Raw genomic sequence first — 72,089 nt, forward strand, 5'->3', positions numbered from 1 at the left:
ATATATGGAGTGTGCAATAACAAGTGAGTAACAAGATTTTTTATTTTCCCTTTTGCAATAACTCTCTTGGTCTTTTTCTATTGTTAACTCTCTCTCTCTCTCTCTCTCTCTCTCTCTCTCTGTGAGTGTGCAATGGCTGTGGGATGGTCGATCTTAGTTGTTGACTGGCCGATCTTGGTCATTAGGTGACCTATCTTGATCGTCCTATTTGTTTGTGAATAAAATAAAATAAATAAATAGTATTTAAAAAAAAGTAGAAAACAAATAAATAATCTAATGTATGTGGGACTGAAAAATGAATTAGTTAAAAACAAAAAAAAAACTTCTTTAATTAAATTTGACTAAAATTTTTCCTAGTCCACATAACTGATAACAAACTTCTTTAATTAAATCTTTAATAACAAACTTCACAGATTGTTTGACCAAGAGCTTTGCACTTTAACTCACTCACACTTCCTAATGGTTCTAACAAAAATATTTAGAGTTCAATTCTCCTAATTTGTTGGAACAACTTTGAGTTCTCAAAAAAAAAAAAGAAAAAAAAAAAGATAGCCTTGCCTGACTAAGTTGACCAGCTCATCAAGGCATTCACTAACGAATGGTCAACCTTCCATTCGCTAACAAATAGTTATTCTAGTCATCCCATGCGCAAGTCTTTTTGGTTTGTTTGTTTGTTTGGTTGTTTTGTTTTATTTTTGCTTTTGGCTTTAACCTTTGTACTATTTTTGTTGTTTTCCACGAAATTTCTAAGTTTCAAATTCCTCCCTCCAATTATCGAATTATTAAATAAATAAAAAAACAAAATATCTTATCAACTTCCAAAATCTTTAAGTAAATAGAATTTAGGATACAAAAATCTATGTACACAGCACATCATAGACTAGTCTTGTTCTCTTTCAGATTTCTGTGTAGAAGAGAGAGAGAGGGGTGATATGAGTTGCATGGTTGACAAAAATGCAAATAAAATCATGCACAAAGTATGAGAACATGAATAAGGATTTGAGTGCAGGAAATAAGCATCGGGGTTTCAATTATATCTTCACCATCATTGAGAATATGGAGTGGAGGGTATTGCAGAGAACATGGTTTTGTGTCCTCCTTCACAAGGATAAACATATGGTGATTGACTGCAAATCTACCACTGTTAGTTCTTGAGTATTGCTACAAACACATTTCACAGTATTTATCAAGACTTATTAAATCGAAAAATTAGTATTAATTTTGGCGTGCTAGAAACATCACTTTATTATCTATCATTCATAACTTGCCCACCTCAACGATTGTGAAAAATTTGTGAGAAAAATTGTGTCTTTAGACTTATTGTTGTGGATAACAAGAGGTGTAGTACTCATGTAAGGTGTACGATCCTGCTTCACCACCTTTGTGTAGAATAATGACCAGTTCAAGTTTGTTATATTGATCAACATTTGTGCAACTTCAAGTCAATGAGATGGTGATGAACTTTCTTTTTTGGTCTTTCGGTTTAATTAAGTTTAGGCAGTAGAACATGAACTAGCATCTGCACTAGCAGTGGTAAAATTAGAAAACATTTAACAAAAGCAAGAAAATTGAACTAAGCTATCTATGTAGATTCTAATTTCTAATATCAGCAACCAAATAATTAAAGATTTAGTTCTCATCTCTTTCACCCTTAATATGCACTCAGAAGACTGAATTCCTTTCATCTTGACTGTGCAGCAATCTTAGTTGAAGCAATCTGGACCTATAGTTTTCTTGAGAATTGTCAGCATAATAACATGGATGGTCCCAACTATAGGCTGCAGCTTTTGATAAATGCAGACAATGTTGCCAGCATAACCGTAGTACTGGAGTTGTCCAGATCTGACAGCCTGTTTTTGATTGAAGCCCATGTAATAAAGCCACTCTACGTTGGTTGTTTGAATTGATGGTGTTGAACTTTATTTCAGTTACATGTATTTCTCTCTTCATGTTGAAGCAGATGTGGTTGTTTCATTTGACCGCCAGATCTGTCCAGTCTCTTAACTATGCTTCTGTTTTTCATTGTATTCCAGCTACATGGAGTACACAATTTTTCACAATGGCTGAGATGTTTTCTGTGATTGGAGGACTGTCGCTTCCACTTGGGTTTACTACTAACACTACTTTATTATGCACCAATCACAACAAGCTATAATAACTGTCGTGAAAAAATTGTCCCTAGAACATAATTTTCTTTTATTTGCTTTTTCTTTCTAAAGGTAGGAATTTAAGATTGTTAATAAGCGTGTTAAAAATCTTCTTTTAGGGGGGGGGGGGTGGGGGGGGGGGTACTGTATTGGCTTTTAGGAAAAGGAATACCAAGCTTTTCACTCTTCCTCTAATTATTTGATGCACTAAACAAGTAATTGCAGCATGGAGAAATCCTTCTTTCTTGCCTATAAAATTAGGAAGTATTAATTTGATCAGGGCATATACCAACCATGACATTAATGAAGATGCACCTGCCCATGTGTTTGTTCTCTCAACTTTCAACAAAGAATGTCTTCATTCTGCTTACCAAAAAAAAGAAAAAGAAAAAAAAGAAAGTCTTCATTTTTATAGCCAAGTAAATTGAAAGATAATAACAGGACTCAATAAAGCTATTATTCAACTGCTTCCTAGGCAATATGGGACAACTTCCATAGGGCCTTAAGAATTTTTTCCCCTTTTTGTTGAGGAGAGGAATGGATGAGAACATGAGGTCCATTATTAGAAACCTCAAGCGCATTACATAACAAGATAGCTTTAGCGTAAATAGTAGATGCGACGTCGTGTTACAAAGTTGTACTACAAGCCAAGAGTTGAAGAAGGTGTTGAAAATGAAAGGGACTCATTTAATTGGGATTGGTTGAACAATATGGTTGGTTGCAAATATAAAGCAGGAGAGTGGCATTGTGCATAAAAGGGTTAGTGTACAAACATTAGTGGGAGAAGAAGACTAAAAAGAAGTAAATCACTTATTCAAAGTATACTTTTGAGAGAAAGAAAGAAGACAACATGGATGAAGCAAAGGGAGTTGTGAAACACATATTTGTAGCAAAGTTCAAGGATGGAGCTACACCTAACCAAATTGACCATCTCATCAGAGAAATGGCCAATCTTGTCAACCTTATTGAGCCCTTGAAGTCTTTCCATTGGTAACCATTTTTCTTGTCATCATTATTGTTTGTTTCTTTTACAAAATATGCTAAGTTAAGAACAAAATATGTACAAATAGTTTAAAACGTGTTTAAAAAAGGAAGTTATTTATTGACATCTCTCATGCTTTCAAGAACAAAAAAGGCCTGTTAATTTGTGTTATTATGGATCTTTTAAACATCTGTAAGGCTCTGATCTCACTCTTGTTATGCAACTTGAGAATATGTGTAAGAGGTTCAGAGATGCATGCCTTTCTGAATAATAAGATTTTGTGTCAAAGCAGCTGAGGTTGATTTTGGACAAAGAGGGTAGTGAGAATCTGCCACTTGCATGTGATATACTCTCAACTTAATCCACAATTTTTTCACAGATAAAAGATGTACAACTCATACACGTATGGAGCATATTGAAGTTACTCAAAAGAATTACAATCTCAAATCTAGAAGATCTGTAAAAACCAAAGAAAAACAGACTGTAAATTGCCTAAAATTTTCATCCAGTCATACAAATATTTCAAAAAAGAGGACATAATTTCAAGCCAAGGATGCACAACACCATAAAGGGTCCTAGAATTCCTCTTTCCCCAAATTGTCCACATTAAAGCCTAGGGGAACAATGTTTAAATACTTAATCCTCCATTTTATCAATAAAGTTACATGATTTAAATATGCTATAAATCCATAATTAGCTCAGAAGCATTTTTACTAGGGTAGAAAAAAAAATCAGAAGAAAGAGAACAGTTTTAGAGTGAAGCCAAATTTGATATACTACCTTTTCAAATGATCTAGTATACATCTTAAACTACAGATTATTTTTATTTATTTATTTTTTTTAAATCTCTCTCCTTTAACTGTTTATTCAAGTCATTGTCCATCTGTCGCTAAAGGGTCATTTAGGTGAAAGCATTCTTTGCATGTCCTACTTAGTGCTTGGTATTGGTCATTTCTAGGATTGAGAATTTGTTTCCAGTCATTTTGAAAGTCTTTATGCTTTTTAAGCAAGAATCAGATATACAATTCTTTCAAAAAGGAAGGAAAAATACTGTAAGAATGCTACAGCATGAATTATCTCCTGATATAGTTCCAATGACTTCTCATATTGTTGTTGTATACCCCAATTCGAAAACATGAAAGACTGAAGGAAAATTTTGTGCACATCTTTCAAATTCTAAATTGGCTTTTTAGCTTATCACAGGTATAATATGTGTTTGATTATTTGTAGCCCAATGCTGATTCAATCTGTTGGTGAAATGATGCTCTTAGGTCTTCAAAACCAAGAATTTCTTTTAGGGAACTTTGATAACTGAAACACTGGTTTATGACCTTGAACAGACTTCATTTATGTAAATGATTTTTGGTCATGTTATGTGATTAACAGGGGCAAGGATGTAAGTGCTGGGAACAAAAATCAAGGTTTCACTCATGTCTTAGAATCCACTTTTGAGAGTATGGAGGGTGTTGCAGAGTATATTGCTCATCCTGCTCATGTTGAATACGCAAAGGTGCTCCTGCCTCATGTGGAGAAGTACATGGTGATTGACTACAAACCCGCTACTCTTAATTTTGGATTGGAAGGCTGATAGCAGTCATCTGAAATCCTACTTCACAATATCTCAATAAAAATGAAAAACTGATGGTGATGATTTTATTTGAATTTATCTGAGTATCTTTCAATGAATTTTATTTGTATCTATGTGTGTAACTGTTACTCATTTTGAGGTTAATATCTTTGTTTACCATAATATGAAGCTAGTGGGTTGTTTAATAATTAGTATAGTGTAATGTACAATGTAATACCACTGGATGGTCAGGAATCCTTTTCAAATGTGTTTTTACCTATTTTCTTGGCTAGAAATCTGAAGTTGTCAATAAGATGGCATAGCTGCAAATGTTGAACTGGAAGCAACTTACAAAAAAAAAAAAAATGTTTGTGAAGAGGGATGTTGAAGAAATTAAACCTTTTTATAAGCTAAATAGTACTTATCCATCACCTTAGATCTTAAATTTCTAACATCACATTGGTTCTTTAGTGCAAATAATTACTGTTTTTTAAATTAAAAAAAAAAGGCGTAAATGCACTTTTAGTCTCTACATTTTGACCCGATTTCTATTTTGGTCCTTACATTTTATTTTTACCACTTTTAGTACCTAAACCAATTAACGCGTGACATTTAAGTCCTTGCCATCACCCAACTAAGGCTGCGTTTGTTTCGACGGTAAACGCTTTCAGGAAATTGTTTTACGCATTTGCGGGTGTTTGGCAGGTGCTGAAATTTTGGTCAAACGGAAAATTAGCAACAGTTGACTGTAAAATACTGCCTCCCACCCGGAAATGATTTTCCATTTGTATTTTACCTTCAATTGGTTTCAGTCCTCATTTTCCCTCTCGACTTCTCGCATTGTTAGTCACTCCAGTCAAGCTCCACTCCCTGCCTCAAGCCAGTCCGAGCTTCACCCACCGTCCGACGAGCGCTGCCACTCTCCCACGGTGAGTTTCCTCCACCGTTTCTCGCATTCTCCTTCACACACCAAATGACCCACACCTCTGGCCCACTCGACAAAACCTCACCCACACACCTCCGGCCCACTGGACAAACCCACACCCACACACCTCCGACCCACTTTACACAGCCCAGCACCGATTGCGCACCCTAGCACCGATCGCGATAGCGCACTCTAGCATCGCGATCGCGCTGACGCACCCCAGCATCGCGATCGTGCCGACGCACCCCAGCCTTCGCGATCGCGCCGACGCACCCCAGCCTTCGCGATCGCGCCGTCGCACCCCAGCCTTCGCGATCGCGCTGCCTTCGCGATCTTGATCACGCCTCCTCCTTCGCGATCGCGCTGCTTCTCTCTCCGATTTTATGATTTTTTTTTTTTTGGGTTTTGTTTCTTTTGTGATTCTACTGAGAAATGATGTTATATATTTGTTTGGAAGCTGAGAAAATGTGAGTATCAAATAAAAAATGTATTTTCTATAATATTTTCAAGATCACAACCAAACACCTGAAAATATTTTTCAAAGTATTTTTTAAAATGCCACCAAACACCTAAAAATATTTTCCTTTCCGGAAAATATTTTCACTTGAAATTATTTTACACCAGGAAAATATTTTACACCCAACCAAACACAGCCTAACAGAAAATGCTGATGTGGCTGACAGATGAATTAAAATATTATAAAAAATGCCACATCACCCATGCCACGTCAGCATACAAATTTTAAAAAATAATTTATTAATTTTAACTAAATAAAAAATTAAAAACTAAAATTCACATGAATTAAGATCTAAAATTTTATTGAACAAGAACCCCAACCCAGAAATTTAAAAAAAAAAAAAAAAAAACAACAACAACAACTTTTTCCATTAGGAACAAGGTTCTGCTTTGAGATCTTAAATCTCAAAGAAGAACCAAATCAAAAACCTTTCTGATCTGTTCTGAATTTTCATGCACTGAGAGTCAATCTCTCAAAATGGGTATCGTGTTTACGAAAATGTTCTCTACTCTCTTTGAAAACAGAGAAGCTCGGATCCTCGTTCTCGGCCTCGACAATGCCGGAAAGACAACCATCCTCTGTGAGTTTCTCTCATTTCAAGCTTACCCATTTCTTGTTTTTCAATTTTGAGTAATGGGTCTTTGTTCAATTTCAATAATTCGATGGTTTTTGCGTTTGGGTTTTATGCAGATCGGCTTCAGATGGGAGAGGTTGTGTCCACTATTCCAAGTTGGTGTTCTTTCCTATTTCTTAAATTTTGAGTTTAATCATTACAGGTACTGTTTTTAAGTATGCTAGAGTGTTTCCAAACTCAAATCTTCTTGTTGTTTTTTGGGTGCAGCAATTGGATTTAATGTGGAGACGGTCTAGTATAATAACATCAAATTCCAAGTATGGGATCTGGGTATGCCAATCTATTCTCTTTGATCTGCATCTTCAATTTTATATTCATCATATCACATTTGTCTATACTAGGACTGACAAGTGAGGTTTACTAAATTTTGATTGCTTAACATTATAAAAAACAGTATGAGTTTGCCAATTCAAAAAAAAAAAAACAGTATGAGTTTGAAGCAACAGCTCTTTCTTTGACCAACATTGAATATAGATGAGCTTGAAACTTGACTTCTAGCCATATTGATCTCTCTCTCCCCTCTCTCTCTCTCTCTTAAAGGGTCTGTTCTGAATTAAGATCTAAAAGTTTTTTTTTTTTTTTTTTTAAATTTCTAGGTTGGGGTTCTTGTTCAATAAACTTTTAGATCTTAATTCATGTAAATTTTAATTTTTAATTCTGTTTTTAATTTTTTATTTAGTTAAAATTAATAAATTAATTTTTTAAATTTGTATGCTGATGTGACATGAGTGATGTGGCATTTTTTATAATATTTTAATTCCTCTGTTAGCCACGTCAGCATTTTCTGTTAATTGGGTGACGGCAATGACTTAAATGTCACGCGTTAATTGGTTTAGGGACTAAAAGTGGTAAAAATAAAATGTAAGGACCAAAATAGAAATCGGGTCAAAATGTAGGGACTAAAAGTGCATTTACGCCTAAAAAAAATTAAAAAAAGGGAAATGCATCAGACTGCTTTCAAAATCATCAAAGACAACCCATTTCATTGTATGCTTCCTATGTTGGAATTGTTAGAATGCAGCATATCTTTTTTTTCCTTGTCACTTAAATCGCAAATGGTAAACTGGGCTTAGAAAAAAATAAAAGAAACATGGATTCATATTCAATTCTGCAATTAACGCTCTGTTTGTTTCAGCATCAACATTTTCTAGAAAATGGTTCATTTTCCAAAGAGCATTTTCTAGAAAACTATATCATTTTCCAGTATTTAGTAACGACCTTGAAAATGAGCTTGAGAATGTTTTCTGGTGTTTGGTATACAAATTTTTATTTTTATTTTTTATATTTCTTGTGTAATTTAAAACATATTATGTAAACTAACTAATATAATCAATATTAAAAAACAAAAACCAAGGATGAATTTGGTTTTCATACTAAAATTTTGACAATAAATACAATAAAAATTAGTTGTCAAATTTTCATGATCTCTACCACTCATTTTACTTATATATATAGACAGGAACGTCCACAGACACAGACACACACACACACATTTATATATATATATATATATATATATATATATATATATATATATATATTAACCATTTGCCTATATACATAAAATTGACAGGAGAATACATCTTTAATAAGTACAAAATAACAATAACTTTTCATTGTCTACTCTTTTTGTTAGTACACTAATTGTCTACTATGGTCAACCAGAAGTCTTTAATATTACTCAAAATTATGTATTTATATAATGTATCTACATAATATATCATCACTACATAATATCTGCATAATGTATCTATCAACAAAAAATATTATGCTATGTAAAAGTAATTTAGAGCCATATAGTCACTATGTTTAAAATTTTCATCTTTTACTTCATTCATTCATTCTTTCTTCTTTTTTATTTTTTATATTTTTTTTCTTTTAGCACTTTTATGTGCAAAAAAAAAAAAAAAAAAAACTTATACATGGAATCCATCAAACCAAAAGTTTTTTAGAGAAAAAAATAAAATCAAGTTTGAAATTCAAAGTAAAGAATTGAGATTTTGGTAGAGAGGAATGAAATAATTACTGAGCAATGAGGGAAAAAAAATCTATTCAAAGAACTGTGTTATAAAGGGGAAGAGAAATATGGAGAGAAAGTGAGGGAGAGAGATCTATGGAAGAGGAGAGACCAGAGTGAGTGATAGTGAGGGTGTGAGGAAAGAAAAAGAAAAGAGAAAAGAGAAAGAGTGAGAGTGAGAGAGCGTACTGTGAGATAGAGATTGTTTTCCAAAAATTTTTTTTGGAAAACAAGTTATAAAAAACAAGCCTTATTCTTATTATGATTTTCCATTGACTAAAAATAGTTTTCCGTTGACCAGTTTTTTTTTGTGCTACCAAACACTGGAAAATGTGAAAAATTATCTTTACAGAAAGTTTTCTAGCAAAACAAACAGAGCGTTAAGATGAATGAAGTAATGTAATTTGAGAAAATTGTGATAGAAAGGTGTGTTTATTTAAAACTTGGTAAATTATATAAGCTCCACCCCCACAGACCTTTTTTTTTTTTTGTGTGGCAAACTTCTCAGTCCCCTAAGTTACCATTATTATTTTTCCTTATTTTCTTTGTATAATCATGCAAAGAAAAAGCAATATTAAATCATCAAGAATTTACTCAGAGTTTTTGTATTTTATAATTCTTTCTCCAAAAACAAAAGCGGTCACTAGGCTTTTGTGTTTTATAGTCATATTCAAATAACCAAACCAAAAGAGAAAGCATGAAAGTTATAGCCACTAAGTTCAAAAGAAGGAAGCTATATGTTTTATTCCTCCAACTTGCATCAAAAGCATACTAAACACTACGTGAATGTCGGGCCTTAGGCCTCCTTTCTTTTTGAACTGACCCCCCAACTCATGGTCATGGTATTTTCCTGCAAACACTAATTCATTCAGCTTCTCATCCTAATTTCTCTGTGAACAGTGAAACTCAAATAAAAAACTAATGCTAGGATTCACTATGTAATTGGCTCCAGAGGGTACACTATAGGAAACACGAGTTGTAATAAGTGGGATCCTCTAAGATATTACACCGTCATTAACGTTATCTGGACCAAATTTTACAAATTCAAACACTGTAAGATTTTTTTTTTTTTTTAAGAGAGTTTTAACCTATGACATTTGCTCCTGGGGATAGCTCTTTATAATCAGACTAAACCATCAACTAGTTTTAACATTGTAAGATATTTGAAAAAAACGAATCCACTTAATTTGGTTAGTAATGATTGATAGTTGATGATCACAAAAAATAAGATATGGGTGGAGGTAGCTTGTGGCTGTAGTATTTGAGATTCTTTTTTAATAAAAAAGTCTTTAGTAAGATATCCTTATCTATCTCTTGTTACTAGTGTCTACTAATTAAACTATAGTTTTCTTTACATAACTACCAAATTTAGGTTAGGTAAATTCATTAAGTAAAATTATTAAGCATATTAATTAATAATAATTAATCAATAATTTAACTATTAGTAATAATAGTGAATAGACTTGTTTTTAACGCAAAATTATTAATAAAGTGATTAATAATAATTTATTTAATCAAATTTTAGGATTTATTTTAAGTATTTTAAAGGTATTTTAAAGAAAATTGAGGGCTAATTGCACTTACTTTGGATAGTTAGGCTTACACCCATTTACTTTAATTTTATCCAACAAGATATCTATTGGCACCATAAACCATTCTCATCTTAAATATCCTATATCTCTAGTGCATAGATTCCAAAATAAATTTTGAAGTTCCATTCCTGTCTTAGTATCATACTTTATGTTGAGATAGCAGAAGCCTTGATTTATTTTTATTATTATTATTTTTTTGGTTATGAGTGAAGCAAAAAAAAGTGGGTTTGTTTGAAATAAAAGTAGAAATATAGGAGAAACAATCACATAGAGAACACATAGATTTACGTGGTTCAGCTTTAGGCCTACATCCACGGGCAGTGCCGGAGAAAGTTTCACTAAAAAAGTAAGGAGATTACAAAAGTGACACAAAAACACTCTCACAAAACCCAAGCCCCAAGTACACCCAAAGATCGCTCTCTCACCACAACTAACAAACAAGAATTTTCAAATTCTCTAAACCCGATCTGCAAAAGACCAAAGTTGTGCATTTTAAAGAACTAAGCATGACTGGCTATATATACAAGTGCAAAGCTTATTTATTTGTTGCCATTGATATCTTCTCATCCTATTAATAAGCAATCACCAAATTTGGTTTGGTGTTGAACGTGTATAAATGGAACTAATTCAACCCATGTAACACTTTGTCTCTTTGGAAATCCGCATTTCTTGTAAAGCAGGGAGAGTATTGCAAGACCCTGATAACAAATGAAATTCCTCTGGGCTAGTAATAATGAAGTCAGAGCAACTAGTTGCATCATCTGCTCCAACATGTGATGTCTGCATTCTTGGACTGCTGGAAATAAAAGTAGTCATGAGATAGGGTGCATATTATAGCACAACAGTCATCCTAAATGAAACCAAAAGTAGACAGTTATTATAGGAAAAAAAAAGACAGTTATTTAATCAATATTTACCTCTACATTTTAGTGCCACTCTATTGCACAAAAGCACAAGCCCTACTCAAATGGTTGATGCATCAACTTCACATTTTGAAGAGATGATATTGGTTTCATTTTTCCTGTAACCTGTGAAAAGTGAGTCACCTGGCTTAGTTAGGACAAAATTTCACATTATAATCTGTGCTTACAGTTTCTTGATCAATGACAAATGAAATTGTTTGTTTGAATAAATCCGTATTGTATATGTTGCCATCTTGATGTAATAAGTGTATAACTGAAAAAACCTATTCAGTAAGGTCAAGAGATGAAATGAATTATGAAACAAGAAAATGGACTGAAATGTACCATTGGTAAATTTTCTATGTTCCATTAATTATATAATGTATGCAGATTTTAAGGTTTCCTCGTTACATGTGTAAAGACATTTTTGCTATTATGGGATTTAGAATATAATGTTTCAATCACCTAGGAGACATTAAACCAAATGAATTGAAGTTAACATAAACACTTCAAATGATATGTTCTTAACAAAAATTTTGAAAACCATATGAGCAAGAACAACAACAATGAAAAACATTGTACATGACTTACACACAAAGCTTGCATTCCCTAATGTTAGTGAGTGCATGGATTGATTTAACATGTTCTCAATCCTAGAATTTTGAGAGAGCAACCAAAGTAATATTCCACATTATCTACAATGAAGAATTATTGATGCAATAGTTCAGGTAGAAAACTAGGAATTTCATACATTGGAATTGAGAATGGGCCCCACTTCACCTTAAAAGAAAATTTCTGCATCGAAAAGTATTCATGTTAGTTAGTTGTTAAATGGAATAAAACTGCAGGGGATTTGTGTTCACATCCAAAGTCACCAAGAAAACGAGCTCCACTAACAGCAAAAGTTGACATAATCGTAAAATTAATACAAAGATATTGCAGCAGGTCTAATTAGCATTTGGACATTGAAAATAAATTCTCTTTGGGGGACCCAAATTGTTATAAAAGTGGTCATGTTTTCCTCCATTCAATTGCTACTGTTACATTGGACTCAATTTGAAAGATTGTTGACAACTCATGAATTTCTATGCTTGAGAACAGAAGATTCTCAATTCATATGTTATTTTAAATATTTCATGTAGTCAGTTGTCCATCGCTTGATTATAACTTTATAATATGCTAATTAACTCCAAGAATGTTAGGCTACTTCAAATATGAAAGTTCAAATGCATATCTAAGAAAAGAACCTTTATCATGGAACTCTTAGTAGTCCTCTGATATGGAAAGTCACATTTTTTGCCCTGCAGCAACAGCTAGTCAGTCCAATATGAGTCACTAATTATTTTTAGATGAAAAGGTCTAATAAGTATCATGAATTCATTTAATATTTTCTTTGCAGCATAAATAATTTGAAAAAATATCATAATTTTCTCCATTCTATAGTTATTGGTTTTTTAGCATTCAATCCGAAAGTTTTTTAACAACTTGCGAATTTGTATGCTTCATAACAGAAGATGTTAGATTCATATAATATTTTAGAAATTTCATATAATTAAATTGTCCTTGGGTGGAATTATAACTATATGGTATGTTAAGTACTAATCACCCAAAAAAAAAAAGGAAAAAGGAAAAAGAGAAGGAAAAAAAAAAAAAAACTTATATGGTATGCTAAGTTCCCCCAAGAATGTGAGGCTGCTTAAGAGAAAAACGGCATTAAATGCTTACCAAGAAAAACTACTGAAGAAACAAACCATTATCTCTTAGGAAAAACATTCTTTTCTTTCCTGCTCCAACAGCTAAGTCTAATGTAAATCATGAAAATGATAATCACTTAATTTTTTTAGTAAGTTGTACTACTCACTCATATTGTTAGTGCATGAACTGATGGCATTCTCACCAACTTAAGAATATCCATTCCAAGACTTATGAAGAAGAAAAGGCTACAAGCACTGGAACATCCAATCCTGTTGTAATTGACAAATTTTGACCCACTAAAATATTTCCCTTGATAGTTCTTTTGTTATGTAATTTCTAAAGGATGGTTTTTTTCTTTTTGAGTACTGATATGTACAAAATAGTGACAATTTGAAACGCATATAAATATCTTGCGTAAAAATCATAATATTTTTACATGAACAGAAAGCTGATGCTTCACAAGGAGTCATTGAAAAGTCAAACGATCAGTCTTCAGAAATTAAGCAACACTGAAACTAGGCAGCTCTCTAAGTGCTAACACCAAGCTACAATATTCATCCATTCCATCCTATCAAACATAAGTTTGTGAAATAAATTAGAAAAGAAAAGTGAGGAAACACCAAAACAGTAATATTTCAACCAACTGGCAAAAAAATTTTCAAAACACATGAAGTAAGAAGAAATGAGATACGGCTTTTTGCTAGTCTCTAAATATTTTTATTACTAGTGTAGTAAGAAGAAACACACTCTCAAACAAGTCCACCTAGTATTCAATGCTCCTGTGGCTAACTGGCTCCTGCTTCCCAGCATATAGAATCAAATTTCTGATAAAATCATCCTACCTGAAACAAAAGGAAGAACGAATGTGAATGTCTACCAAGGGCTGGAAAACAAAAACATGCCATGATTCAAGAGAAGACCATGTCACAAAGTTGAGAGTAGCTAGTAAAGTATCACAACATTGTTCTTATAAAATTTTTAGTATTCTTTGATGTGGTGGCATATGAATGGAACTGAGGATATTTTTGGATTCACATTATACCAAAACACACACACACACACTAGTTATCAGTTAGGTCAAGCATCCATGGCATATTCAAATGATGATGATAGTAGCTATACTCTTTATAAAGACTATTATCTAACAATTATATATCATTAATTATCAACAATATCTGGAATTCTGGAAGCCACAACAGATGGTCATTGGCAAGGCAAAAGACTGAATTCATTCAAGCAGTGCCCTAAACTGTGCCTTCTTCTGGAAAAAAAAAAGTGTCATAATATGACCAAACTCTAAAGGATGAATAAAATGAAAGTTATTGGGAAATTTTTATATGCTATTTTCATTTCAATAATGCAAAGAAACACAAATTTTGCATTAAAAATAGATATATACCTACTATAAAGACAATGCAAAAATAGTTTGGAGACTTATAATCATACGGAGACATTGGAATGTCAAAGGCAGGTAGGGAATTGGTTCAATAGGTGCAGCTAAATGGTAAAAGGTAAGTAGACAGAACACAGTACCACAAAATAGAAATTTTTTCACATGCAGCCAGGAGAAGTGGCTATGAATTGCATTTAAAAAAAAAACTGCCGAATTCTAATAAGTATATCCAAAAAAAAAATCCCTTGCAATGGAAATTGAATCACAAAAATTGGCATCCATGTATTGAGCTTCCAAATTTTCTTCATCATATTTTTCACTAGTAAGTTACACACCCACCTGATGGGTCTTGAACCCAAGACCCATCCCTCCACCTAGCACTTATAAGGGGAAGAAGTGCCCGTTGAGTTAGAGCTCACTGGCCAAATCTTCTTCATCATTGATTCAAGTACCAAGACATAATCCTAGTGGATCTACCCAAAAATACCAAAAGCAACCTGTGAAATATTCATGATCTAACTTACAGGACCTTGAAACATGGAATTGCAATACTGGAATGCAGTTCAGTTCATCATGAAATGACAAAAATCAACAGTAGAGGATTGCTGTTGGTGACATTCCCAGTCGGAAAAAGATTGCATACATCATTTTGTAATTTGATTTCCCTTTGTTGCTAGTGCATCCAAACCAACTTCAGAGCGGTGTATATTGTGTGTGCATCCCACTTCAACTGAAATTGTGGATTCAAAACACGATTTCACAATTTAAGTGAGAAATTGTGTTTTGAACACATGATTTCCAAAGTGTTGTGTGTATGGAGTGTGCACTCCACGGTGTGCAACAACAATTTCCCTTATGTCAATGCGTTCATCCTAAAAAAAGCCAAAAGTAGACATAATACTTTAATCAATATCTAATCTTACCTTTTTTTCCCACTCTACTACACAAAAACACAAGCCCTGCACTGACTGTTGAGTGTTGATGCAGCAACTTCGTAGCTTTAAGAGAAAATATTGGTGGCTTTTGTCATGTAACCTGTAAAAGTTGAGTTACCTGGTTTAGTTAGGACAAACTCTACATTATAATTGTTACAATAATGGTTAACATAGGAAAAATTTCCTATCAATTTAAGCTTTTGGGACAACTGGTAATTTATCATGGCACCAAAATGTTTTCTTAAGTTTGAATCCTATCTCCACTCTACCTCCCATTTCAAATGGATGCTTTCTGAGTCCTGCTTATGTACATAGGAAAGAGTAAACATTTCCAATATTTTGACATGAACATAACCTAATGCTTCACAAGGAATGAGATATTAAGCTATATCTATAACTATGTAGCAATTGGATTGCTACCACCAAACCATCATCTTCATCCATTCCAGCCTATCAAAATTAAATTCAAATAATAAATTAAAAATTAAAAAAAAAAGGAAAAGAGAGGAAAATAAGTGTTTTTACCGTCTTACAATTAAATTTTCAACAAGTGAACCTTTAAGCCTAATCTATGTGGTAAGATATAATAAAGATGAGAATTGAGATACTTACCAATTTATTTTTTGCTAGTTGCTGCATATTCGTTTTTACCAGTATGGTTGGAAGACATAAACTAATGAAATCTTGTCTGTTTAAGTATTCAAAGCTCTGGCATACAGACTCCTATAACTGAGAAAATCACCATACCTAAAACGAAAATGAGGAATGAAAAGAGAGAGAGTAGTATCTAACAATCATAGGGAACTTAGAAAGGAGATGCATGAATATAAAGAAATAGGGGAGTTAACACCAAGCTGTGGTCTTTTTCCATGCCATACTACGAAACATAAGTTCGAGTACATAAATAAATAACCATATATGAAATTTAAATGATTTACCACTTAATTTTTCAGTTGTGGCTTGATAATTGCAATACCAACTCGCTTTGGATAAACAACCAACTGTTTGCAGTTTTTATATTCCAAGCCTGCCTATATTCTGCACACAGAATCAAATGATCAAAAAAATCACTATGCTCTTAATTGAAGGGGAACAAGAGGATTGAATTTTGACAGAGATATATGGACCTATAGAAACTTTGGAGCAGATCATATCTTTGGGTCTTCTTTTTTTTTTTGCTGATAAGTTTGGGAGCAGATCATATTTCTGAAATGCATTTAATATTAATCCAGTTTTTAGGACTAAGGCTTTGTTGTTGGGTTGGACTAGATCATTCAAATGAATAATGATTATTCACCATAAATCTATTCCAACATCTCCAAGTGCCAAATTTCAATTTGTTTATTTAAAATCAACTCTGCAAACCCAAAAGTGTAGTCTTATCATTTATACCAAGGAACAGATGCTTAGAACAAAGAAACAAGTGAAGGATTTACGCGTCTCCCACCCCCCACCACCCCCCTTTTTTCCCCTTGAGGGAAAAAGGAACACAAAAACAAGATAATTAGCCAAGCTGTTCACTTGCTGCACTTGCCCAAAAGGTTCTCTATAGGCTCAAATATTTATCCCTAGTTTTGTTTCATGCTTTTTTCCATCTAAGATCAAATAAACTGGGAGATCATCAAAAAACACAAAGAGAACAAAGAAGAAGAGTTAAGAACGGAGCATTTGAATCACTACAAAAGATTAGGATTCATAATTAATCTACATTTATCTAGAAACATAGAAGAGGAACCAAGTTCAGGCCCTATCAGCTATAGGACATGAACTTTTTTAGGTGGACCATCCCCTCTTCCCCATTAGTGACTTTGTGATATTTATTAAGCTTTTTTCTTTTATTACGAAGAAAATTGATTAACTCAATATCGCCATAGTGTTAAATGCCAAAAATCAGAGATCCCACTGGAACACTACTCCAAATTACACAATAACCTTTAATTAATGGTGACTTTAACCAAGTACCTGAGCTAAGTCAGTTTCCGAAATCCTCAAAGTCTCCAAGGAATAGATCCTTTGCCATATTTTCCACAAAAATCTTCAAATTCTTTAGATGATCCACACTCACTCGATGATTAATCCCATTAAATCTGTTGATAAACAAAAGGCATATTCATTTTAAGGCCATTCATGTAAATAGATTACAACGGAGCAGGATCATGCAATGACAAAAAGGATAACAATATTTCAATAACAATGAAAAATAAAAAACATTAAATTCTGTTTCAGTGCATCACTATTGGCATCCTAGAAATGCAATGCGAATCTCGTAGAGCTTTAATTTTGAGGCAAAATTTCTTCACAACAAAACAGAGTATCACACTTTAACCTTTCTTAACAAAACTCATAGTATGGCCATTATATAACAATGGAATCCTTGGTTCCTCATTGCATGAATCAATATAACAAATCAGTTTTTGCAAAAGGCTTAAATTAAAACCCAATAAACTAAGAAAGAGAGTTGCATTCCAAAAAAGAAAAATGAAGAAAAAAAGAAGAAGAGAGCGAACAACTGTTAAGAGCAGTTGTTCATGGATGATATTGGGGTTGGCCAAATCTTTCTTGTTGAAAAAATAACCAACAGCAAAACTTTTAAACAATGTCCAACAGTTTGGTTTCTTTCAAATCAATCTTGGACTTTTCATTGTTAGAAAATGTGAAAAACCAAAAAGTTTCACTAAAGTGAACCCAATACAATTATATACCATGGTTGAGTATATTTATTGTTCTAATATTTTGAAAATCCACAAAAAAAAAAAAAATTAAAAATTTCATTATTTTTTGGAAATCAACAAAATATAAAGAATAGAATTCCCAAAAATTTACTATGTTTTCTCAGCAACCATACATAAATTATATAAGATTATTAAGAAATGAAAAAAAAAAAGTAAAAAGTGAAGAGCTACCAAGCTCAGCTATTGCAGAAGACATACCAGAGGTTATGTTGCAAGTGGCATGGTCGAGGCTGAGAGGGCTAGTGTTCTTGAGGTAGCCCAAGAGGAATTGACTCAAAAATGGACTGGTTCACATTTTTTCAGCATATAAAATCACCGATTCCAAATTTTGAAAACAGGGACGTGAGCAATTTTGAACCAATCTTCCCCAATTCCCTTTTCACATCTTTTTGCTAAGTCAGGACATCCTTCAATTGTTAGCTTTTGTAAAGACTTGAGAGAAACCATCTCATCAGGAAGTGATATGAGATTTGGACAATTGGAAATGCGAAGTTCTTCAAGGGACGTGAGATTACTAATTCCACCGGGAATTGATGTTAGGTTGGGGTTGGTTGAAATTCCAAGGTATACAACTGAGGTGAGCTCTGGGAAAATCGTCAAATTGGGACAATTAGAAATCTCAAGCTTTCGCAGCGCAGTAACGTGTTGAAGCCCGGAAGGAATAGACTTCAAATTCGGAACGCTTGAGTAACGCAGAGAACTGAGGCATTTAAGATGCTGCCATTCGGTGCCATCATCACCCATGTCACTAATCGAATCAAACAGCTCACAATCATGAATATTATAGCTCTCGAGTGAGGTGAGATGGGGCACGGCTAGAGATAGAGATTTCAGCTTAGGGCCTCCATTTATGTATAGTTGCTTGAGAGAACTCAGGTTTGACATCCAATCATCTGGAAGAGCCTCTGTATCCTTTATAGAAATTAAAGTCAGAGACTTTAATTTGGAGAAAGGAGAGGACAGGAAAGAGGAGGAAGAAGGAAGCGAAGAAGTCATCGCTATTGTCGGTTGTAAAGCTTTCAAACTGGCTTCATACAAAAATAGACTTTCTTCAAGATACGGAAATGGAGGCAGGGAAGTTAGATTAGGGCAAGACTTAATATTTAAAACAGAAAGATGATGGAATGAAGGCAGTGACTGGTGATGCGGATGTTGTTGGTGATCTGTTGTTGATGTGCTCCTCCACCATCCCTTCAGATTATGGCAGTACTTAATAACAATTGACTTCAGCGATGGGAAGAAGGATGAAGTAGGAACCTCCTCATTTATATCACCATCTGATATGTACTCCAAAACTTCCATGCTATGAAGCGATAGACGTTCCAGAGAGTGGAGTTGAGACAATCGTGGAAGTTGTCGACATCTCTTACAACCATGTATAGATAAATCAACAAGATTTGTGAGCAAAGAAAGCCAACTTGAAAATCTCACTCCCCCATACCCTCTCACAGACAAAAATTTAAGGTTTTGGTGTGGTTGGAGGCCTTCTAATAACTTCTCATCACTATCGTTGTCATCGTCAGAACAAAAATCAAGATCATTTGCATGCCATAATAATGTCAACCGTTCAAGATATTGTTTTGCCCTTAAATTGGCAGCACTGGGTTCTGAATAAACATCTTCCAAACATCTCAAATTTGAGATTTGTAGTTCTCCTCTCAGGGAGTTTAGCGAATTCAATTCGTCTAGCCCACTACTAATGTGCCTAGAGGAAGAAGCTTGGTTGTCTCTCACAACAAATAATGATAACGTTTGAAGGCATGTCATTTGCCCTAATCCATCAGGCATATGACTCAAATGCTCACAATCGCTATTCTCAAGATGCCTGAGGCCAACCAAAAATCTAATGTCCCTAGGTAATTCTTTAAGATTTCCACAACCATTGACTTTTAGTGTCTGCAATTTCCAAAGTCTAGAAATAGCATTAGGGAGAGTTTCAATACCATGATTTTTAGAAAAATCAAGGTAAGTAAGATGTATTAACTTTTCAATAGTATCTGGCACTCTCTCAATATGCACTCCACATAAACCCAATGTACGCAATCTTCTACAACTCAAAATAAGTTTATTCAACATTGATTCGTCTATTTTCCCCGCTTCATAAGGGATACTAGGTTTAAATGTTAGAAGACATGTACGTAACTTCTCTGCCCTGACTAGCAAACTTGAAGGTTCAATAAAAGATGAGTCAATATAAAATGGAAGTGACACATGACGAGTTTTTTCATCAAAATTATTTCCATCCAAAGTAATTATTGTGCACTCTGCCCTTGCAACTAATTGTGCAAGATCATGAATTAAATCATGCATCTTGTATTTTAATTCTTCAAATTCATTCACTTCTTCAAAGAAGGACCTCCAAAGCAAATCCTTGAAGTACTCATCTGCAACATCTTCTAATTCTTGGTTTTTGTTTGATGGTCGAATAAAACCTTGCGCTATCCATAGTTGTATGAGTGTCACCTTATCAATCTCATAATCTTTAGGAAATAAGGAACAAAAGGCAAAATAACTTTTCAAATGTGATGGAAGATAATCATAACTCAACTTTAGAATTGGAAAAATGTCATTTTTTTGTTGAGTTGCACTTTCTAGTATATTATTCTTGACATATGACCATTTATGCTCTGTTTTTTCCAAGCGCAATACATTTCCTATAGACTTTATGGCAAGGGGTACCCCTTGACATTTGCGCACAATTTCCTTTCCAATTTCTTCTAGTCTAGGATTATTGGTCCCTTGCCCTTGCCCTTTTCTAAATGCTATTTGCTTGAATAACAACCAAGACTGTTCTTCATTAAGACCCTTAAGAGTGTATATTGAAGCTGGGCATGTAATCTCTGCTACCAATCTCGCACGCGTAGTTATTACAATCTTACTTCCCTTAGCACCACCCACTAAAAGGTCTTTCAAACTTTCCCATTTGTGAGGATCCTCATTCCACACATCATCCAAGACAAGTAAGTACTTCTTTTGATTAATTATTTTACGAAGCTGATCTTGTAATTTATCCATGCTATGGTCTTCAGGTTTCTTACCTAGAGCCGATATTATTTTTTGAATAATCATTTTCACTTCAAAGACATCAGATATACATAGCCACATTTTTAGCTCAAAATGTTCTTTGATGTTCTTGTAATTGTATACAAATTGAGCAAGCGTGGTTTTTCCTAACCCACCAATCCCCACAATAGGAACAATTGAAACATTCTCTTCATTATTAGGCTCCAATAACAGTTTTATGATGGCCTTTTTATCATCTTCTCTCCCAATAACTTTTTCATCAGGCACAAATGAGTGAGTCTCTTCCCTATCCATACTCACAGGTGGCTCTAGATGGTAGTCTTTCAAGTGAAACATTTTCTTATCTTCCGCTATTGCATTTAGTTTCCGCTTCATCCCAATTATTCTACGACTCATCTCCCAACGTAAAAAAATTGGGTTTGAAGATGAAAAGAAATCGCGTACCTTTTTTGCAATATTCTCATTCATCCTTCCTTGTTGTAAATCTTCAGGCTTGAACTCACCCAACAGGTCATCTACTTCATAAACTGCCTCCTTGAGCTTTTCGTGCCAGTCCTTAACTTGATCGCTATGACTCTGCTGCTTTGCTGCATCCCGAAGTACAGCTTGAATCGTGGAAACAGTGTCCTTGATGTTTTCAAGTTCAGCTTCGACATCCCAAAGCGATGCGATCCCTTGGAAAGCCTGAGAGCCCAAATCTTCAATGATATTTTGTGCAACGGCAAGGAGCATTTCTTCGGCCATTTCTTTGTAGCGTGCAAAAAAAAACTTAAGAGGACCGAGACAAAAGCTAAAGGATGGGCTTGAAGTGCTCCAATGTTGGTGAAGGTAATAGTGCTGTGAAGAAGAATCAAGTTTAAAAGTGGAAGTGTTAACATTATCGATTTTCCCTTATATTTTCTTAGAAGAATCGTTATCATGCATAGGAAAATAACAAGAAGCATCATGGTAGTGATTGGCCCTTGCATTATTGAAGCTAAAGTCTAGGTCGTTGTTACAGTACAGTTGGCCAGCCAATAGACAGAACAAATCACCAATATACAATGAATCCAATGAAAACCGTGTGGTACATGTCAAATTAAAGGTGGGTCCTCCACCAGAGCAAATCTCAGGTTCATCACGTGTGTGATAAAGGAAGAAGATTTGACCGAATCTGGCTAAGATTTTGCTGAATTTGGTCTTAATCTTATTAGATCTGTCAACGTCTTGTTAGATTTAACTCTAGATTCTTGTTTCTCCAGAAAAGAAAAGGAAAAAAAAACCTTTTAACTCTAATTATTATGCAAAGACAATGCTTGATATCTTTCTATACGAAGTCTGTACTTTATATTTTGTTTAAATGAAAATTTTCTGTAATTTAAAATGATGTATAATATATAAATTTATAAATTATATATTGTTAATACAAAATTTAATATACGTATTAAAAAGTGTAAAAAAAATGTAATTTAAAATTTTAAAATATATATTAATATTTATTTTATTAAGTAAAATTGTAGCTTAGATTTCAATTAGTTTTATAATTAAATTTTATTCCTTCAGCAAATGCTTTATTCGTTTTGGGCATAATTTATATTTCTACCTCTTGTATCAGTAGTCTCTCTCTCTCTCTTTTTTTTTTTTTTTTTTTTTTTTTTTTTTTTTTTTTTTTGTGTGTGTGTGTGGGAGAAACCTTGTACCAGTAGTCTAAATTTGAACAACTAATGAAATTGGCCTTAAGTGAGACTAACAACCACGTGTAAAAACAGTGGACTTGCAAGAACATAACATGGATACAAATTTCATTGAGCGACTACAGAACATTCAACTCACGGAGGAAGAAGGCTGGCTAGGAGATTGGTAAAGGACTTAGCTCTCCCTACATGGGTCCAGGTGTGGGGACTGCCCTTTGACTTGATGAACGAAGAGGCTGGCTAGGAGATTGATAAAGGACTGGGGCACGTAGTGGAGGTGGATAAAAAAACTTTCCTATCAGACCAAGCACGGTTCATCAAGATCCGAGTCGAGCTTCCATTGGAGAAATTGATTTGTCGAGGAGGATGGGTTGCGAATCTTGAAGGCAATCAAGTACGTGTTGGTTTTAAGTATGAGCGCTTGGTGGGTTTGTGCTACCAATGTGGGAAATTCGGCCATGAGGTGAAAGAGTGTTCATCTCAAGGGTCCACTCAGTGCCGGCTCAAGGCCTAGGCTACTTAGGCCTAGGCCTAAGACCCCACAACCAAAAAAAATTCCCCACTAAAAAAAGGCCCCATTTCTATTCGTGAGGTCCAAAATTTTATAAAAATATAATATTTTTTAAATAATTTATACTTTTTTTAAGTGATATTAAAGATACCACAAATTTTACTATAGATTTAAATTTAAATTTAACTAACGTGTCACCAATCACATAAAATATTTATTCAAACATAAATAAATTAAGTTGTTGAATTTCATCAATTACAGTCATTATCACATTATATTTATGAACATTTTGCAGTATTTTTAGTATTTTTCTTTTTCATTTCTAACAAGACTTCCAAAATAAAAGACCAATAAAAATTAAAACCAATTGAAATCCTAAAATGTTTCAAAAAAAATGCTACAAATATGATAGATTATCAATGAAGACTAATCTCCTCTAATAGTTTGAGATCTTAATTTTTGTAAACTAATATCCTACAAAGCTACGCACCAAATAATATTTATCTATCTCTTTCTCTTAAAAAGAATATATAAATTAAAATTTAGGTTACAACTGTACTTAACTATGCATAATTATATCTCCAAGTTAAAGTAAGTTTTTAAAAATATTTTTTTTTCTAGTTCTTTTTGTTTAAATTTATGGTTCAACTATGATATTCAATCCTCTGTATGAAATTAATTTTAGTTTAATTATTATTATTCATCAATTTCTGTATTTACATCAAATTAGTCTTAATTTAATTAGTATTATATATATTTATTTAATTAATGTTTATATATAAAAAGGCCTTATATAAAATTTCCGCCTTAGGCCCTAAATTTTGTTGGGCCGGCCCTGGGTCCACACAGCAGACAGAGAGACCGTATGGGGAGTGGTTGAAGGCTGGTGTACGAAGGAAAGAGAGTGCATCAGATCAAGCAATCTACAGCCCACCGATGCAGCAAAAGGTGCTAAAAAATGATGCACAGACAAGGTCCCAAACCACAACCCATGTGGAGATTGCTGACGTTAATGTCATTAAAAGCATTAATGACACATGGTCACTGCAAACAGATCCTCATGAATCCCACGGAGTGGTTTCGCAAACAGCTCAACGACCAATTATTGCGGCTGTAACAACTGAATGTTTTAAATGGAGCGCAAATCTCAGAAACCGACCACATCAATGCAAATAATTATGGGTAACCTGAAATCATGGGAATGGAGATTAATGGTTCAGGAGTTATTGCATCCAATACGTTGGACCCAAGCCTCATCAACGTGCTAGTTAAGCATGATGAACAGAAGGCACGTGACCCACACCCAACTCACTTAAACCAGCCACATGAGAGACTACCAAGCATGGGCAAGAAACACAAGCCACATACCTCAGGAAATAAACTTTCTGGGAATAAAATAATACGCCACACAACAACCCAAACCCACACATACCTAAAGGGAACTACAAGCCGTAATATGAAAAGAGACTAACTCGCGGACCACCTACCTTTGGAAGAAAAACTGAAACAAAATGGGAAGAGAAGTAAAGCCATGGAGTGTAACCCCAAAACTATTACTATCAAAACGGTGGAGGCTACTGGATAGCCCCGCCGAGAACAATGAAAATCATGAGTTGGAATTGCTAGGGACTTGGGAACCAACATGCAATGAATGTGCTCTCTCAACCGTATCGATGCATGTTCGTGGTACCTAGTATTCGTCGAAGTGGAGGGTTGGTGTTTTATGGATGGAGGAAATAGATTTGCATGTCCAAAGCTTTACCTTAAATCATATTAATGCGCTTATTATGGATGACCCAGCAAACCCATGGAGATTAACAGGTTTCTATGGATGGCTTGAGAAGCAACGAAAGCAGGATTCGTGGAAACTCTTAAAACATCTCCACTCTAGACATTTAGCACCTTGGCTTTGCTTTGGGGATTTTAACAAGATCCTGCAATCAGAAGAGAAGCAAGGTCGACTACCAAAGCCACTGGCCTCGATGCAGCACTTTCAAACAGTGCTTCTACATTGCAGTTTGGTGGACCTGGGCTTTCGAGGCAATCTCTTTACTTGGAATAATGGTCGTGAGAAGGATGATTATGTGCAGGAAAGACTGGACAGGCACGTGCCATGACGGAATGGAGAGAGAAGTTCCCTCATATACCAATACTTATCACCACACAATCCCAGAGGCAGACCAAAAAGAAAAAAAAAATCACAACATTATGAAGAGAGATGGCCCACTCACCCTAACTGTGGTAATATCATCCAAATGGCATGGGAGGCTGAGGTGACCCCTGGCAGTCCAATGATGAGGATCTTTGAAAAAATAAAAAAATGCAGGTTTGCTTTAGTTGATTGGGGCCGTGAGGTCTTTGGGTCCTCTAACATGCAATTGCAGGCAAAACAAAAATTACTAGCAACAAAGGTCTCGATCAATTTGGTTACTTGTCGGAGATAAGAACACAAAGTATTTCCATAATTGAGCTAGCCAATGCTAACGCAAACACCATATCCCTGGTGTATTGGATAGTGGGGGGAGGTGGTGCACTACGGAGGATAGTATTGCCAAGGTGGCTGAATCATACTTCAAAGACCTGTTTGCAGCAACCCCAACAGACAATATTGAAGGTGTTTTACAATCAGTTGAAAGACGGGTCACCCCACCAATGAATGATAGGCTCACACAGCGGTACAATCCTGATGAAGTCTAAACTGCCCTTTTTCCAAATGCACCCATCAAAAGCGTCGAGGCCAAATGGTATGTCTCCCTTTTTCTTTTAGAAATACTGGCATATTGTAGGTCATGATGTCATTGAAGCTGTCTTATCAGTTTTGCACTCGGGTCATATGTTGAAGAAAATGAACCATACACACATTGTCCTAATTCCAAAAAAGGACCCCACACACTTAGCGGATTATAGACCCATTAGCTTGGGTAATGTTGTCTCGCGGATAATTTCAAAGGTTATTGCAAATCGATTAAAATATATTTTGCTTAATATTGTTTCTGAATCTCAGAGTGCTTTTGTGCCAAACTGGCTTATTACTGATAACATAATAGTTATATATGAGCTACTACACAGAATGAGAAACAGAAGAAAAGGCAAAGTGGGGCATATGGTGGTAAAGCTTGACATTAGCAAAGCCTATGACCGAGTGGATTGGAATTTTTTGCAGAATATTATGTGCAAATTGGGATTTGACCAAAGATGGGTGCAAGTGGCCATGGAGACAGTCACAACGGCCTTTTATTCCGTCCTAATCAATGGAGAACCAAGAGGCTTCATTACCCAATCTAGGGGAATTAGGCAAGGAGACCCATTATCTCCTTAGCTATTCCTCTTATGTGTTGAAGGCCTCTCAGCATTGTTAAGGAAAGCTGCTGAAACTCGGGTGCTACATGGAATCTTGTCAAGTCAACATGGGGTACGCATATCCCATCTCCTATTTGCCGATGACAGCCTCCTTTTTTGTAAAGCCACAGTGGATGAATGCCAACAGCTATTACATATTTTAGGCCAATATGAAGCGGCCTCGAGTCAAGCCATCAACCGCCAAAAGATGGCCTTGTTTTTTAGTAAGAATACAACGCCGGAAGTTAGAACATTGATCCAGCAGATGTTGGGGGGAAGAATAATGACACAAAGTGAGAAGTACCTTGGCTTGCCTATGGCCAATGGAAAATCAAAAGTAACCACTTTTAAAGACCTACAAAAGAAGGTTACAAAATGGGTCATAGGGTGGAAAGAGAAGTTTATCTCAAAAGCGGGTCGAGAGATTCTAATTAAAACGGTGGCGCAAGCAATTCTCACATATGCCTTGTGCATTTTCAAATTGCCTAAATCCACATGTAACATCAACCCCTTGCTAGCAAAGTATTGGTAAGGACAACAAAAGAAGAAAGGAAGATCTGCTGGATAAATTGGAAGAAACTTTGCACACAAAAAAATGAAGGGGAATGGACTTTCGTGGCCTCCATTCCTTTAACTTGGCAATGCTTTCTAAGCAAGCATGGAGACTAATCCATGACACCAACTCGCTACTTTACAAGGTATGCAAGGCTCGATATTTTCAAAACAGCTCCTTTATGATGGCTGATGTAGGGAGCAATCCTTCTTTTGTTTGGAGAAGCCTTTTGGCAGCAAGGGACATAATCTTTATAGGCTCAAAGTGGCGGGTGGGCAACGGCAGAATAATTGGGGTGTACACTCATATATGGCTCACACACATGCCAATAACATTGACAAAGGCAACATTGGACATGAGAGTTTGCAAATTGATGGACGAAGACACCAGGCAGTGGGACAGGGGGAAACTTGAAGCCTTGTTCAGCAAGAGGACGTGGGAGGAGATCCTAACAATACCACTCAACCAGTTGCAGTCACAAGACACACTAATATAGACTGAAAATGCGGCCAAAAATTCTCGGTAAAAATTGCATACCGAGTCGCTCTTCGCACCAGTACGCAAACTTGGCGGAGCACTCTGCTGCTCGGGGTGATGGGCCAACCTGGAACAAAATCTGGGCTTTGAAAGTGCCGCCAAAGGTCAAGATGTTCCTCTAGAGAGCTTGTTCGAACTGCCTTCCAACTAGGGACTCGCTGCATCAGCGTCGAGTGAGTGTGGTAACACACTGCGACATCTGCCTCCAACAACCTGAGACTGCGCACCATATCCTATGGGAATGCCCATTCGCTCAAAAAGTGTGGGCTCTGTTCAGAGGCCGAACTCAAAAGTGCAGAAACAAGGCCAGCGACTTCTTCCTTTTATTTCGGCAAATGCAGGGAAAGCTCAGTCAACAGGAGTTAGAGAAACGGGCTGTCACAGCATGGGCGATATGGACTGCGAGGAACAAATTTTATTTCCAACACTACCAAACTCACCCAAAAGTGATTGCAGAAATGGCGTGTGGACTACTTGAAGAATACCAACGTCTCATAGACACACGGACAAAACTAGTCTTCTTTGTTGTTCACTATACTATCATATGTAATATCCTATAATATCTTGTAGCCAACCCATATTCAGGCACCTCGCTGAGTCTGTTTTTGTACGTCCTTGATTTCCATATTAATGAATTTTTTATCGTTTTGATCTCCAAAAAAAAAAAAAAAATAGTCTTAATTAAAAAAATAAAATAAAGAGGCCAATTTTGCTTAATATACTCAAGTCTATCCATTGACTTGGTCTAGTATTTCCGGGGATCATTTTCCCCAAACGCCTAAAAACATAGTGTGGCGGAAAGTCTTGTACCTAGACGGAAAGTGAAGTGGACAGAACGTTCCGAATAAAGGAATAGAAAAACAAAACAATAATTCATGCAGGACAGGGTGGCCAACAGTCCTAATTAACAATATAATTTTTAAAATAATATATATTTTTTAGTCTTTCAATATTGCAGCGGAAGAAAGTTTTGCATCTCGAAGAAAAGTGATAATTTCACGATATTTTCATAACAAATCATAACTATAGGTGATAAGTTGTTATTGAGTTTAATTTGAATCCATAATTTAAATTACTTTTTTACTTATCCGTAATAATCAATAACAACTTATCATTCTTAATTTGTTGTAAAAATATCATAAATATAACACTTTTTTAATATAATATTAAAGTGAACCAAATATCCCATGTGTTTACAAGGTATCACCCGTACAATTTGAATGAGAAAGATAAGCTTTATCTACCTTTTTTTTATCTCTCTCAGTCTCCTAGTATAATTTGAATGTTTTTTTGGATTATTAATATTATTATATGGTTTGAATATCACTAATGGTAATAGTAATTGGAAGACTCACATAATCACAGAATGTACAACAAATATTTGTAGAATAATATTACTATATATGTCAGGTCTTGGAACTAAATACAGCGTTTCTAAAATTTGAACCCGATCTAATAGTGTTGTAGAACTTAACAATTAAATAAATAGATAAGTTTGAAATTAGTTTGTATTCATTAAATATATATTGAAAGAATTCGAGATTAAATTGCTAAAATTTAATAGAATTTGGAGGTTTGAAATATATATTTTTTAATAAATAAAATTGTAAACTACAAATGTGCAATGTTTCAAATTCAATAGTGATATTTTTGCATCAAGAAACATGTGTAATGGGATTGCTACAACCATTTCTTTTGTTTCTTGTATAATTTAAAACATGTGTATTATGTAAACCAACTAATGTAATCAATATATGGATAGTAACATGTACACACACTGCCGGCTCTATACTAGAAGCAAATGTTGGGGCTGCCTAGGGCCCCGAGTAGAAAAAGGGCCCCAAAATTTTAATCAATAGTGTTATTTTTTTTTTCATTATAATAGCATTAATTAAGCCAAAATATTAGTCAATAGATAAAATCATATTTTTTACCCAAAAAAAGAAGAAGAGAAATGATACTTCCACAACATTTTTCACAACACTTTCACAGTAAATTTTAAGTAGTAAGTTGCTACATACAGACTATTGTTAATGACAAAAAATTAATTTCAATAATAAATTCAAATTAGAACTAGTAACAACTTAACACCTAAAATTTGTTATGAAAATATTATGAATGTAGCACTTCTCAAATAAGAAAAAGAAACAATACACAAAAAAATTCACAACATTTTTTATAAGTTGAGTTGGCAAACTTTTACTAGTTCTTAGTGGCAAACTTTTATTAGTTCTTATTTAAGTTTATCACTACCATCACTTTTTTCTTACCACTGTCAATCTGCCACATCAACAGGTGTGAAAAAGTTTGTCAAATTTTTTGTATATGAACTTTGTAAAAAAAATCTACATAATTCATGTTAATTAGTAGTAATTTTTGCATTTAAAACAAGATAATAAAATTTAAGTAACATTTAATTTAATTGTTTTAAAAAATCATATTTAAATATATAAAAGACCTTAATTTTAGTTTTCGCCTAAAGCTCTCAAATACATTAAGCCACCCCTACATACATAGCGCATAAAAAGTAATGAGTCTCATCCTTATATGGGTATCTACATAATGTATAATGTATCTACATAATATGTCATCAATGTACAATATCTGCATAATGTATCTACCAACAAATGCAATTCCCCTAAATAATTATCATTCATTATATAACAATATTATTAATTTACCGTAAAGATTGTCCAAAGTAAAAGCAATTTAGAGCAATATAGGCCTGTGTTTAAAATTTTTGTCTTTTACTTCATTTATTCTTTCTACTTCTTTTAATTTTTTAATTTTTTTTTTTTGCATTTTTATGTGTGAAAAGAAGTAACTTCTGTTTGGAATCCATCAAATTGAAATTTTCTTAGAAAAAAACAATCAAGGTTCAAATTCAAACAAAGAATATATGATTGGAGAAAAAGCAAACAAGAGAGGAAAGTAAGAGAGCTTACCGTGAGAGAGAGAAGGCGCCAAAAAATTATGTTTCCCGCAACAGCAGAAGAATATAATATTTATAGGAGATGCAAAGAAGTGCAAGAGAGATTCTTTTCCAAATTTTTTTTTTATTTAAGTTTTTTGTTGACTGGTTTTTTTTGTGTTACCGAATACTATAAAATGTGACAGAAGTTTTTGGGCTAAACAAACAGAGCGTAAGTAAGCAAAATGAAGGGTAAAAGAGCTGGAGGAAATCAAGAGTGGGTTTGAAGAGCTTTAGTGCTTGTGATGGCAATGTTGCTGTAAAGAAAATAAAGACCAGACATTAGACATTATTTATTGAAGCCGCCCTGCACTGTTTGCTTGTCGTTTAGTCCTTGTTTTAGTAAATAATAAAAAAAAATGAAAATTATTGTTCATGCAGATTACAACAAAGAAATATCTTTGTCTGATTCTTAAAAAGAAATATATTTCCTGGTCTTGGTCAAGGGATATAGCGTGATACCCACAAGATGCCATACTAGGTACCCCATTTCATGATAAAAAATTAGGAGATTAGTTGAGACCAGCGCAACTAAAAATAAAAATTCATGAGGGGCCGTAACGTCACTGTCTTTTTTTTTTTTTAATGAATATAACGTCACTAAGTCATTTTTTATGAATATTAAACTGCAACAACTAAGAAAAAATATAAAATTTTGTGTCAATAAGTCATTGGTGAATATAAAGTAAGACCTTGATCACACTGCGATCAAAATAGGCAAAGATGTAGGCTCATTTGGTAGAGGAGTTTGAGTAATGTTGTTTGTAATTTTTTTAAATAAATTTGGGTGAAAAAGTATGTGAAAAAACGTGTAAAGTTATTTAAAAACTGAAAAGGTGTGTTTTAACTACTCTACCAAATAGAGCCGTAACTTCCGATAACAAACTTAATAAAACATTAAAGGTTTTTTTGTCATTTTTTTGAATCGACCTCTAAGGATAAAAAAAAATTAGGAGATTAGTTGCGAGCAGCACAACTAAAAAAAAATAAAAATAAATAAGAGGTGTGGGCCTCTATCTAATTTTTATTTTTCTAGATGACATAATAAAATGTTTCTTTCAACATCTCAATAATGTGAATAGCAATGCTTGCTATACATATTATTCACAACTTGTTAAAATGGTAATTGGCCTTTGCAATGCTTGATTAACAGTTTTCCTCTATATTTTCTTAGAAGAATCGTTATCATGCTTAGGAAAATAACAAGAAGCAACATGTCAGTGATTGGCCATTTGTAAAGAAAAAACCGTGCGGTGCGGAGCAAAGTGTTCCCCTTTTGACGCTAAAGTTTTTTTCACTTTTTTTTTTTTTTTGAATGACGCTAAAGTTAAACCGTTCAAATATTCTGTACCATTTTATATTCCAAGTGATTGCCATCTTTTCATTTTACTTTCTTTAAAGAAAAACTAAAGTTTAAAATAGAAAAAAAATCATAAAGTAAAAAGGTTTGGACCAGGCAATAGCCATAACAAATCACCAATACACCATTATTCCAAATGTAGACCAGGTCAAAAGGTTGGTCTTCCACCGTAAAAAAATTACCAATATACAATGATTCCAACGAAGTCCATGTGAAAAGGTTGGTCCTCCGCCAGAGCAGATAAAAAGTAAAATGACATTGGAGTACCCCTGCAATTTTTTTTTCTAAATAATTCTTTTTAAAAACGGCAATATTTGAAAGTTGTAGGTTGGTCCTCCACTAGGAAAAAATTCACCCTGTTACCGATACTTGTTTCTTCTCCCTCACAAGGGGTAGACACCACAATTAGAACAAATATAAAGGAAAATCACGTGGACCCACCGCAATTTGAAAGTTGTTTTAGAATCTGGCCTTTTTAAAATCTCTTTTTCTCGTAATTAGGGATTTTCACCGGTTGGATTTGTGCCAAACTTAGACTTGACCCAACCACTTTGGGTGGAAAAGAAGGGAACCTACAACCGACTCCCTAGGGACGTCAGATTGGGGCCCATCTTGTGGTGGTCGGGTGTCAGGTGTGTGATTGTAATACCAAAAAAAAAAAAAAAAAACTTTAAAGGTCGGATATTTAAGTAAATTTTTGTGTGGGGTCAAATTTATAATTAATATTATTAAGAGAAATTTTAGAAAATTAGGTTGAAACTAATTAAGCCAACATATAATTATAGATATTTTTGAAAAATGACTTCTTATTGTATAGGAGTAGAAAAAATTGACGGCACACTTAAGTTAAGAGTTTATTTTTCATCAAATCTAAGTTTTATATAAAATTAAAATATTTTTATATGGAAATTTTTGACCAGCAGTATATTCAATTTGAAAAACTTGACGGCACACTTAAGTTAAGAGTTTAATAAATTTTATTCTTCATCAAATCTAAGTTTTATTATATGAGTCTGGTTAATGCGATACAAACACATGATTTTCTAACAGTGAGGGCATCATATTCAATTATAATTTGTGACAGCTGCATCTCCTTAGCAAGAAGAATTCCATTTTCAAGAGCAATGATATCTGTTTCCATGCTAAAGAAAAAGCCTGGGAGGAGCTTGCAAAGTGCTGCAATAGACAATAGTGTCTCCTTTGTTGAGAGCGTTTGGATGCAGCTTATTGTTGCGTCCACGTTTTGCCCCTTTTTTTTTCTTGCTGCTGTGGGGGACAAGTGCGCAGTGCGCGCACTGTGCACGTATTGTACACGCACTGTGCGCGTACTGTGCATGTACTTTTTTAGCAATTTTTTATTAAAAGTGAGTCCCGCAGTACTATTTACACATTTAAAAATTATTTTGTTACAATGTTTTCAGTTTTCAGTTTTCAACAATAAGTTCTATCCAAACGGACCCGTTGTTTCTTATGATTACTCCCACGCTAGACACTCTTCCATCATGCATAGGAAAATAACAAGAATCATCATGTCAGTGATTTGCCCACTGCAAAGAAAAAACCGTGCGGTGTGGAGCAAGGTGTTCCCCTTGCATTATTGAAGCTAAAGTCTAGGTCGTTGTTACGGTACAGTAAGCCAACCAATATTCAATGAATCCAATGAAAACCGTGTGGTCCATGTCAAATTAAAGGTGGGTCCTCCACCAGAGCAAATGTCGGGTTCATCCGGTGTGTGATAAAGGGAGAAGATTTGGCCAAATCTGGCTAAGACTTTGCTGAACTTGGTCGAAATCTGGTTCGATCTGTCAAGATCTTGTTAGATTTAACTCTAAATTCTAATTTCTCTGGAAAAGAAAAGAAAAGAAAATCTTTTAACTCCAATTATTATGCGAAGACAATGCTTGTTATCTTTTTATACGGAGTCTGGACTTTATATTTTGTTTAAATGGTAAATTTTTGTAATTTAAAATTATGTATAATAAATAAATTTATAAATTATATAAAAAATAATATTTAATTAATACAAAATTTAATATTTATATTTATACTACTATTTAAGGGGTTGTGCCTGTTTGGATTCCACATTTTGAATGCCTAAAGTATCCTTATCATATCCATTTATAAGTTTTCAACTAATGATGATAAATATGTAAATTAAAACTCCTACACTTTAAAACCCACAAACTCACGTACGCTTTGCAGTTTCTATCTCTCATTTTTCTTTAGATTGAAGACATTTAGTTTAGCTCTACATCCCCCTTTCTTTTTCTTCAGATTAAAGACATTTATTGTCAAAAGCTCCAACAAATTTACAGGTTTTATCTTTTGCAAGTTCTCTTTGTTTCTTTTCTTTGATTTATGATTAACTTCCTCACTTCTTCTTTTTTCCTTCTACGTTTTTTTTCCTTTTTAAGATTTTTTTTTTTTACAAAAAAAGAAGTGAATTTGTGATATGTATTAGTGTATTAGTGCTTTAGCTACACGAGATGTTGATGCGGCGTTGTAATTTTTGTTGTTGTTTCCTTTCAGTGTGATCAAGATTGTGCTCCCATTGTGCAAAGAGAATTCTTTGCACCTGCTGATATTAATAGTGGCAGGTGGGACGCCATACTGCCTCAATTGTCTCAGTTCAAGCTTCCTAGAAATAAATTGGAGGATTTGTATGAGCAGGTAAATAACGTCACTCACTGATGAGATCTTTATTGTTTCGTTATTATTTGATGATGTGATGATTAAATTTTAAAGAGTCCATGATAGAGTTAAATTGTAAAAAATCTTTATCTTCTATTTCCTCATTTTTTTTCCTTCTACGTATTTTTTTTTCTTTTTAAGCAATTTTTTTTTACCATCATTGTATATGTTTTGGCGTTAAATTTTATTTTTTTTATTTAGTTATTTATTTAAATAATTGATGATCTGGTGATTAGATTTTAAAGAGTCCATGATAGAGTTAAATTCTAACTTTGGTTTGTTGATTAATTTTTTTTTTTTTTAAATACTTGGTTTAACCCTAATTCTTTTATCTCTCTCAGGTTCACGTACGCACAAATTTTTTGGATTGCATTGAGGAGTCATTAGAATGGAATATTAGATAAGTTCGGGTGAGAGACTTTGCAAGAATTATTATATGTATTAAACCTCACATAAAGTGGTTGTTATCTAAGAAATTGTTGTAAAAAAATTTCTTTTGTAATAGAAACTATATTTATCATTTGTATAATTCTTCATTTGTATAATTCTATGTCAATATAAGTATTGATAATCATAGTTTGTCAATTTCAAATTCATTGGATACTCAGCTATTGTAAAAATTAGTAGAACAAAAGAAAACGAGGAGATAAAAGTTTGAATTTGACTGAAGAAATTAATCCTGACCTCTAGGAAGTAGGAACTGTGAAGAATTTTTGAAAAAAACTTCAACTGTTTAAGTAGAAACTTCTTAAGCAACATTAAAGACCTAAAATAAAGGAACCACATCTCCTAAACTTATGCCCACAGTAGGAAATCACTAACACTAAAAATAGTATAATACAGTTCAAATACAACTCAAACATTAAAACTATCTACTCCCACTAATCCATATCTAAGAAATTGTTGTAAAAAAATTTCTTTTGTAATAGAAACTATATTTATCATTTGTATAATTCTATGTCAAATTCAATTTAAATTTTTTTTACATAAGTATTAATTTACTACTTCATAAAAAAATGTTACGTACCTTTTTCTCAGTTTTAAAGGTTGTTGATGTTGTTGATATATTTGCAATTTAAACTATTTTTAACTTTTGTTAGGGATGTGTAGTAAGTGGCTAACTTTTAGGACTAAAAAACTAAATTTTTGGATTAAACAAAAATTGATAAATGTTATTAATTTTTTTAAAAAAGAACAACAACACCAAAAGAAACGTGTATCTCCTGCCATAAAATTTGAAATTTAAACTTTTATTTACTTATGTTATGGATGTTTAGTAAATGGTTAAATTTTAGGATTAAAAAACTAATTTTAGTAATAGGCTAATAGCAATCATGAAGACTATTAGACTTACTAACAATACAAAGGAAATAACAATAATACTATAAAGTACTATAGACTTACTTCATGATTGTTTGTTGAGAAGGAAAAAAAAAAAAAAATACTATAAAGAACAACTAAAGTAATAACTAGCCTCTGAGCACGCGCTCACGCGCATGTTCAGGGGCTCTTCTATTTTTTGGGTAAGGGTTAATTTAGAGCATTTATTATAACTTGAGATTACTACATTTTTCAATCACAAAAAAAAAACCTAGGGGTGTGATGAGTATTATGTGCGGTGAAATAATTTTTCATCACACCCCTAGGTTTTTTTTTTGTGATTGAAAAATATAGTAATCCTAAATTATAATAAATGCTCTAAATTAACTCTTACCTAAAAAATAGAAGAGCCTCTGAGCACGCACGTGAGTGCGTGCTCAGAGGCTAGTATGTATTAAAAGTGTAAAGAAAATGCAATTTAAAATTTTAAAATATTATTAATGTTTATTTCATTGAATAAGATTGTGACCTTAAATTCCAATCAATTTTATAGCTAAACTTTATCCTTTAAAGAAATGCTTTATTCTTTTCCCGCATAATTTTTATTTCTGCATCTTGTATCAGTAGTCTCTCTCTCTCCTTTTCCTTTTTTTTTTTTTTTTTTTTTTTTTTTTTTGGAGAAACCTTGTACCAGTAGTCTAAATTTGAACAGCTAATGAAGATTGGCCTTAAGTGAGAATAACAACCACGTGTTCAGTATCCAGTTAATTGTAAATTCAGTTTCCAATTTTTGCAAGAAATTTTAACACATCAGCCATTGCATTTAAAATAAATAAAAAAACACAAATTTGGTACTTAATAAAAAACAGAAGATTTGGCCGAATTGATTTTGCTGAATTTGGTCGAAATCTGGTTGGATTTGTCAAGATCTTGTTAGATTTAACTCTAGATATTCGTATCTCTAGAAAAGAAAAGAAAACTTTTAACTCCAATTATTATGCGAAGACAATGCTTGGTATCTTTCCTGGACTTTATATTTTATTTAAATCATAAGTTTTTGCAATTTAAAATTATGCTTAATAAATAAGTTTATAAATTATACAGTAAATAATATCTAATTGACGTAAAATTTGACACATGTATTAAGAACGTAAAAAAATATAATTTAAAATTTTAAAATATATATTAATGTTTATTTTTTTAAGTAAGGTTGTAGCCTTAGATTCTAATAATTTTTGTAGCTAGACTTTATCTTTAAAAAAATGCTTTATTCTTTTTCGGCATAATTTTTATTTCTGCATCTTGTATCGGTAGTCTCTCTCTCTTTTCCCTTCTTCTTTTTTTTTTTTTTTTTGGAGAAACCTTGTACCAGTAATCTAACTTTGAACAGCTACTGAATATTGGCCTTAAGTGAGGATAACAACCACGTGTTCAGCATCCAGTTAATTTTAAATTCAGTTTCCAAATTTTGCAAGAAATTTTAACACATCACCCATTGCATTTAAAATTTAAAAAAAAAAAAAATTGTCTAACTTGATTTCACGATGAAGTAAATCAATTAATCTTTTTATCTTCCTTTGTCTTAACAGACCAATAATAAAAGACGTTTTTCATAGGTTGGATTGTTAAAAATAAATAAATAAATAAAACTTAGATGCAATACTCAATAAATATCTAATTCCCATTTTTTAAAACCAAAAAAACAAAAAAATCATTGTACTGGTTACATAAAAAATCTACAGCTTAATTTTTGTCGGCCACTCAATTGCACCAAATATGAGCCCTCCTTCCCCTCAAAAAAAAAAAAAAAAAATAAATAAATAAAGAGCCCTCCTTGACATTGAGCCAACCAGTCATAAAAAATATTGCAAAATCATTGGCATATAATGTAAATTCTTAATAGTTCTTTCCATAGATCGTAACGTCGTGGATGCTAAGAGCAACAATGACGTACAAAATAAAACGAATTAAACTTTGTAAATTTAATTTAATTATTTTGGTTATAAATGTAAATCTAATAACACTGGTTTGTATATTCTAAAAGTCTAAACGACCTCCAAAGATAAATGGAATTTATAATTGTATTAAGATCCCTCATGATTTTTAGAGCAATCTAACCATGACCATTCATTTTCAAATGAGTGGGATATATTTTACCACTTTTTCAACATTTTAAAAGACATCAACTATCACAATTTTAGTATTGATTTAAATTATTGATATTATGGAAAAACTCAATTTACTCATTTCAAAATAGATAGATAAAATTTCAAGAATTTTATTATGAAGTTAACTCAAGAAGTCATCCTAATCCATCTTTAAGCTATTACAGAGATATTAATTGTATTTAATATTTATTGGAGAGTTATTGTAAAAGTCACCTTTAGACAATTTCTCTTACTCTTCCTTGAAAGTTCCACTTTATGTCCTAACAATTGCAGCCACACGTCTTTGTTTGATTTTTTTTTTTTTTTTTTTAAGTATCCAAAGTGAAAGCTCAATAGTGTAAAACACTATAACTTGTTTATACCCCAAATTTTAAACTAACAGCTAAATTGCTTTTACCCTACTTAACTAAGTGCAGAATAAGAGTAAGAGTAACACAATAAACCCGGATCTACGCTCCAGTGCATATGCATAAACAAAAAACAATAAATGTAAAACGCAAGAATAAGGAAAGAGAGATGAAAACAATGAGATAATACTGAAACATGCTTTTTTTGGCCTACTAAGCTAAAATGATCCATTAGTAAATAAAGTTGAAGTACAAAGATATAAAAAAAAAAACTCTCCAAGCCTAATTTGCCCAATATACTTGAACCTTCCAAGTTCTAACTCCCAACGGACTTCACCAAGTCATTTCTTCACTAGTTATCTAGATCCCACAATTAGCTCCAAATTGCATCTGCCAATCGATGACTTCTTCTAAGGCTTCCTGCATGCACCAAAACTACTCTCAACACTCATATTTGGCGAGGTAAGTGTTTGGGTTAAGAACCTCTCAAGGATTTGTAATTGGAGAGGTAGAAGTAGAGGAGAGGAAAACGAAGAGAAATTGTGTAGATGATTGTGGGTTTACAATCTTTAACTCTCAAGTGTATTTTTAGGGTTTTCTCTCTGAGATTCTCCTTACAATTTCATGGGTAATGTAGGCTTATATAGTGTAGGTAAAGAAATTTAGAAGGCACACTAAAATAGGCTGGCAGTGCATCTCGCTGGTCATCTCGCAAGTTGGTCCAGTTACAAGATGAGTTGCGAGATGCTTTTTGGCACTTGACTCTTCAACTTCTAGTATGTGCTTATCACATGGCCTTTCGCGGGTTATCCAATCGCGAGCTAGTCGTGAACAAGTCACGAAGTTCACTATTCTTCACAATTCTTCACCAAACTCTCACACTCAACCCTTACATTAAATCCCACGAACATATAGGAAAATGATTGACTAAATACAATCAAATTTGACATGAAATTAAAGCCAACAAAACATAATTGAAAATTAAAACTTTACACAAAGTTTAGAAAAGAAAACAATCAAACATTATAAGATTAAGAGTGTAGCCGAGAGAGAGAGAGAGAGAGAGAGAGAGAGAGAGAGAGAGAGAGAGAGAGAGAGAGAGAGAGAATTCAAGCTATAACTAAAGCTAGCTAGAGAAAATAAAATTGGATTTTAAATTGGATTTTAATTGGAGTCCAATTTTGCATCATATGTCCCATTTAATTTTTAATTTTGTGGCAAGTGAATTATTGTGTACAAAAATCAAAGAGTCCAAATTCAACTAAATTTTAAGTTGGATTTCAATTAAAATTTAATTTTGTGTCATGTGTCTTATCTAATTTTTTAATTTTAATTTTTAATTATACTCGTACATATGCACAGAATTATTCACCAGTTACTTTAAGTAATTGGTTTGCCATTGCGTTAATATTTAGAGATCGAAGAGCAGACTTGTTATACGCCTTTTTACAGCAAGAGTGGACAACTCCCCTATCCAAGCTTAGGCTCAGGCCTTGAGATGGGTAGTTGATTTAGTGCAAAAACATAATTTGGACAATATATGTCTATATCGAAGTAGACTATATGCACATGATACAACGTAACTTAGTGTTCAGAGTTTTGTATCTTCTTGTGTGGTTGTTGAATAAAAGTTTTCTTCCCAAAAAAAAAAAAAAAAACAAACAAACAAACGTGGCCAAGGCCTTTCATTGACATAGTTAGAGCACTCACAGCAGTAGTGCTATATTGGTATATTGGTATATTTTAGCTTCTCAACCACCAAAAAGTATGCTTCAGCAGTGGAGCTAAAGCAAAAAAAAATTTGCTTCCAGCTACAGTACACATCTAAAGATAGATGTACATTATAGCTCAAAGGTAAAAAAATATATATATTATTTTATTAAATTTCTCTCTGCTCTATCATTTAAAAAATATTTTCTCTTCCTTTCTTTTTCGCTCTCTCCGGCTTCTCTTCTTTCTTCGTTTTTCCTTCTCATTTTTTTTTCCCTCATCTACTCTCTGCTTCGCCGCCGATTTGTTCTGGATCGTTGATCTTCATCGTCGATCTGTTCTGGATCGTTGATCTTCATCGCCGACTTGTTCTGGATCGTCGATCTTCATCGCCGACTTGTTCTAGATCGTCGATCTTCATCGCTGACCCATCTCGCCCAGTCCTCCATTTCACCGCCGATCCTCATCTTCATTGCCCACGTCACCATCCCATGCTGCCGACCCATCTCGCCCAGTCCTCCATCTCACCGCCGATCCAAGCTCCATTGCTGATCCAAGCTCCACCGACACTGCCTTCATCAAACTCAAGAGCGCCGCGGATTTCGTGGCGTGGCTGTGGTTGGATTTCATGGGTTTCTCTGTGGCTGTGTTGGTGTGGTGGTTTGTAGTGGTTTTTCTCTGTGATTTGAGTGGGTTTGTTGGCGTGGGTTTCTCTGTGATTTGTGTGGTGGTTTTTGGCTAATTTGGATTTTTGGCAGTGGTTGTGGGTGGTTGTTGGCTTGCTAGTTGTTGTTGGATGGTTGTGGGCGGTTGATCTTGGTTGGTTGGCAGTGGTGGTGGATCGGTTTGTGGTTTTTTTTTTTTTTTTTTTGTGGGATTTATTATTTTATTGTAGTAGAAATATTATTTTATTGTGATGTTTATATTATTTTATTGTGTTGAAAGCTAAAATAAATCCACTGTTGTAGCATGTTTTGTAAAGTGAGTAGGTAAAATAGATAAAGTAACTTTTTCTGGAGCTAAATTGCTAAAATTTTAGCTCCACTGCTATGGATGCACTTATCACGTGATACATCAATAGAAATGTACTCGCCAAATGTAAAAGTAGCTTGAGAGTTGGAATCGTAGACAGAATTACCAAACATCAAGAGAAAGCAAGGAAAAGATAACACACTTTTATGTCTTGTTTCTGCCACTTGCATCAACTCATTATCACTCGTAGACCTAAATGACTTTGGTTAATGATTATAAAAAAAAAAAAAAAGGAAAAAGAAAAGAAAAGAAAAGAAAAAGACTTTGGTTAATGATAAGGTTTTTTTTTTTTTTTGGTTTTTGTGAAGATTGTTATAAGAAAGCTAAGAAGAATCAAGTTTTGATGTGGAAGTGTTAACATTAACAGTTTTCCCTTATATTTTCTTAGAAGAATTGTTATCGCTTAGGAAAATAACAAGCAGCAACATGTCATCAGTGATTGGCCCTTTGCAAAGAAAAAACCATGTGGTGTGGAGCAAGGTGTTCCCCTTGCATTATTGAAGCTAAAGTCAAGGTCGATGTTACAAGAATACAAATTTCCTGTACCATATTTTGTGATTTTACTTCATCTTTTACTAATCACAATTTATCATGTGTTTATTTTTTTTTCATTTTAAACTTTGACTATTTTATAAAGAAAGTTAAATAAATACATGACAAGTTGTAATTGATGGAATATAAAGTAGAACACAAAAAAAGTACAAAAAAAAAAAAAAAGTGTTCTTGTTATGAACCTACGGCATAGTAAGCCAATATACAATGAATCCAATGAAGACTGTGTGGTTGATGTCAAATTAAAGGTGGGTCCTCCACCCCACCAAATTACCAATTTTTCTTAGAACAATCGTTATCATGCATTAGAAAAATAACAAGGAAAAAAAAAAAAAAGTTTTGCCTTTCAGTTCGGCAAATTATAATTTTTTTTTTCAACAAATAAGTTAATTTTGGGCTAACTTTATTCTACTCTACTCTTCCATCCTCTTCTTGACCTAAACAGATCATCGGTGTTGAACATTGAATAGGCTGGGCAGGGTCATATTTCTAAGCCAAAGTTGACATGTCATGCCAAAGTTTAGCCCAACCTGATCAACAATCGCATATTTTAAATTTTTTATTAAACTCACACAACAAATCAGAAAGTTTTAACAATATATTTTTTTGTGTGTGTGTGTGTGTAACTGTATATACTACACAAAGTGGACCATAAAGTTGGATTAGTGGAGTGCTTCTATATGTTTTTAGATTATGTTCCTCTACTGTTTGTGTAGCATAAATATATATGGTCATACATAGAAAGTATATTAAATTCAAATTAATTTTTAAAAAATATAATTTCTAGGTTTAGATATATAAATTTGGATGCAAACATAATTGACACACCTTAAGTATAATTAGAAGAACACTTAGCTTGAAATCGTAGTGTATTTACAATATAGAGACATTTGCCATCAAATAATAGGGGATAATTAGAATGACACTTGGCACAATATTTTTTTTTTATAAGCACTTGGCATAAAAACCTATAGCCTAATTTTATCTGCCAATCAATAATATTGCAAAATCATTGGCATATAAAATTCTTACAAGTTTTCTTTTTCTTTTTCTTTTTTTCCATAGACGGTAGTGAGGATGCTAAGAGATACAATGACATATGACTAAGAGGAAATAAATTTTGTAAGCCTTTTTTAATCATTTTGGTTATGGATGTAAATCTAATAACATGAACTGTTTTGGCACAAAAAAGGGGGGGGGGGATTTTATATTTTGAACCAATTTTAAATTAAAACAAAGCAAATTTATAATCAGATTAAGATCCTTTAGGGTTCCTAGGGTAACCGCACCATATCCATTCATTATGAAATATAGAGATGCACCGCATTTAGACAAGCCACTAGACCCTGAGCCTTTCTTTATATAAATTATGTATAGTTAAAATTAAAAGTTTGACTTCCAAATATACATAATTTCATCTCAAGAATTAAGTTAGTGTAAAGAAATCCATAAAAATGACCAACCAACACACACTTATGGTCCCCTTTAAAAAAAAGTTAAGAAATATCTAAACTTAATTGGTAATACTTTTTCTCAAAAAACAAAATGGTAATGCTTATTTAAAGACATCAACCACATCATGATGTGTTTTACTCAACCATGGATTACCAAAACCTCAAGGTTCCCTGTCCATCCACACTCTCTTTGGAATTAATTTTATAAAAAAAATATTTTCATGATCTTATTAATAATTTTGTTTTCTTAAAATACTATATTTACATCTTTGGGTGTTGATATAATTAAAAAGAGAGGAAACAAATTATGCTTTGAAAATCATCTCACTCCCCTCCCCCTCTCCCCTTTTAGTTTTGGTGAATCAAACATAATATTGGCGATTTGGATAAAGTTGAATTAAAAGCTCTATTTTTCATGTTAAATTGTTCTATCTTTATATTTTATCAAAATATAATCATCAATTTTTTTTTTTTTTGGTTTCGTAAGCTGATTTTTTCATTTATAACTTTTCATGTTTGGAATTAGGTGCTAGATAGAATGTGATAACATAATTTTATTTATATAGAAAAATTTATGGTATCCTCAAGCTTTTGAGTCAATGTAAATTGCTGCAAAATTTAATACATAATTGATCAATCAAAAAAGATTTTTAAGATTTAAAAGAATTTTGAGCTACATTATTTTTTTATAACAGTAAATAAATGCAAGTTTACCCCAAATACTCTAGAGAAGTAGAGATACTGTATTTATTGAGAACTATTATAAAAGCTACCTTCAAATAAAGGATGGAAAATATTTACTCTACTCCTTCTTCTTTTTTTGGTTGAGGGAATAACCTACTCCACCCTATACTTTACCAATCACAATTACCTATCATTTTTTAAAGTAACCAAAGTTTAAAAAAAAAAAAAAAAAAAAAAAAAAAAAAAAAAAAAAGAAGAAGAAAGAAGATGCACCAATATTGATGGAGTATATATAAATAATAAGAGTGGCATATAGGATTTTTATTGACATGGCCATCACATGACACATCATTAGAAATGTAGTCATGAAATGTGAAAGAGGCTCGAGCGATGGACATCAAAAAAAATATCAAGAGAAAGAAGGAAATGATTAACACACTTAACGTCTTATTCCTCCCACTTGTATCAACTCAGTGTATCTCATTGAACTAAATGACATGATAAGAAAGCTAAGAGAAAATTCACAAACACAATATTAGACAATAGTCTTGCAGCTCAACTAGAAGCTGTAAGCTTTTCCAAACGGAAACTTTCTTAATTAGTTCAAATTTCCCCTCCCTCAACTATTGAATTAAAAAAAAAAAGCCCACAAAATTAGGTTGGTTGTGATATTGTATAATAGACATTAAATTTTTATTCAGTTTGGTATGAATCTTAAAATATGGAATTAATTCTTGATATATTATATTTGCTCATAAAATAGTTTTATAAAAAAATGATATCATGTGGTTTAAATAAAATGAGTATATATTAAAACTTGGTCAAAATTAAACTGCATTTTTTAAGAAGTTGTTTAGATTTAAATTAAAATAGTTTTACAGTTTGCCAAATACGCAATGTTTTTAGAGGTAATTACAGTAAACCCACCTGTCATTTGGCCTTAAATCACTTTGACTACTTAAGCTTCATTCCGTTAAGACTCTGTACTTCTGTTAAAAATAAAGATAAATATGTATTTTTGCTCACATTTTATGTCTCTCTCCTTTCAAAACATAGAAAAACTAATAAATAAATAATAATAATAAAAAAAGAGAAAAGAAGATTTAAAAGTTAAGTTTTGTAAAATTTAAAAACATGCACCAAAATAATCATCCAGCTAGCCAAAATTAAAAACATTCAATTAACCTTGTTCATTCCATGGACTTTAAACAAACGTTGACAATCTCTAGAGAAAACTAGAAATTAAGGTGACCCTTGTGTCACACATAGATATTCATGGAGTGATGGTTTGACTTGTAGTTCAGATGATACCCCAAGAATCATTTCGCTGTGAGTTTCATCCTAAACATGTTATGTGTACCAGTGATAGTTCAATACTTCAATTATATATATATATACACACACACACTTTGTCAAGAAAATCTTTATCAAATATGGATGCATTATACTGGCCAACAATACAATGCAACACATCCAATAAATTTCACAATTTGCTAAACTGGCATGAAATTTGACCCCAAACTACACGAAACCCAAACCCTCTCAAGTATTGACAATCTTATGTTACAAAAAAAAAAAAAAAAGTATTGACAATCTTAGATCTGCCCTCCTCATGTACAATTACAGGATTTAGAAATTACTAGGTCGAACAACTACGAGAAAGCTGTAAAATTAAAGAAATTGTTGGTGGTGGCCATAGAAGCAATTCACCCAACTGCAAAAAGCCAAGCAAATTTCAGATTCTTAATGGGTTAGAGAGAGAAAAAAAAAAAAAAAAAAACCATCCTCCAGACCATCACCATTTTGCCAACCACAGAACCACTAACATAAAAATAAATAAATAAATAAAAACTCTCAAATCCACCATCATCCAACCCATCAACAAACCTTAGCTACCATAGTAATTTCCTACCATAGAAACTCATCCGCTACAACAACCCCTGTGGAAATGAAAAACTATATAAAAATTTCGTAACCCATCATATCCAAAACCCACATCGCAGCACCCACATCAGGCCAAACTCAGTACCATGACTAGCAAAGCCCAAATGTTCGTGTCTTTGTTGGAGAGAGAGAATGAGATATGAAAATTGAAAAGTAAGAGGAGGAACTGGTGAGTCTGTGTGGGAGAGAGTAAAAATACGAGGGACAACAAGAGTGAGATGTGGTTAATAAGAGCATTCACAGCAGTGGAGCTATAGCAAAATTTTTTTTGCTTCAAGCTACAGTACACATCTAAAGATAGATGTGTACTGTAGCTCAAAGGTAAAAATAAATATATTATTTTATTAAATTTCTCTCTCTTCTATCCTTTAAAAAATATTTTTTCTTCTTTCTTTTTCGTTCTCTGGCTTCTCTTCTTTCATCGTTTTTCCTTCTCTTTTTTTTTTTTTTTTTTCCTCTCCCTCATCTACTCTCTGCTTCGCCGCCGATTCTCTGAATCGTCGAGCTTCGCCGCCGATTCTTGCTGAATCATCGAGCTTCGCCACCGATAAGGTCTAAATCGGCGAGCTTCGCCGCCGATAAAGTCTGGATCGTCGAGCCTCACCGCCGATAAGGTCTGGATCGTCGAGCCTCGCCGCCGATAAGTTCTGGATCGTTGAGCCTCGCCGCCAATAAGTTCTGGATCGTCGACCTTCATCGCCGACCCATCTCGCCCCGTCCTCCATTTCGCCGCCGATCCTCATTCTCATCGCCCACGTCACTGTCCCACGCCACCGACCCATCTCGCCCAGTCCGTCTCACCGCCAACCTGTTCGTGGGTTTCTCTGTGGCTGTGTTGGTGTGGTGGTTTTTCTCTGTGATTTGTGTGGGTTTGTTGGTGTGGATTTCTTTGTAATTTGTGTAGTGATTTTTGGCTAATTTGGATTTTTGGCAGTGGTTGTGGGTGGTTGTTGGCTTGTTAGTTTTTGTTGGACGGTTGTGTGCGGTTGATCTTGGTTGGTTGGCAGTGGTGGTGGATCGGTTGTGGTGTTTTTTTTGTTTGGGGAGATGTATTATTTTATTGTAGTAGAAATATTATTTTATTGTGATGTTTATGTTATTTTATTGTGTGGAAAGCTAAAATAGATCCACTGCTGTAGCATGTTTTGTAAAGTGAATAGGTAAAATAAATAAAGTAACTTTTTGTGGAGCTAAATTGCTAAAATTTTAACTCCACTGCTGTGGATGCTCTAATGAAAGTACTCTGAAACCCAACAACATTACTCGATACTCAAAAAATTTTAATTTATAGAAGAACAATTACATTGAACATACTATGTTTGTTCTTAAATTTTATAAATCCTAATTTTTAGACCTTTTTTTTCTCTTGATTTTTTATTTTTTCTATTTTTTTTTTTTTTTTTTGATAAGTAGTTTTTCTATGTTTTGAGAGATGAGAGAAATAAAAATGAAGCAAAAATACATATTTATACATATTTTTTCAAAAGTGGATTATGGAGTCTTAATGGAATGAATCTCAGTGGGTAAAGTGATATTTTTCAAATCATAAGTAGGTAAGGTGATTTTGGGTCAAACTACACGTAGATTTACTACAATTACCCCATGTTTTTATTTTCTCATCTTGCATTGATAGCATTTTAAACATAGAAAAAAAAAAATGCGTGATCCTCTTTTATTTTTTCTAACATTATTTTGGGAAAAATTTAAAAGTATAATCAATTTAACTATAAAAGGTCATAAATTGATCTATCACTAACTTATATGTTGTTGATGTATCGGCAACATATTAGATAGTTTTTTTTTAAAAAAAATTTGATTATTTTTTGTTTTTGTTAAACGTTAACAAATTAGCTTTGTTTATAATTCTCTTGACTATAACATCACTTATTTTAATTTCCTTATCTTGCATCAAATTAAGGGTGGCAGTATCCAGCATAACCTGCAAACATGACAAGAATATGACCCGATTTTTTGTGGTTTAGTGTTTAGTATAAATGGGTTAGTGTTAAAAATGGGTCGATGTTCTTAATACAATTATTAAATAGGCCAATTTCGTGTTGACCTTCTTAACTCACAATCAACCCAAATTAATTTGATTAATATCAATAAATGTAATTCTTCTCTAAAATTAATTTGAATTATAAATACAACCAATTAAGTAATTAAAAATAAATAAATTATCATGTTAATAAATTCTTCATTGAAACTCTAAAGTTCCTGATCCTTTTATTCAAAAAAAAAAAAGACTTATTTTATTACCCCAAATACTCTAAAGAAGTAGAGATATTGTATTTAATACGAACTATTATAAAAGCTACCTTCAAATAATCAAGACATAAAGGATGGAAAACATTTACCCTATTCTAAGTGTTCCACTTTATACTTTACCAATCACAATCACATGTCATTTTTTTTAAAGTAATCAAAGTTTAAAATGAAAAAATAAAATAAAATGCATCGCATATTGGTGGAGTACAAATATTAAGAGTGGCATATGGGATTTTTATTGACATGGTCATGACATGACACATCAGTAAAAATGTAGCCATGAAATGTGAAAGAAGCTTGAGAGATTGACATCAACTTTATCAAGAGAAAGAAGGAAATTATTAACACACTTAGGGTATATTTGGTAACTATTTTTTTCCCTTATTTTCTGTTTTCAAAAAAAAATTTCTATTTTTGAAACTATAAAACTTGTTTGGCAACCCAAAATAGACAGAAAATAAAAACTATTTTCAAAACTCAATTTGTGAAGGAATCTGCAAACATGCAAAAGACTGTTTTTAGTTTCTAGTTTTCAAAAGTCAATGAAGATACGTATTTAATTTAATAAATCTGTCTCATTTAATGAGTTAGCATTAGAATTCAGATCTTAGTAACAAAATATTTTAGTATTTTTTATTTTTTTCTTCAAAAAACTATTTTTTTAAATTTTAACTAACCAAACATGTTTTTGATTTCAAAAATACAAGAAAATTGTTTTTTCTTTATATTCCCAAAAACAAGTTTTTGAAAATAGAAAACAAAAACTGTTATCAAACATAACCTTAACGTCTTATTCCTCCCACTTGTATCAACTCAAGTACTCAACATATCTCATTGACCTAAATGACTAGTTAATGATAAGAAAGCTAAGAGAAAATTCACAAACACAATATTAGACAAGAGTCTAGCGGCTCTTAGTATTTTCAAACATAAATTTTCATAGTTCAAAACTCCCTTCCTCATTTTCTAAACAAATAAATAAAAATTCTCAACCCTTAACAATTGAATTAAGGAAAGACAAACACACAAAATTAGGTTGGCTGTGTATATTGTATAATAGACATTAAATTTTTATTCAGTTTGGCATGAATCTTAAAATATAGAACTAATTCTTGATATATTATATTAATTTGCTCATAAAACAGTTTTAAAAAAGTGATATCTTGTGGTTTAAACAAGTTGAGTATAAATAAAAACTTAGTAAAAATTAAAATACATTTTTTAAGAATTAGTTTAGATTTAAATTAAAATAGTTATACAGTTTGCCAAATACACAATGTTTAATTCCTATCTTGCATTAATAGCAATTTAAACACGGAAGAAAATTGTGATCCTCTTTTATTCTTTTTAGCATTATTTTGGGGAAAAAAGATAGAAGTATTATCAAATTTTATTATAAAAGATCATATATTGATATACACTATATTGTTGATGTACCTACAACATAAACATAATAAATAATTTTTTTCAAGGGTAAATTTCATTAACATATCTTGATATTTGGGTTAATGCTAACCAAGTCCAAATATTTTTCAAAACTAACTAATTTGGTCCCTAAAACCAACTTAATCCCTAAATATTGTTAAGCCTTTTTTTTTTTTTTTTTCAATAGTGTTTAGGGACTAAGTTGGCTTTAGAAATCAAATTGGCCAATTTTAAAAAGTCTTGGACTTGGTTGACATAGGAAAAATCTCAGAGTATGTATGTTAATGAAATTTATTTTTATTTTTATTTTTAAAAAAGTTGAGAAATTAGTTTTTGTTTGTAATATCCAACGAGATTTGTTAATATAGCATGAACGTGACATGATTTCTTTGCGGGTTAGTGTTTAGTATAAAAAATGGGTCAATGCGTTTAATATGATTATTAAATGGGTTAATTGATTCTATGTTGACCTATTTAATTTGTAACCAACCTAAATTGAACTGACTACTATAAATAAATGTAATTTTTCTCTAAAATTAATTTGAATTCTAAGCACAGTCAAGTAATTCAAAAATTTTTAATATAATAATATTGATAAATTATTTGTTAAACTCTAAAGTTCCTAACCCTTTTACCCAAAACAAAAGAAAAGAAGAGATAGACTATTTTAGATTGTTTCTTGTCAACCTGTTTAATCAATGGGTTGTGTTAGGGTTAAGGGGTTTGATAAAAATTTTAAATAGGTCGAGTTAGTGTTGAGCCATGTCTTCAAATTCCTATATCTTGATCGGACATAAACACAATCAGCAAACACAAATTACCACTCCTACATTAAATGTATTAAAAACTCCAAATAACATGTGTCTCATTAGTCTAGATATATTCTAGAAAAAAAAAAAAAAAAACCACTCATTTTTTCCATCTTTTCAACTGAAAGTGATCTTAACATGTATTTTCCCTATATGCAAGTGCACAAAAATGAACTAAAGTAGACCCAAATGGACTGAATTGGACCAAAATGAACCAAGTAGGACTGAAGTTGACCAAATAAGAACGAATGGGTAGATTAGGACCAAAGTGGATGTAATAGACAGAATAGGAACAAAGAGGACCAAGTAAGACGAAACAGAACGGAATAGGACTAAAGTGGACATAATGGATTGAATAGGACAAATGTGGACCGAATAAGACCATAGTGGACTGAATGGCCTAAATAGGACTAAAGTAAACCAAAGTAGATAGAATTTACCAAATAGAACCAATGTTGACTGAATAGGATTGAAGTGGATAGAATAGGACCAAGTGGACTAACTGGACCGAAAATGACCAAAGTTGACTGAATAGAACCAAAGTGGACCAAATAGCACTTTTGAATATTTATCTTTTTTACTGCATCTTCAGGGCTCATATATCTAATTTCTAATGTCTTTTTTGTATTTTTTAAACTCAAAACTAAAGAGTTTTGCCCAAATATAATAAAATTTCATACTTTTCAACCCAAAAATTAAGGGAAAAAAAAAAGAATTTTTGAGCTAAACTTAAAAGGCAACATACAAAAGAATCAATTTAAGATCTAATTAATGTTTAATTTTTAGGAAGAACAAATTATTTTTCAAAAAAATTTAGAAAACAAATTATATATTATATTATAGTTACAAAATAATTATTTATCCACATGCATTGTGTGGATTTGCAACTAGTATAGGTAAAATTAAACCCTAATTCTAATTGGCGCAAAACACTCTAATTGCCTTACTATAAAATAACTTTAATTCTAAATATTAAAATACTAGTAGCCTAATAAATTATGAAGACCTAAAAAATAAAATACAATTGACACGCAAAGATTAATAAGACTAAATTAAAATAAAAATCCCCGTGTCTCCCGCATCAATTTGCCAAACATTATTAGTCAAGTATTAATTAAGAACTTATATACCATGCTTTTCCTATGACTTTGACTTTGTATCAGATATTTTTTACTTTCCCTATATCTACTTTTAACCATTTGGCCATCTACTCTACATGTGGGATTCACTTCTCCACAATTTTCCTTTTCCTACCTTTTATCTCTTTTATTTTTCATATTAAATATAATATATATAGTGATAACTCAAAATGGCATATTAGAATTGATTGGTATCAAAATATATCATTTTTTTTTCTTAACTAAACTTAAATGACTTTAGTATGTGATGATGCCGAAAAAATCACCAATAAGCTGCAAGCACTCCCAAATCGAAATAACACCTGTAAAAAGAAAAGAGAAGACCTAACAGAGAGCACCGGTGTAGTGCCAGCCAAAAATCCTCCGAAGGTCAAGTTAGAGTCTTTTTACAACCCTAGAGTGCCAGAGTTGAGTTAATTATGCGTACCTTGATTTATGAGGGTTTCGGCATATTTATAGTGGTGTAGGGTTAGCATCCACGCCCTGATCATGAAGTCCTCTCCTTCTAGAATTAGAACTCTTTCCTTTTGGATACCTCCTATCAGGGCTAAACGTGCGATGCAAGAATTCTTCTTATGCATGTTCACGTGGAGACCAAGTAAGGCCACATCAGCCCTAATTATATAGCGTGAATCCTTATTTAAGGTTTCTTGGAAATAATCTTGGAAGGACGATCCATGCATCATACCCGTCCGTCCACTATGGATCTGTCCTCCTTGGCCATGTTAACTACCGTCATCCTTATGTCGTCATATTTACCAGGTAGATCCGTCAAGCTCACTTTTAGTCCCCTTCAATTGCCCCCTCATTCCATGAGACCGTCAACTTTCCTTTGTAGTTTCATGGAATGACGGTTAGCTTTGACACTTGACAGGTGTGTTTTTGACGGACAGGCTGGAATGTTATCATAAATGCACCAGGGACACGTGGGGGTACTTTACTGGTTGTTCGTTGGAATCGATGCGTCCCTTCATTTATCGCGCCGTTCCCTCTATATATACTGTCCATTGTTTTCATTTTTACACTTTAGAAAATTTTCTGCTATCTAGAGCAAAACCATCCACATTGTGTGATCTGTCGCCTCTAGAAGTCGAGATTCAGCGTTCTCTTAGCTCGTCCGTCGCATTTTATTGCCGTCTACCTGTGAGTACCTTCTTTATTTAGTTTATGTTCTTGATTTTGCTTGTTGGTTCGTCGTCGGTACAAATCTAGAGTCTTTGGTTTCTTTTACCCGTCATCTGTAGGTGTCAGATGTCTAGTGAGGCGTCAAGTAGTCAGTCTTATGTCCGCGAGGGAGCGGGCTACAAAGAGGTGTTCCCATCCGGTCAAGCAGACCAAAACACCTCCAGCGAGGAGAAGGAACTGTCAGCCAACTCTCCTTCCCATGTGGAAGATGAAGGGCAGGACGAGGACGGGTCAGAGTATGACTCGAACGACGACCTAGATGGTATCGATCCACCGATCCAATCCGTCATAGGCCCTGATGGATTTAGAGAATTCGTCCTGCTCCCCTTGTGGACAGTGAACGACTTTGTTTCCTCCATCAAACCAGTGCACTTTAACACACTAAGGCAAAAATACCAAATACCCGACACCATACCAATCCGTCTACCCCTTAAATCAGAGAAATGTTATTACGACGGTCTTGAGGACGTCGGAGTTTACGAGCAGATGCTAAAAGCTGGCCTGCGTTTTCCTTTGACTGCCTTACACCGTCAACTTCTTCAGTACCAAGGATTGGCCGTCACCCAGATCTCACCAAATGCTTGGAAGGTTTTCCTGAGTGTTGAAGTTTTGTACGGTGTGATGTTCGATGGGGTGCGACGGTTAACAGTGGAAGAGTTCTTTCACTGTTACCGTCCGTCTGAGATTACCGAATGGAAAGGCATGTATAGCTTTGTGTCGAGGAGTCCGATACTTAGGCTAGTATCCGAGACCCTAGACTCCAATCGCAACTGGAAGGGTCGATACTTCTTCCTTCGAGGAGACAATTGGATGAGTCGTCCAGGTGATGACGACTTCATGCCAGTAGATAAAACTTGGGGAATAATGCCACTGTCTTATTCTTAACCGTCACATCTTCTTTTTATGGATTTATACTTAGCGTTTTTTTTTTAATTTAATTTAATTTTATTATTATTATAGCGAGGGATCGTCCACCCATTACGACAGAGCAATTCAGTTTTTTAGAAAAAATCTTTCAAAAAACTAAGTTGTTAGAGAGGACTTGGTCAAAGCTCGTCACCTTAGACACGCTGCACTGGTATTGTGACGGTCTTGAACCCACAACTACAGCTCGTCGATACGACGCAGGAGTACGCAAACGTGAGTTCTGTAATCCTTCCGTCGTTACTTCACTTATGAAACTTTTTTTAACTGTCTTCTTTTGCAGAAATGGACGATGCAAGGAGAAGGGCTATTATCAAACAGTAGGCAGCCAAGAAGAAGCAAGGAGGTGATGCTCATCCTAGGACGGATCCGTTTCACCCTGCCACAAAGAGACCTTCCACTGAAAAGTGGGACCATCACAGTAAAAAATAGAAGCTGGTGACAGGGTTACCTGCCGATCAGGGGTTCGGCGTGGTAAGGCTGCCTCCCAAGCTAGGAATAGGCAAGGGTAAGGGTCTAATGACTAATCCCGACCCTGTCAAGGAAAAGCCACCCGTCCTGCTTCAGGAAGATCCCCAGTATGCTCTCCGTCGTATCAGGTCTATAATAACGGATGAAGACTATGAAGACCTCGGAAACCATGCTACTGAGGCTATGGGGGAAACATGCTTGTTTAGCTTAACTCAGGTATTTATTCGTCATATATTTACTCCGTCTCGTTCCTTTCTACCTTGATCTAACTTATTGACATTGGTGTAGGGGGTGCTTATGGCCAAAGGTTTGATGGACCGTTGTCTTGCCCACGAAAGAGCTCTTAAGCGAGTTAGGCAAAAGGCAAAGGCGATGGCGAAGGAACTGGACGAATTAAAGCTTTGGAGGGTTCATCATGAGCAAAAATTGAAACTATCCGAGCAGGCCCGTGAGAACTTGGAGAAAGAGGTGGAGTTGCTAAGGGAGACGGTAAAATCTAACAACAACAACATTCGTCAAGCGAAAGTTGAAGCTGTAAGAGAATACCGCGACTCCAACTCCCTTCTGGCTGAGCTTGGCTCCTCCTTCAGTGACGGGTTTGACGACTGTCTCCGTTAGGTGAAGGCCTCATTTCCTCACCTGGACCTAGCTCACTTCAATATTGACACCGAGGCCCAGACCCCTGCTCTCCCAGTCGACTCTGAAGGGACGAAGGAGCTTTTTGGTGAAGGTCTTGGTGATGACAGAGTCGCCAAAGTTGAAAAAGAAACCGCCGAAGCCGATACACGCCAGCCGTTGCCAGAATGTCCTGAGGTTACCGAAGAGATCGTCGTAGTTCAGGACTGATGTAAAATTTGTAGTGAATGAAAACAATTTATTCAGTTTCAACCGTCGTCTTTTGTTAACTTTATTTTGGTTATGTGTATGGCTTTCTTTTTATAATCTAGCTGGTTTTTTATTTTTCATCATGCAATCTGTTCATTTTGTGGATTTTGCTGTTATTTCTTGGATGATCCGTCCACTTTGATATTCAGTCATCATTTTGGATAACCCGTCCACCATGTGGACTTGGCGTATTTTTATCTTTCTTTTGATAACCCGTCCTCTTTGTGGACTTGATAACTCTTCATCCATTTTGGATGATCCGTAAACTATGTGGACTGGATAAATTTACATCCATTTTGGATGAGCCGTCCACTATGTGGACTTGGTAGATTTTCATCCATTTTGGATGATCCGTCCACTATGTGGACTTGGTAGATTTTCTCTATTTTGGATGATCCGTCCACTATGTGGACTTGGTAGATTGTCATCCATTTTGGATGATCCGTCCACTATGTGGATTTTTTCATCCATTTTGGACGATCCGTCCACTATGTGGACTTAGATTTTCATCCATTTTGGACGATCTGTCCACTATGTGGACTTGGTAGATTTTCATCCATTTTAGATGATCCGTCCATTATGTGGACTTAGATTTTCATCCATTTTGGATGATCTGTCCACTATGTGGACTTGATAGATTTTCATCCATTTTGGATGATCTGTCCACTATGTGGACTTAGTAGATTTTCATCCATTTTGGATGATCTGTCCACTATGTGGACTTTTTCATCCATTTTGGATGATTCGTCCACTATGTGGACTTGGTAGATTTTGAGCAAAACACATTTCATACGTTTTAAATAAAACTCCTATTATTATGACAGACTGGTAAACTATATTGTTCATGGAAAATAAAAAACTTTGGCTGTAATAAGTAAAAATTATGACTGTTTAAAAATAAACTGGAAATGAGGAGGTAGATATTGCTGTTGTCTTTGCCCTTTGCCTTACTGGTAGTATTTCTTCAGGTGCTCTGTGTTCCATGGATGGCTTAGCTTTCTTCCGTCTAGTGTCTCTAAGTAGTATGTTCCTTTCCTACGCCGTGAAATGATTCTGTATGGTCCTTCCTAGTTGGGACCCAATTTTCCTTGGGAAGCATCCTTTGTAGCGCCGAGTACTTTTTGTAAGACCAGATCTCCCACCTGGAAATCCCTGTGCCTAACCTTGGAGTTGTAATGCTTTGCCATCATGTCTTGGTATCGCGCTAGTCTCTGTGTAGCTACTGCCCTAACTTCGTCTACAAGGTCGAGTTGTAAACGCAAAGCTTCGTCATTCTTGCTCTCATCATAGCTTTCCACACGATAGCTTGTTAATCTTACCTCTGCCAGTATGAGGGCCTCACTACCATACGCCAATCGAAATGGTGTTTTCCTTGTTGGTGTTCTCGCCGTTGTCCTGTATGCCCATAAAACACTTGGTAATTCGTCCGGCCATATCCCTTTTGCCCCCTTGAGCCGGGTCTTGATAATCTTCAGTAAGGACCGGTTCGTGACTTCAACTTGTCCGTTGGCTTGCGGGTGGGTGGGCGATGAGTAGTGATTTTTTATCCCAAGCTGAGAACAAAAGTCTCTAAGTGTGTCGTTGTCGAATTGTTTCCCGTTGTCTGAAACGAGCACCCTCGGAATTCCATACCTACAAATAATACTCCTTCACACAAAACTACGGATGTTCTTTTCTGTGATAATAGCCAGAGCCTCTGCTTCCACCCATTTGGTGAAGTAGTCAATACCGACCACTAAGAACTTCAGCTGTTTCATCGCTGTTGGGAATGGACCCCTGATGTCTAATCCCCATTGTGCAAACGGCCATGGGGCCATCATAGGGGTAAGTTCTTCCGTTGGTTGCCTTATGAAATTGCCATATCGTTGACACTTGTCTTAAGCTCTAACATATGTGTGGGCATCCTTCTACATTGTTGGCCAGTAGTATCCAGCTTGGAGTAGCTTGTGCACTAGAGCCCTTGATCCAGAATGGTTTCCCTAAATTCCTTCATGGACCTCTCTCATCACGTAGTTCGCTTCCTCACGGTCGAGGCACCTTAGATATGGTCGAGAGAATCCTCTTTTGTATAGGACGTCTTCAATCAAAACGAACCGAGCAGCTTTAACCTTTAACTTCCTTGCGCCTTCTTTGTCATCAGGTAGCTTGCCTTCCTTGAGATATGCCACTATTGGAGCAATCCAACAACTCTCATTGCTTACCTCCTGCATGCTAACGTCGTCTAATAATAATAAGAGCTAGACGAAGGACACTACCTGTTTAAGGATGATCATGGGTTCGGCCGAAGCTGCCCTTGCGAGTCGGTCGGCTTCTTGATTCTCCTCCCTTGGGATTTGAATCACCTTGATTTGGAGGTTATTCGTTCGACCTTTCACTTCCTCAAGATACCTTTTCATCCTTTCATTCTTGCAGTAATAGCTCCCGTTAGCCTGACTGGTCACGATTTGAGAATCGAAGTAGATGACCACATTCTTAGCTCCTGCTGCTATCGCAAGGTCCAGTCCTACTACCAAGGCCTCATATTCTGCCTCGTTGTTGGTAGTAGGGAAGTCCAAACGAATCATGCATTCGATTTTGTCTCCTTCCGGGGTGTGGAGCACAATTCCAACACCTCCAGCATGCTTATTGGAAAATCCGTCTGTATGAACTCTCCATATGGGCGTCTCCTCTGCCCCCTGATCCTTTGTGGCAGTGAATTCAGTGACGAAGTCTGCCAATATTTGTCCTTTCACTGTTGCCCGTGGTTGATATCGGATATCGAACTCACTCAGCTCGATTGCCCATAGCGCCATCTATCCAGTAGCTTCGAGACTACTCATTGCTCTCCGTAAGGGTTTATCTGTTAGTACGTTTATGGTATGCGCTTGAAAGTATGGTTTGAGCTTCCAAGCTGCGGTCACGAGAGCAAACGCGAGTTTTTCCATCTGAGGGTACCACTCTTCTGCTCCTCTCAGTGCCCGGCTTATAAAGTACACGGGCTTTTGTACCTTTCCTTCTTCTCTAATGAGAGCTGCACTGACAGCAGCTGAGGAGACGGCAAGATACAGAAACAATTCTTCCCCCGACATAGATGGGCTAAGCAATGGCGGAGCGGAGAGATACATCTTTAACTCTTTAAATGCCTTTTGGCACTCGTCTGTCCATTTGAATGTTTTCTTCAGTGTGCGAAAGAACAGGAGGCATTTGTCCGTCGCTCTTGATACAAACCTGTTCAAATCTGCTATCTTCCCGGTCAAGCTTTGTACTTCCTTTACCGTCCTTGGAGGAGATAGTTCCATGATCGCCTTTACCTTTTCTAGGTTGACTTCAATGCCCTTTTGTGATACCATAAATCCCAGGAATTTTCCTGCGGTTACTCCGAACGCGCATTTGTTCGGATTTAGCTTCATTTTGTATGATCGAAAAGTATTGAAGGTCTTTTGGAGGTCCCTCAAGTGATCAGAGACCCGCACGCTTTTTACCAACATATTATCTACATAAACTTGCATGTTTCTACCAAGTTGGTGCGCGAACATCTTGTTCATCAGTCTTTGATATGTGGCTCCTGCATTTTTAAGCCCGAAGGGCATTACCTTGTAGCAAAAAAGCCCCTGACTCGTGACGAACGAGATTTTCTCTTGATCAGCCTTATCCAATTTGATTTAGTTGTAGCCGAAGAAGGCATCCATAAAGCTCAAAAGTTCATGCCTTGCGGTGGAGTCCACCAAGGTGTCAATACGCGGGAGTGGGTAACTATCCTTAGGGCAGACCCTATTCAGATCTGTGAAGTCGACACACATTCTTCACTTCCCGGTGGCCTTCTTGACCATTACTACATTTGTCAACCAATCAGGGTAGTATACTTCGCGTATGAAGTTTGCTTCTTGTAGCTTCCATACTTCCTCTGCTATGGCTTGGTCTTGTTCGGGGGCGAACACTCGTTTCTTCTATTGGACAGGAGAGAAAGAGGGTGACACATTCAAACTGTGAACTATGACCGTTGGGTCTATCCCCGGCATATCCTCGTGACTCCATACAAAAACATCTTGGTTTTCTTTGAGGAATAATGCGAGCGCTTGTCGGACTGTGTGGTTCGCCAAGGTGCCGATTCTTATGGTTCGGTCGGGCCTAGAATCATCCAATTGTACTTCTTCTAATTCTTCCACCAATTCTGCCACCGTCCTCTGTTCCTCGATGCTCATTGCTTGCAGGTGGTCATCCATTTCCATCATGGCGATGTAACATTCCCGTGCAGCCACCTAATTTCCACGCAGCTTTCCAATTCCGTGTTTGGTGGGGAATTTGACCATTAGATGGTAGGTAGAGGTAACAGCCTTCCATGCATTGAGAGTTGGCTGTCCTAGGATGGCGTTATATGCAGAATAGTAGTCAACCACAAGAAAAGCTACATCCTTAGTTATTTGCTGTGGGTAATCCCCCACTGTCACAGACAACATGACGACGCCCAAAAGGTAGACCCTTGTCCCTCTAAAGCCAACAAGGGGTGCATTTGCTGGGACCAGTCGTTCTCTATCAATCCCCATTTGCTAGAACATAGGGTAGTAGAGAATATCCGCTGAGCTTCCGTTGTCTACCAAGACTCGATGCATGTTGTAGTCCCCTGCTCGTATGCTAACGACGAGCGAGTCGTCATGTGGGTGGTGAAGGTGTTGCGCATCTTCCTCCGAAAACCCAATGTTGGGGTTATCTCGTTGCGTCACTTTTAGTGAGGAACCTGTTGACTGGACGCTTTAAATCACTTGCAAGTATGTCTTTCTGGCCTTTTTGGATGACCCTGCAGAAGTAGTGCCCCCTACAATCATCCGTATATCCCCTACAGGTGGTCTGGGACGCTCGTTCTCCCGTCAGGGATTCTGTTCCTGGAGTTGATCCGTTCTCTCCTTCTTCACAAACCTCTGCAACCTTCCTTGCCTAATGAGGGCTTCAATTTATTGTTTTAAGTCATAACAGTCCGTTGTATCGTGGCCATGATCGCTATGAAAATGGCAGTATCTGTTTCTTGGCCTCTTGTTCGGATCTCCCTCCAGCTTGCCAGGAAACGTCAGGGTTCCTTCATCTTTGATCTGCATTAACACTTGGTCGATTGGGGCTGTGAAGGGAGTGAAGTTCGTGAATCTTCCCGTAGGTGGTTTGGGTCGTCGATCTTCCCGTTGTTCTCTGGTTCTAGCCATTTTTCGTCCCTTGTCCGGTTGTGTATCTTCATGCCTTTCCCTTTTTCTAGGTTTTTCCTCTCGAGCCAACAAGGCATCCTCCGCATTCATATACTTCATTGCCCTGTAAAACACTTCAGACATGGCCTTTGGGTCATTCTTGTACAGAGAAAATAGGAACTTACCCTTTCGCAGCCCGTTCGTGAACGCTGCTACTAGTATCTTGTCATTTGCCTCGTCTATCGAGAGGGCTTCCTTGTTAAAGCGGGCTATGTATGATCTTAGAGTCTCATCTTCTCGTTGCCTAATATTCATCAGACACGCAGTAGACTTCTTATGCCAGTGACTCCCGATAAAGTGTGATACGAACTGTGCGCCTAATTCCTTAAAAGTGCTGATGGAATTAGGTGTCAGCCTGTTGTACCAGTCCCTTGCTGGCCCTTTCAACGTGGTGGGAAAAGCCCTACACATGATCTCATCCGGTACACCCTGTAGATGCATTAAGGTCTTGAAGGACTCCAAGTGATCCAATGGGTCCTTAGATCCGTCGTAATTCTCCACCTGAGGCATGCGAAACTTTGGAGGAAGGGGGCATGAACTCACAAGCGCTGTGAAAGGCGAGTCTGTTCTATGGACTAGGTCGTCCAGGTCGCTAGAGATTCATCCTCTGAGGGCATTCATCATCACATCCATACGTTCCCTCATCTCCTACATCTCAGCTACTATGTGAGTTGGTAACGTGTCTGATATGGACGGCCAGTTGGTCTCTTGCCGCTCCGGTCTAGTCGGAGCGTTGCTACCTTCAAGCCCTTCCGCGTTCCTCCCCTCCGGACTGGCACCTTCCTGGTCTTCCTCTAGTGCGCTTGGGTGTGCATTCCTTTGCTGCAGTTGCTCTTCCAATCATGATTCTTCTTAGTTAGGCGCTCAACCACCGCTGCGAGTGTTTGGACTTGCCTTTCTAGAGTTGTGGCTTGCGGTTTTTCACCTTGATTGTTGGTTGTTGCCATCGATCGAGTGAGTATCATGCAACTTTTTGTCTCAGGAATAGAGCAAAGGCTAAATAATCTCTTTCCCACAGACGGCGCCAACTGATGATGTCGAAAAAATCACTAGTAAGCTGCAAGCACTCCCAAATCGAAATAACACCAGCAAAAAGAAAAGAGAAGACCTAATAGAGAGCATCGGTGTGGTGCTGGCCAAAAACCCTCCGAAGGTCAAGTTAGAGTCTTTTTACAACCCTAGAGTGTCAGAGTCGAGTTAATTATGCGTACCTTGATTTATGAGGGTTTGGTGTATTTATAGTGGTGTAGGGTTAGCATCCACGCCTTGATCATGAAGTCTTCTCCTTCTAGGATTAGAACTCTTTCCTTTTGGATACCTCCTATCAGGGCTAAACATGCGATGCAAGAATTCTTCTTATGCATGTTCACGTGGAGACCAAGTAAGGCCACATCAGCCCTAATTATATAGCGTGAATCCTTATTTAAGGTTTCTTGGAAATAATCTCGGAAGGACGATCCCTGCATCATACCTGTCCGTCCGCTATGGACTCGTCCTCCTTGGCCATGTTAACTACCGTCATCCTTATGTCGTCATATTTACCAGGTAGATCCGTCAAACTCACTTTTATTCCCCTTCAGTATGAAATGACACTTTTAGTTCGGGCTCTCCTAAGTTCAAATACTGGGTTTGTAGCATTTGTCTATCATTATTATCATTAAAAGTAAAAGTTTCTGTGCATGTACCTGAAATTGGTAATTGGGAAAAGCTCATTTTTCACCAAAAAGATTCTCAAAAAGCTCCATTGGGAAAGGGTTGTCTAATGCTAGAAGTGGTTTGAATCCCTTTTGAAAACCATGATGACACACACACACACATACAGGGGCGGCATTACTCTTTGGTCAGGGGGTTCAAATGAACCCCTGACTTCAAAAAAAGAAAAAGAAAGAATTATATATATTTAATATGTTTTTTGTTAATTTAATACATTAAATATTTCTTAAAAATATTTTGGTACACCCTGACTTAAATTTTATACACTCTTATTACAAGTATTTTTGACTCTTAAGTGTTTGTGAATTGTAAGTGTCATTCTTTATTATAAATTTTTTATTAATTATATGTGTATGAATGTGTCTAATATTGATTGTGTGCGTCTAATATTGATTGTGTGCATTACTTTTTTTTATAATGTCATTTGTGTGAATAATGACATGTACGTGAATGTTTGTGTGTAGAATATAAGTATTGTAAGTGCACAATTGCACCTGGACCCAAGAACAGTTATGGGCTCAGGCCCAATGAGCCTTAAACAATATGAATTTGTAGAGTGTGGGCTTGAAACCCAGGTTAGAAGTGTATAAGGATGAAATGACAAACTAAAGATTACAAGTACTTGAAAGCAAAAAGGAGTAATGTAAATAGGCCTTCTCGGACGTAAGCCGAGAGCTGTTCTTGTATTATATTTATCTCTTTATCTTTTGTCTTTTTAGGTTACAAAAAGTTCCATCCCGTTTCTGTTCTAGGTCCTTCCTTAAATACTCCTCTTTTTAATACTTTATACACGTGTTGCCCCAATTCCTCCCTTAGCCTAGATATTTCTTTTCTTAGTGCCTTTGAACAGTAACTAGAAGTTTCCCTTTCACTGTTCAAGTGTCACCTCCCCATTAATGCGGCCAAGGTGGTAGGTGCAGGGTCTTTAATGTGGAGGTAGCAGCCTTTACTTTTGCCACTTTCCCAACATCGGTGCTTCTAGGACATTCAAGGGTTCATCCCCTTTAACCCTTGGTCTTGACAATGTCATTCCCTAACCTGTACTATGAAGTCCCGGGTTCTCTGGTGTCAGTCCGAGGGGAAAAATATCCTCGGCTGGATCCTCGGATCCTCGGCGTATGGGCCGACCTGAAGTACCAACAAGCCATAAACCCAAGAGCAGGTCGGCCTTCCTTAGCAAGGCCCGACGGCCCATATCCCTATTGAGATCTTTTTACTCCCCACAATAGCCCCTCAAAACTCTAATTTTCGACATCCGAGGAGAAAAATAGGGTTTTGATCTGACGAAGATCCACTCCACACACTTCATAAGTGATGGCACGTGTGGAAACCGTTTTGCGTCTCAGAAGATGACACTTGGCGGTTTTATTTTCAAAAACGCGCGCATTTATTACTGTAACTTACTCTTTGTCTCCCACGTTCAACGGTGAGATGGACATCCAACGGTTCTCATTACTCCACGAAATTTTAGGTGGGACAGACATAATTTCGAGGCCGCCTTTTCGCACATCGTGACGCTTCGGGAACCCGCGCCTTCATTTAAGTCATCAGGGATCAATCCCATCAAAACAACAACAATCATTCTTCACCAGCAGAAAACCGTGGAAACCCGTACCTTCAACTTTGTAAGTTCTTACTCTCTCTATTCTTGACCTTTTCTCCTCGGATACAGTCCTCGGCTGTCTTCGTAAACACCCTCCCCCCTAGAGTTTAACCTTTCGTTCTTTTCTAATGGGTAAGTTTAAGTGTCTAGTTGATACCGCCGCTGGGATGGAAGGCTTTAGAGCTAAATACCATATTCCCAGCGACGTAGGGCTAGAATACTGCCCGGCAACAGCCGTGGCGGGTTCTAGGAAAGAGGAAGAGGTTATCATCCCTATGATAGCCTTCATAGAGGGTGGGATGACCCTTCCAATGAAACCCGTAATGAGGGAGTATCTTCGCAACCACCGGTTGTGCCCCGACCAATGCCTTCCAAACGTTTTTAGAGTTCTAGGTAGTGTAGATGCTCTAAACGAACAGATGGGTTTAAACCTCACATGGCACGATGTCGTGTTCCTATATGAGTCCCACAAACTTTCTAAGGTAGGTTATTATATGAAATATCGGTCCAGCACCGTTAGGTTAATCTCCGTCCGCCCAAATCAAACAAAGGCATGAAGGACGACTACTTGATCGTGTCCGGAACCGGCACGACGGCCTCCATCGCCCGGTTCGGTGGGGGGATCCGGGTGCGACGCCGTAGGATTAATCTCCCCACAACACAACTTCTCCTAACACTCACACGTAAATGCGTATTTGTATTTACTTATATTTGTTAAATATTTGTGTGAATCGACCGAGTTTGTTTGTTTTGACGTCTCTTCGCGGATAAGCAGCACATGCGTCCTCGTCTGAGTCACTGTAACGTTGCCGATCTAAACCGAGTACTTCGCTCCGAGGTGTTCGTTAGCGAAGACTTACAACTCCGGGCGGCTCACCTCATTCTCGGATACATTCCCCTTTCCAAAGACTTCCAGGAGATAGAGGACGCCATTATTGCAGGCGACCGAAGAAGAAAGAGGATAAACGTAGCTCGGCCCCACTTTTTGGAAGACCGTGACCTCCCGGACGCTCCTAACACCGTTCTGTACAACCGGGCGATAGCAGCAGTCCCCCTTGCCGTGCACGCACAAACAGCTGTCATTCCAGAAGAGCAGGTGTCTTCTTCACACACCCTTGACGATGAGATAGATCAATTCCATCTCGAAGACACCGAGAGACCTCGCGGGAACCAGTTTGTAGTGCTTTCCGACGAGGAAGAAGAAGCCACCGAGGCCTCTGGAATTGCAGGGTTTGTAGTTGCCCTTCCCGAGGACGAATCCGTAGGAGACATGGGACGAATGGAGGGTCTTCTCACTAATAGGGCTGCCAAAGTTGCAGAGAAGAAGAAAACGGGGACGTCCCAAGTTCCCCCAGCTTTACCTCCTCCTCCTCCTCTAGCTGAGCCAAAACTGCCAGCCGAGGATCCCAAGAAGAAGAGGAAGGGGGATAATGACGGGGCGATCACTAAAGACCCCAAGAAACCACGCCAACAACTCCCACCGGCCCGGCACAGGAGCTGGACAAGTGCAAGGGTAGAGCACGTTCAGCTGAACTTAGGGAAATCAGGGATGAGGCTGTAGTGCACCGAGCACCGGCCACCTGGTCCCCCGATCTAAGGCTGGACGGCGCTCCTATCTCCTGCCAGTCCAGTATAAGGGCAGTTCAACAAGGCCACGCCCACCACCTGGCCGAGGTCCTAGAACGCCCTCTTCCGCCGCCCAAGGACATGGAGACCTTGGAAAAGATGGGCCAACCACAACTATTCCTCTCTCTAAAAAGAGACTTAGCGCCGGTAAGTGTTTCTCCTTTTAACAATATTTATAAGTAAATTAGTTTTTGTTATTCCTAACTCCATCATGCTTTTTTACGAGGCTATTCAGAGGTCTTTGTAGCTGAAAAGTTTATTGAAGACGCTCGGAAAGTAGCCGTGGCTGAGCTCGAAACTAGGGTGGAGACCGAGAAGACCTTAGGTACAGCCCTTGCCGAGAACGAGAAGCCGACCTCGGAGGTAGCGAGCCGAGGAGAGAGAAGAATGGGGTCGAGTCAAACTTGAAGACCATGAAGACCCGGATAGAAGGACAGCGCAAACTCCTTAAGGAAAGAAATGAAGAGCTCTCCCAAGCTCAAAGGGAGTGCTCGGATCTGAAGAAACAACTGGCTCTGATGAAGGAAGAAGCCAGCTCCTTCCAACTCTCTCTTCAAGCTGCCAAGCAGGCAAGTTTTGACTAATTGGTATAGACCACCGAGGACAATATTACAGAGGAATTCGCGGCTTTATGCCGCGAATACTGTCAAAAAGTATGGGTGGAAGCTTTAAACGTAGCAGGAGTTCCCCAGTCTTCGGATTTGAGGAAGTCCGAGAACGTTTGGCTTCCCCTAGAAATACAGGAGATTGAAGAGGCTCCTGCTGCTACTCCTACCCCTGAGACAACTCTTCCCGTCCTACCTCCGATGGTCCCACAAAGCAAATTCGATCCTACGTAACCTTCTGGTTCCAATAAAGAAAAGGAAGGAGGAGTGGATGCAGAGAAGGACTTGAACCAGATAGTGGAACCCAACGTCCTTCCAACAAAGACAGCGGATAAAGGAAAGCATGTTATGACTCCTTTTGAGCTGGAGTTGAGAAAGACCGAGGGCACTAGTACCTCTCAGCAAGATCCTCCTCCAACAGCTTAGGACTTAGCTTAGGGCTTCTCTTTTTCCATTCTTTTTTTGTTTTTGAATTATATATTGTAATGTATATTCAACTTGATTAATGAAGAACAATTTCGTTTGCTTTTCACTTGGATTGTGTCTGCTTTTTCTTTATTCTTTATGTACTTATTACAAAAGTTTTCCCATTAAGTCATATCAGAAGTTTCTCAGAGCATCAAAATCTAACTCCAAGGATTGCATAGTCATAACTTTCACATAATCATGCGTATATTATTAAAGATTTAATACAAGGTGACATGGTTAATTCATTGGAATAATACCTCGATTAAAAAAGGAAAGAGGACTTCATATAATGATTAAGCCTTCACAATGCATAACACTGTTTCTGTAGGATATAAGATTCGAGGACCATTCCTTACACAAAATTGCTTAACACTTGGAGATATGAAACTTAAGATCCGAGTTTAATAAACAGTAACGTATTAACGTCCAGACACAAGCAAAAGTTAAATTTAAACAAAGTCATAGTCCGAAGATAAATCTTAAGCAATCTTTAGTTTGATTCTTCAAAATTGTAACTGTAAATGGTAAGACATCAATTTCCACAAGGTTTGTGGTCCGAGGACTGCACTTAACCAAGTTTCTGTTTGATTCTTAAAAATTGTAACTTCGAATGTTAATTTTCCCAAAGTAGGAGGTCCGAAGACCCGGCATAACTAAGGTTCTGTTTAACAAATGACAAGACATCAATTTCCACAAGGTTTGTGGTCCGAGGACTGCACTTAACCAAGTTTCTGTTTGATTCTTAAAAATTGTAACCTCAAATGTTAATTTTCCCAAAGTAGGAGGTCCGAAGACCCGGCATAACTAAGGTTCTGTTTAACAAATGACAAGACATCAATTTCCACAAGGTTTGTGGTCCGAGGACTGCACTTAACCAAGTTTCCGTTTGATTCTTAAAAATTATAACCTCAAATGTTAATTTTCCCAAAGTAGGAGGTCCGAAGACCCGGCATAACTAAGGTTCTGTTTAACAAATGACAACACATCAAGTTACACAAGTTTTGTGGTCCGAGGACGGCTATTTACCTAGTTTCTGTTTGATTCTTAAAAATTGTAACCTCAAATGTTAATTTTCCCAAAGTAGGAGGTCCGAAGACCCGGCATAACTAAGGTTCTGTTTAACAAATGACAAGACATCAATTTCCACAAGGTTTGTGGTCCGAGGACTGCACTTAACCAAGTTTCTGTTTGATTCTTAAAAATTGTAACTTCAAATACGAGAGCTAGCCATAACTTTGAAATATTAATTGACAAAAGCTTATTTGATTAATAATAATACCTTCTAAGATTATTTACATTCCATGGACGTGGTACAACTCGTTCATCCAGTCGCCTAGCCTATACGACCCTATGCCTGCTATTGAAACAATGCGATAGGGGCCTTCCCAGTTAGGTCCTAGCTTACCCCATGCTGGGTTCTTAGAAGTGCCTACAACTTTCCTTAATACAAGATCACCAGGTGCAAGTGGCCTTAGCTTCACATGGGCATCATACCCTCGTTTTAGCTTCTGCTGATAATAAGCCAATTGGACCATAGCTGCCTCACGCCGTTCCTCAAGTAGATCAAGATCTTTCTCTAGAAGTCCATCGTTTTTCTCTGGACTAAAAGAACTTGTCTTTAGAGTGGGAAAACCGGATTCCAGTGGTATCACCGCCTCGGCTCCATAAGTCATAAAGAATGGAGTTTCTCCAGTGGACCTACGCGGTGTGGTCCGATACGTCCATAGGACATGAGGGAGCTCTTCTACCCATCTGCCTTTCGCATCGTCCAACCTCTTCTTGAGCCCGTTAACTATGACCTTGTTAACGGCCTCGGCCTGCCCATTTCCTCGAGGATAAGCTGGAGTAGAGTATCTATTTATAATACCCATCTCACCACAATATTGCCTAAAGGCCTTGCTATCAAATTGAACGCCATTGTCCGAGACGAGTGTATGTGGTATACCGAATCTAGTAACAATATTTTTCCGAGATGAATTTCTTGGAATCAACATCTCGGATATTGGCCAAAGGCTCGGCCTCGACCCACTTAGTAAAGTAGTCCGTTCCCACGAGCAACCATCTTTTGTTTCCGGCGGCTCTCGGAAAGGGCCCTACAATGTCCAAGCCCCATTGCGCGAAAGGCCAAGGGCCGGAGAGAGGGTTAAGAACCCCTCCGGGTTGGTGGATATTAGGGGCGAACCTCCGACACCGATCACATTTTCGGCATAGTCCCGAGCCTCCCTCTCGCATATTGGGCCACCAATAACCCCGAGTCGTGGCTCTATGGGCTAAGGACCTTCCTCCAAGTGTGGCTTCCACAAATTCCCTCATGCAATTCCTCCGCAATGATTCCGTTGATTCGGGGTGTACACACAACAAATACGGTCCCGAAAAGGATCGTTTGTATAGCTTCGGTCCTCGGACAACCGGAAACGCGGCGCCTTTCGACGTACCTTTTCGCTTCAACTTTGTCTTCGGGAAGGATGTCATTTTTGAGAAAAGATATGATCGAATCCATCCAACTAGGACCAGGCCTTATTAGATGGATGCGAGGTGCGTTAGCAGCTATAAGAGAAGGTTCTACCAGATCCTCAATGAGAATCACCCTTGGTAGACCTTGAGCCGAGGATGTGGCCAATGTAGCCAAAGAATCTGCATGAGTGTTTCCACTCCTAGAGACATGAGCTAAGGCAAATGAGTCGAATTCAGCTCGCTGACGTTTAACCTGGGCCAAATATTCTTGCATTCTGGGGTCTCTAGCCTCCATGGTCCCCATGACTTGGCCGACCACTAATTGAGAGTCCGAGAACATATGGATTTCCTTGCCACCCATCTTATGTACCATTTGCATGCCTACCAAGACTGCTTCATACTCGGCCTCATTATTAGTAGCCGAGAAAGCCAATCTCAAAGATTTTTCAAAGACAATTCCTTCGGGGACATTAGAACAAGTCCAACGCCGTACACTTTATGATTAGCAGCCCCATCCACATAAACTTTCCAAGCCGAGGGCGATACGGCTGTGATCACACCAACTGATTTTTCACCCATGTGTGCTCCCTTTGAAGTTTCTTCTAACAATGGTTCAGCAAACTCTGCCACCAAATCAGCGAGGACCTGACCTTTCACCGAGGTGCGAGGCTTGTACTTAACATCAAAGGCTCCCAAAATGGTTCCCCATTTTGCCACTCTGCCAGAATAATCAGCACTACGCAACACAGCCTTGAGCGGCAACTGGGTCAAAACAACCACAGTATGAGATTGGAAATAATGAGGAAGTTTGCGCGTGGCGTGGACTACAGCCAGAAGTGCTTTTTCCAAGGGTAAATAGCGCACCTCGGCTTCATTCAAGGACTTACTAACATAGTAGATCGGCCTTTGCACTCCATCTTCATTCCTTATAAGGACTAGACTCACCGCATGAATAGCCACGGCCAGATAAGCGAATAAAACCTCGTCCACCTCAGGGCGAGATAAAATGGGTGGCCGAGATAGATATTGCTTAAGCTGTTGGAAAGCTGACTCACAATCCTCGGTCCACTGAAACCCTGTCCACTTGTTCAACAACTGAAAGAAAGGACGGCACCGGTCAGCTGACCGAGAAATAAATCTGTTCAACGCAAAGCAATCATTCCGGTCAATTTCGAATCTCCTTTGGGTTCCGAGGCGGCTGCAAATTCGAATAGCCTTAACCTGCACCGGGTTCACCTCTATGCCCCTATGAGTGATCATATAGCCTAAGAACTTTCCGCATCCCACGCCAAAAGAACACTTGGAGGCGTTAAGGCGCAACTTATACTTCCTCAGCATCTGGAAGGTGTCGGCCAAATCTGTCATGTGCGAAGGTACCGTCTTACTCTTTACCACCATATCATCCACGTATACTTCTATGTTTTTCCCCGATTCTTTGTTCAAACATTCGGGTCATCATTCTTTGATAAGTAGCCCCAGCATTTTTTAACCCAAATGGCATGACCTTATAATGATAGTTCCCCGTTGGAGTAATGAAAGCAGTCTTCTCCTGATCCTCTAACGCCAAGGAAATTTGGTGGTAACCACGAAAGGCGTCCAAGAAACTCATCCGAGGATGTCCGACAAGAGCATCTACCGGTTGATCAATCCGTGGCATTGGGAAAGAATCTTTAGGACAGGCCTTGTTCGGATCGGTAAAGTCCACACATACTCTCCACTGCCGTTTTTCTTCTTAACGACAACAGTATGAGCCAACCATTCAGGGTAGAAAACTTCTTTGATAGCCCCCGCCCTTTTGAGTTTAAGAACCTCTTCCTTCACAGCCTCAGAATGTTCTCGGGAAGATCGCCGAGGTGGCTGCCTACTAGGAACGATGGCAGGAATGACGTATAAACGATCACAAAAAAAGATCGGATCTACGCATGGAGCCTAATAAGGGTCCCACGCAAAGACATATATATTATCCTTCAGTATTTCCAACAACTCCATCTTCTCTTGTTATGGCAAAAGTATGCCAACTTGGAAGAACCTCTCTGTATCATCTGCTATTACAAACTTCTCTAACTCCTCGCAAACGGCCTCATCTTCGTCATCGCTCCGGGTGCCTCCGGAGCCGCATTAATTGCTATGACTCCTGGATGGGCAAGGTTGATAACTCGACTTCGGCGACGAATCTTGCAGCCGATATGCATTGCACGGCCACTACCCGGCTGCCGAGGATTTCCTCAACATGTTCCCCGAGGGGAATTTAACCTTAACGTGCAAGGTAGAGGAGACGGCTCCCGAGCGTGCAGCCATGGCACAGCGAGGATGGGCGTATATGGAGAGTACGCGTCAACCACAATGAAATCTACTTCAACCGTTTCGTGCCGGATTGTACGGGTAAACGGATCTGTCCTTTTGGCACAACGGCTCTCCCTTCAAAGCTAATAAGAGGTGAGTCATAAGGAGTTAAATCTTCCAACTCCAACCTTAACCCCTTAAATAGATCGGGGTACATGATATCTGCACCGCCGCCACGATCTATCATCACCCTCTTCACGTCATAATTCCCTATTCGAGGGTAACCACAAGAGCATCGTCATGGGGCTGGATAGTCCCTATTTTATCCTCCTCGGAGAAACCCAAGACGGGTAAAGTGCTCTTTAATCTCTTCGGCCTACCACCCACATCCTCGGCTTGCGGAAGGAAACCGCCATGACCCTAGTGGGACCCGAGCCGGTCCTACCGGGTGCGGCGAAGATAACGTTAATTGTTCCCAATGCGGCCGAGATGAACTGTTCCTCCGGTTGTTTGAACCAACTTGACCGACACCGCCCGGTGGCCGACACAAATGTTCGCTTCAACTTTCCCTCACCGACGAGCTGCTCTAGATGGTTTCACAGGGTCCGACAGTTCTCAGTAGTGTGGCCCACATCTTGATGGTACTGACAGAAAAGGTTTTGATTTCTTCTCGCAGGGTCCCCTGCCATCTTGCCGGGCCATCTGAAGAAGGGCTCCTTGCGAACTTTTTCTAATAATCGATGCCTTGGTTCTCGGAACACGCATTTACAACTGGGGTCTTTGCCAAGCCGGATTGTCCGAAGTAATCCCTCCTCAGCTTGTTGTTGTGATATCTGTCCGACCTGAAATCCCTTCTCTCCTGCGGGATAACCTTCTCCTTTCCTTTTCCCTGCTGTTGGTCTTCCTCTACCCTTTTATATTCATCAATACGATCCATAAGACGGCGTACGCTGCGGACGGGCTTTTTCGTCAAAGACTTTCGTAGGTCGTGATCAGTAGGGAGGCCCACCTTAAAGGTATTAAGCGCCACCTCATCAAAGTCGCCGTCTATTTCATTAAACATCTCCCAATATCTGTCGGAGTATGCTTTCAGTGTCTCCCCTTCCTTCATGA

At 36.4% G+C, this 72,089-nt stretch overlaps 2 protein-coding genes and 1 long non-coding RNA gene across 19 annotated transcripts; 2 read left to right on the forward strand and 1 right to left on the reverse strand.

Annotated features, from left to right (window-relative positions):
- The first annotated feature begins 2,839 nt into the window (after nucleotides 1-2,839).
- On the forward strand, nucleotides 2,840-4,992 carry LOC142615560 (stress-response A/B barrel domain-containing protein HS1-like). The gene is made up of 2 exons (XM_075788300.1): nucleotides 2,840-3,137; nucleotides 4,516-4,992. The coding sequence occupies exons 1-2, from the start codon at nucleotides 2,998-3,000 to the stop codon at nucleotides 4,715-4,717; spliced, it is 342 nt and encodes a 113-aa protein (XP_075644415.1). The 5' UTR covers nucleotides 2,840-2,997; the 3' UTR covers nucleotides 4,718-4,992.
- A 1,573-nt stretch (nucleotides 4,993-6,565) lies between these two features.
- On the forward strand, nucleotides 6,566-7,167 carry LOC142615260 (uncharacterized). The gene is made up of 3 exons (XR_012840709.1): nucleotides 6,566-6,718; nucleotides 6,829-6,867; nucleotides 6,980-7,167. It is a non-coding gene; the product is annotated as an uncharacterized LOC142615260 (long non-coding RNA).
- Nucleotides 7,168-10,632: 3,465 nt separating this feature from the next.
- LOC142616194 (putative disease resistance protein RGA1) lies at nucleotides 10,633-31,029 on the reverse strand. Of its 17 annotated transcripts, none has more exons than XM_075789069.1 (12): nucleotides 30,621-31,029; nucleotides 18,237-21,899; nucleotides 17,269-17,393; nucleotides 16,245-16,344; nucleotides 15,919-16,053; nucleotides 15,295-15,406; nucleotides 13,742-13,820; nucleotides 13,415-13,546; nucleotides 12,531-12,584; nucleotides 12,035-12,078; nucleotides 11,299-11,409; nucleotides 10,633-11,177 (listed from the first exon to the last, which is right to left on the reverse strand). In XM_075789069.1, exon 2 carries the CDS (start codon nucleotides 21,804-21,806, stop codon nucleotides 18,351-18,353), a length of 3,456 nt encoding a protein of 1,151 aa, XP_075645184.1. In that variant the 5' UTR covers nucleotides 21,807-21,899; nucleotides 30,621-31,029; the 3' UTR covers nucleotides 10,633-11,177; nucleotides 11,299-11,409; nucleotides 12,035-12,078; nucleotides 12,531-12,584; nucleotides 13,415-13,546; nucleotides 13,742-13,820; nucleotides 15,295-15,406; nucleotides 15,919-16,053; nucleotides 16,245-16,344; nucleotides 17,269-17,393; nucleotides 18,237-18,350. The 17 variants fall into 17 exon arrangements, 15 of the variants coding, with proteins under 15 accessions (XP_075645184.1, XP_075645181.1, XP_075645182.1 ...); XM_075789066.1 differs by having other exon boundaries at nucleotides 13,726-13,820; XM_075789067.1 differs by lacking the exon at nucleotides 13,415-13,546.
- Nucleotides 31,030-72,089: the final 41,060 nt, after the last annotated feature.

This window comes from Castanea sativa, chromosome 11, assembly GCF_040712315.1.
Source record: "Castanea sativa cultivar Marrone di Chiusa Pesio chromosome 11, ASM4071231v1".
In the NCBI taxonomy this organism is placed as follows: domain Eukaryota; kingdom Viridiplantae; phylum Streptophyta; class Magnoliopsida; order Fagales; family Fagaceae; genus Castanea; species Castanea sativa.

Excerpts from the sequence above, each read along its gene's own strand:
- LOC142616194 (XM_075789078.1), bottom strand. The coding sequence starts at position 21,806 with ATGGCCGAAGAAATGCTCCTTGCCGTTGCACAAAATATCATTGAAGAT.
- LOC142615560 (XM_075788300.1), top strand. The coding sequence starts at position 2,998 with ATGGATGAAGCAAAGGGAGTTGTGAAACACATATTTGTAGCAAAGTTC. Across the intron at positions 3,138-4,515 it reads CCCTTGAAGTCTTTCCATTG|GGGCAAGGATGTAAGTGCTG; the intron begins GTAACCATTTTT and ends TGTGATTAACAG.